General features: G+C 39.5%; 2 long non-coding RNA genes across 2 annotated transcripts; one reads left to right on the forward strand and one right to left on the reverse strand.

Moving 5' to 3' along the window:
* Positions 1-14,065: 14,065 nt before the first annotated feature.
* LOC134808562 (uncharacterized) lies at positions 14,066-45,629 on the forward strand. Its single transcript, XR_010151815.1, has 4 exons — positions 14,066-14,345; positions 23,960-24,055; positions 40,158-40,248; positions 43,971-45,629. It is a non-coding gene; the product is annotated as an uncharacterized LOC134808562 (long non-coding RNA).
* On the reverse strand, positions 38,074-49,920 carry LOC129137253 (uncharacterized). Its single transcript, XR_008539684.1, has 3 exons — positions 47,754-49,920; positions 46,851-47,036; positions 38,074-39,131 (listed from the first exon to the last, which is right to left on the reverse strand). It is a non-coding gene; the product is annotated as an uncharacterized LOC129137253 (long non-coding RNA).
* Positions 49,921-72,089: the final 22,169 nt, after the last annotated feature.

A 72,089-nucleotide genomic window follows, 5' to 3' on the forward strand; every position in this document is an offset into this window, starting at 1 on the left:
ACATGATAAAGAATTAACTGCTTATTTTAGTCACTTGGCTTCCCCCAAATCTAACTCTCATCTCACCAATTCCCTCATGTTTTCTTCATTTGCTGAACATTGTGTGTTGGCTTGGGTCACGGAAAATGGAAAACCAGAAAACAGCAGGTGAGGCAACTCCTAAGAGGAAAATAGTGTACTTTCCAGAGAGAGAGAGAGAGAGAGAGAGAGAGAGAAAGAAAACAAAGGACATTTCTTCTTTTTAAAGTAAGTTTTTTTTAATTGTAAAAGCACGTAATTATTCAAGAAAATTTGGAAGTCACAGAAAGGGAAGAAAACTCTACTTATCGTTCTACCAGCCAAGGCAATCACCATTCATAGATTTGTGTATTTCCATCTTAACTCCTTTATTTGTATAGTTTTGTGCTTTTGTTTTTGATAATTATGATCATACCATAGAATGAAACCTGTTAGGTTTTGTTTTGCCTAGTATTATGGCAAGTGTTTCTGTCAACATCGTCTGTATGAATACATACATGTTCCCCAATTTTAGCAGCATTCTACCTGAATATAGGAGCACTTAAACGTTCAGTGCTACATGAGGTTGCTAAACAATAGACCTCCCTGCAGGTGTGTTCCCTGGCAGCTATGTTGGCTATTGCCCTTCAAGTCTCCTCATATCTCCTCCTGAAGTCTCCAGTGCCTCCTGCCAAGGTTTCTTCTGGTTGCCATTCATTCAAGTTTTGGTGAATTCTAACCAGCAGCAGTGATGTCTAATACTGCCCTTTCTAATGGCAAATATCTCCCATGAACTCTTAACTTGCTAATCTTTGGTAGGCCAATTCTTTGAAGGTATCTTGAGTCGCAGTAAAATGATTATTTTGGCATGCTGTCTGATATGCTGCTTAGGTGTTTTTGTTGTTGTTATTGTTTGTTTGTTTTTCCCCTGCATCTTCACAGGCTGGGAACTATCACTTAATCACATTCCATCAGCTATTATGGGTTAAAACTCTTTCTCAGAGCCCAAAATAAATGTCAGAAAGAGAGATCACCTCAGAATAAACCAAATGCTTTTGGCAATCGCTCAAGTTAGGGAAATTGCAGTCATTGGCCAGGTTCTCATCTGTTTGGATTGGTTTAATGGCAATTAAAACATAGGGGCATATATATTAACAGTGTACTAAAATACTGTGTGTGTGGTAAGGATAGTTGTGTGTGTGGGTGTGGGGGGTGGTTTTAAAAAATATTTCAGAAACTTTATGCCTTTCAATTAAGACATTTCTTTATTTTATTTATTTCCATAGGTCATTGGGGAACAGGTGGTGTTTGGTTACACGAATAAATTCTTTAGTGCTGATTTATGAGATTTTGGTGCACCTATCACCTGACCAGTGTACACTATACCCAATTTGTAGTCTTTTATCCCTCACACTCTTTCCACCCTTTCACCCTGAGTCCCCAAAGTCTACTGTGTCATTCTTATGCCTTTGCATCCTCATATCTTAGCTCGCACTTATGAGTGAGAACATACAATGTTTGGTTTTCTATTCCTGGGTTACTTCACTTAGAATAATAGTCTCCAATTTCATTCAGGTTGCTGGGAATGTGAAAAATTCATTCCTTTTTATGGCTGAGTAATATTCCATCATATATATATGTATATACCACAGTTTCTTTATCCACTTGTTTATTGATTGGCATTTGGGTTGGTTCCACATTTTTGCAATTGCAAATTGTGCTGCTATAAATATGGGTGTGCAAATATCTTTTTCATATTACTTTTTTTCCTCTGGGTAGATACCCAGCAGTGGGGTTGCTGAATCAAATGGTCATTCCACTTTTAGTTCTTTAAGGACTCTCCAGTGTTTTCCATAGTGGTTGTACTAGTTTACATTCCTGCCAGCAGTATAGAAGTGTACCCTGTTCACCTTCACCGCATCACCCCAACATCCATTTATTTTTATTTTTTTGACTATGGCCGTTCTTGTAGGAGTAAGATGGTGTCACATTGTGGTTTTGATTTGCATTTCCCTGGTCATTAGTGATGCTGAGCATTTTTTCGTATGTATGTTGGCCATTTGTATATTTTCTTTTGAGAATTGTCTATTCATGTCCTTACTCCACTTTTTGATGGGATTTTTTTTCTTGCTAATTTGTTTGAGCTTGTTGTAGATTCTGAATATTAATCCTTTGTCAGATGTATAGATTGTGAAGATTTTCTCCAACTCTGTGGGTTGTCTGTTTACTCTGCTGACTGTTCCTTTGCCAGGCAAAAGCTCTTTAGTTTAATTAAGTCCCAGCTATTTATCTTTGTTTTTATTTGTTTTTGGTTTCTCTGTCATGAAATCCTTGCCTAAGCCAATGTCTAGAAGGGTTTTTCTGATGTTATCATCTAGAATTTTTATAGTTTCACATCTTGGATTTAAGTCTTTGATCCATCTTGAGTTGATTCTTGTATAAGATGAGAGATGAGGATCCAGTTTCTTTCTCCTATATGTGGCTTGCCAATTATCCCAGCACCATTTGTTGAATAGGGTGTCCTTTCCCCACTTTATGTTTCTGTTTGCTTTGTCACAGATCAGTTGACTGTAAGTATTTGGGTTTATTTCTGGGTTCTCTATTCTGTCCCATTGGTCTATGTGCCTGTTTTTATACCAGTACCATGCTGTTTTGGTGACTATGGCCTTACAGTATAGTTTGAAATCAGGTAACGTGATGCCTTCAGATATGTTCTTTTTGCTTAGTCTTGCTTTGGTTATGTGGACTCTTTTTTGGTTCCATATGAATTTTAGGATTTTTTTTTCTTGTTCTGTGAAGAACTGGAAAAGGTGGTATTGTGATGGGAATTCCATTAAATTTGTAGATTGCTTTTGTCAGTATGGTCATTTTCACAATATTGATTCTACCTATCCATGAACAAGGGACATGTTTCCATTTGTTTGTGCTGTCTATGATTTCTTTCAGCAGGGTTTTGTAGTTTTCTTTGTAGAGGTCTTTCACCTCCTTGGTTAGGTATATTCCCAAGTTTTTGTTGTTGTTGTTTTGTTTTTTTTTTGCCGCTATTGTAAAAGGGGTTGAGTTCTTGGTTTGATTCTCAGCTTGGTCGCTATTGGTGTACAGGACAGCTGCTGATTTGTGTACATTAATTTTGTATCCAGAAACTTTGCTGGAGTTCTAGGAGCTTTTTGGAGGAGTCTTTAGGGTTTTCTAGGTATACAATCATACCATCAGCAAAGACAGTTTGACTTCCTCTTTACTGATTTGGATGCCCTTTATTTCTTTCTCTTGTCTGATTGCTCTTTTTAGAACTTCAAGTACTTATGTTGAAGAGAAGTAGTGAGATTGGGCATCCTTGTCTTGTTCCAGTTCTCAGAGGGAATGCTTTGAACTTTTCCCCATTTAGTATTATGTTGGCTGTGGGTTTGTCATAGATGGCTTTTATTACATTGAGTTATGCCTCTTGTATGCCGATTTTGCTGAGAGTTTAAATCATAAAGGGATGCTGGATTTTGTTTAATTTACTGTGTCTATTGAGATGATCATGTGATTTTTGTTTTTAATTCTGTTTATGTGGTGTATCACATTTATTGATTTGTATATGTTAAATCATTCCTGCATCTCTGGTATAAAACCCACTTGGTCATGGTGGATTATCTTTTTGATATGTTGTTGGATTAGGTTAGCTAGTATTTTGTTAAGGATTTTTGCATCTATGTTCAACAGGGATATTGGTCTGTAGTTTTCTTTTTTGTTTATGCCTTTCCTGGTTTTTGTATTAGGGTGATAGCGGCTTCATAGAATGATTTAGGGAGGATTCCCTCTTTGTCTTGTGGAATAGTGTCAATAGGATTGGTACCAATTCTTCTTCGAATGTCTGGTAGAATTCAGCTTTGAAACCATCTGGTCCTGGATTTTTCTTGTTGTTGTTGTTGTTGTTGTTAATTTTTGAATTACCATTTCAATCTCACTGCTTATTATTGGTCTGTTCAGGGTATCTAATTCTTTCTGATTTAAGCTAGGAGGTTAGTATCTTTCCAGGAATTTATCCATCTCATCTAGGTTTTCTAGTTTTTGTACATAAAGGTGTTTATAGTACACTTGAATGATCTTTTGTATTTCTGTGGTCAGTTGCAGTATCTCCTGTTTTGTCTCTAGTTGAGCTTATTTGGATTTTCTCTCTTCTTTTCTTGGTTAATCTTGCTAATGGTCTATCAATTTTATTTATCTTTTCAAAAAACCAGCTTTTTGTTTCACTTTTGTATTTTTTTTTGTTTGTTTCCATTTCATTTAGTTCTGCTCTGATCTTATTTCCTTTCTTCTGCTGGGCTTGGGTTTGGTTTGTTCTTTTTTCTCTAGCTCCTCGAGGTGTGACCTTAGATTGTCTGTTTGTGCTCTTTCAGGCTTTTTGATGTATGCGTTTAGGGCTATGAACTTTCCTCTTACACCTTTGCTATATCCCAGATGTTTTGATAGGTTATGTCACTATTGTAATTTAGTTTGAAGAGATTTTTAATTTCCATCTTGATTTCATTGTTGACCCAATGGTCGATCATTCAGGAGCAGATTATTTAATTTCCATGTATTTGCATGGTTTTGAAGGTTCCTTTTAGAGTTGATTTCCGGTTTTATTCCACTGTGGTCTGAGAGAGTGCTTGATATAATTTCAATTTTATTAAATTTATTGAGGCTTTTTTATAGCCTATCATATGGTCTATCTTGGAGAAAGTCCCATGAGCTGATGAGTAGAATGTATATTCTGAGGTTTGTGGGTAGAATGTTCTGTAAATATGTTAAGTTCATTTATTCCAGGGTATAGTTTAAATCCATTTTTTTTTGTTGACTTTCTGTCTTGATGACCTGTCTAGTGCTGTCAGTGGAGTATTGAAGTCCCCCACTATTATTTTGTTGCTGTCTATTTCATTCCTTAAGTCTAGTAGTAAATTTGGGAGCTCCAGTGTTAGATGCATATATATTTAGGATTGTGATATTTTCCTGTTGGACAAGGCCTTGTATCATTACATAATGATGTCCTTGTTTGTCTTTTTTAACTGCTGTTGCTTTAAAGTTTTCTTTGCCTGATATAAGAATAGCTACCCCTGCTTGCTTTTGGTGTGCATTTGTATGGAATATCTTTTTCCACCCCTTTAAGTTTATGTGAGTCCTTAAGTGTTAGGTGAGTCTCTTGAAGGCAGCAGATGGTTGGTGAATTCTTATTCATTCTGCAATTCTGTTATCTTTTAAGTGGTGCATTTAGGCCATTTATATTCAATGTTAGTATTGAGATGTGAGGCACTATTCCATTCATCATGCTATTTGTTGCCTGTATACTTTTTTTTAATCTTTAATTGTATTTTTGTTTTATAGGTCCTGTGTGATTTATGCTTTAAAGAGGTACTGTTTTGATGTGTTTCCAGGATTTGTTTCAAGATTTAGAGCTCCTTTTAGCATTCTTGTAGTGCTGGCTTGGTGTAGTGGCAAATTCTCTCCGCATTTGTTTCTCTGAAAAAGACTGTATCTTTCCTGCATTTATGAAGCTTAGTTTTGCTGGATACAAAATTCTTGGCTGATAATTGTTTTGTTTAAGGAAGCTGAAGATAGGGCTCCAGTACCTTCTAGCTTGTAGGGTTTCTGCTGATAAATCTGCTGTTAATCTGATAGATTCTCCTTCATATGTTACCTGGTGCTTTTCCTCACAGCTCTTAAGATTCTTTCCTTCATCTTAACTTTAGATAACCTGATGACAATGTGCCTAGGTTATGATCTTTTTGTGGTGACTTTCCCAGGTGTTCTTTGAGTTTCTTGTATTTGGATGTCTAGGTCTCTAGCAAGGCCAGGGAAGTTTTCCTTGATTATTCCAACAAATATGTTTTCCAGACTTTTAGATTTCTCTACTTCCTCAGGAATGCCGATTATTTTTAGGTTTGGTTGTTTGAAAGAATCTTAGACTTCTTGGAGCCTTTGTTCATATTTTCTTATTCTTTTTTCTTTGTCTTGTTGGATTGGGTTAATTAAAATCCTTGTCTTCAAGCTCTGAAGTTCTTTCTTCTGCTCATTTGATTGCATTGCTGAGACTTTCCAGAGCATTCTGCATTTCTATAAGTGCATCCATTGTTTCCTGAAGTTTTGATTGTTTTTTATTTATGCTATTTCACTGAAGATCTCTCCCCTCATTTCTTGTATCATTTTAAAAAATTTCCTTAAATTGGGCTTTGCCTTTCTCTGGTGGCTCCCTGATTAGCCTAATAACTGACTCTCTGAATTCTTTTTTCAGGTAAATCAGGGATTTCTTCTTGGTTTGGATCCATTGCTGGTGACCTGGAGTGATTTTTTTGGGGGTGTTAAAGAACCTTGTTTTGTCATATAACCACGGTTGGTTTTCTGGTTTCTTCTCATTTGGGTAGACTGTGTCAGAGGGAAGGTCTAGGGCTCAAGGCTGTTGTTCAGATTCTTTTGTCCCATGGGATGTTCCCTTGATGTAGTACTTTCCCTTTTCCTAGGGATTTGGCTTCCTGAGAGCAAAGCTGTAGTGATTGTAATCTGTCTTCTGGATCTAGCCACCCATCAGGTCAACCAGGCTCTGGGCTGGTACTGGGGTTGTCTATACAGAGTCCTGTGATGTGAACCATCTGTGGGTCTCTCAGCTGTGGATACCAGCATCTGCTCTGGTGGAGTTGGCAGGGGGGTGAAATGGACTCTGTGAAGGTCCTTAATTTCGGTTGTTAATGCACTATTTTTGTGCTGGTTGGCCTCCTGCAGGGAGGTGGCACTTTCAAGAAAGCATCAGCTGTGGTAGTATAGGGAGGATCAGGTGGTGGGCAGGGCCCTAGAACTCCCCAGAGTATAAGTCCTTTGTCTTCAGCTCCAGCGTGGGTAGAAAGGACCATCAGGTGGGGGCAAGGCTAGGTGTGTCTGAGCCCAGACTCTCCTTATGGGAGGGTGTTGCTGTGGCTGCTGCGAGGGATGGGAGTGTGGTTCCCAGGTCAATAGAGTTATGTTCCTAGGAGGATTATAGCTGCCTCTGCTGTGTCATGTAGGTTGTCAGGGAGGTCGGGGAAAGCCAGCAGTCACAGGCCTCACCCAGCTCCCATGCAACCCAAAAGGATGATCTCACTTTCACTGTACCCACCCCCCAACAGCACCGAGTCTGTTTCCAGGCAGTGGGTGAGCAGGGCTGAGAACTAGCTCCAGGCTACTCACCTCCCAGCTATGAAAGCAAGTAGGGCTTTCATGCTTCCCCACCTGTGGAGTCTGCACACAGGATTCATGCCCTCCCTTGAGTTCTGGCCAGGAGACTTCTCATGCGGTTGGAATTATTACAAAGTTCAGCTGGAGGTTTCCTTCTCCTTGTGGCCTTTTCCCAGTCCTTTTCTGGCAGTCCTCCCCAAGGCCCCCTGTGAGGCAAGGCGGAAATGGCTACCCAGGGGACGCAGAGAGCCCACGGGGCTTTTCCCGCTGCTTCCTCTACTCCTGTATTTCGCTTGGCTCTCTAAATTGACTCAGCTCCGGGTTAGATCAGAATCTTCTTCCGTGTTGTAGACCTTCAGGTTCCTTAGTGAGCATGTGTGTTCAGAGGCAGACGATCCCCCTTTCTCACTTCCAGAGTTTGGGCAGTCACGGTATTTGGGGTGTCTCCTGGGTCCTGCAGGAGCAATTTGCTTCTTTCAGAGGGTCCGTGGGTTCTCTTGGCTTTCCTGAATTATTTCTGCAGTAGTTCTGGAGCAAAAGTTTACAATGCGAGACTCCACACACTGCTCTGTCCATCTGAGTGGGAGCTGCAATCTAGTCCTGCCTCTCGTCTGCCATGACCCTCTCAAAAAAACCGATTAATACATTTCATTTGCCTCTCCTCCAAGCCCCTGGTAACCACCATTCTAGTCTTTGATTTTAAGAATTTGACCATTTTAGATGACTCATGGAGGTGGAATCATGTAGTACTTGTCTTTTTGTGTGTAACTTATTTCACTTAGCATAATGTCCTCAATGTTCATCCATGTTGTTGCATATTGCAGAATTTTTCACTTTTTAAAAGCTGAATAGTATTTCATTGTATGTATATACCACAATTTCTTTATCCATTCATCTGTCAGTGAACATATGGGTCCTTTCCTTATCTTGGCTATTGTGAATTTCTTACTCACTGCGATAGACACGGATGTGATAATATCTCTTTTTTAGATCCTGATTTCAATTATTTCAGATATATACCCAAAAATGAGATGGCTGAATCATGTGGTAGTTTTATTTTTATCTCTTTGAGGAACCTCCACACTGTTTTCCATAGCGGCTGTACCATTTTGCAGTCCCACCAACAGCATACACTGGTTCCAGTTTCTCCATATCCTTGCCAACACTTGTTTTTTGTTTAATTTAATTTTTAATTGACAAATTTATATATATTTTTGGTGTACAACATGATGTTTTGATATATGTACACATTGTGGAATGGCTAAATTGAGCTAATTAACATATGCCCTACCTCACATGTTTACCATTTTTTTTTTTTTGTGGTGAGAATGCTTACATTCTACTCTTAGCAATTTTCAGTGTATAATAACTATAGTCACCATGATAGGCAATAGATCTCTACAACTTATTCCTCCCATCTAACTGAAATTTTGTGTTCTTTGACTAACATCTCTCCAATCCTCTAACCCCCAGTCTCTTTTTCTACTCTCTTATTCTATTTGTTCAACTTTTTAAGATTCTACATGTAGGTGAGATTGTGTGGTATTTGTATTTCCGTTCCTGACTTGTTTTACTGAACATAATGTCCTCCACATTCATCTGTGTTGTCTCAAGTGACAGAATGCTTTTTTTTTTTTTTTTTTTGGTAATAGCCATCCTGACAATTGTGAGGTATGATATCTTTATAATCAACAATAATGTATTGTATGCCTACAATTTTTTAAGAGGATAGGTCTCACGTTAAGTGCCCTTACGGCAATAAAAAAAAATTTCAAAGAAAAGTGTCATGTAAGTCAGCCCTTGCATGAGATTCTAAGCATCTTTAGGTGGTTTTCTCTGTGTTCTTTGCAGTGCTGAGCAGAATGCCTTTCACATACAAAGGCTCAGGAGGCATTGCCTTCCACCCGTTCCTTTAGAAGTCCTCCATGTGAATTATTCATGCCTCTTGGAGGCTGCAGTTAAGCAAAGTCTCCATCTAAAGAAACATTCAGGGAGAAAAAGTGGGTATAGTGGAAAGAGCAAGGGTTGAAGTCACATGGATCTGGACCGAAATCCTGACTTCGTCATAGACCAGCTAGGTGACCTTGGCAGATAATAACCTCTCGGAGCCTCACCATTTTTAGAATAAAATTCAGGAAAATTGAGGGTTGTTGTAAGGATTAAAGGAGGGTAACATATGTAAAGCCTCTCGTATTAAATCAATGTTTGTGTCCTGTCTGCTTCCTTCTTTTTGGTCTGGGTATGATAAACTGATTTAGGTCTTCATGAGTGCCACTTCCCGTGCTTCCAGATTGGACACAATATCATTCAGTGTTCTGTGGATATCATTCAGATTGTGCATGCCTTTGCACGAGGTTGGCAGGGAGCTGATAACTTATTCCAAGGACAAACAAAAAGTGACCAAGGAATATATGGTGGTATCTTCTATGCCATTAATTCCTGCCCTTGTGATTTCAGCAGGTCGGGTGGTGGCTTTATACTTGTGAAAATCCCACCACTATAATCTACCTTCTCATTTGTCATCAAATTTAATCCTTGCATCCAGTACCTAAATGCCCATGAAATATGTAAGCCAAAACAGCCCAGACAGCTGCAGCCAGGGAGGATATTAGTGCAGTATAAACAATAAGCAAAGCATGAGTGATGGCAGGTAATACGCTACCTACAAATTGCCCTCTTCTTCTCATGTTCCAGTTTGGTAGGAAAAAAAGTACTTAGCCTATGCAATAAATGTCATTGGTTAACTGACGAGTCTCCATTCACTGAGGTATAATCATGATTTTTTTCCCCCTATGAAATCTTCCAAACTATACTTTTGAAATCCCTCTTTCCCCAATGAGTTTCAGAAATGCTTAACACCACCTTAGCCCAGATTGCATAACCTTTCACTCACTTGCAGTTTTTAGTCTTCTTTAGCTTCTTAAGACATTCGTAAAATATCCCTCTTATGTGCTCTCCAAGTCCCCCTTTTTCCCTGCCCCAAGCTTGGGCAGAGGCTGGGGCTGTCTCCGGGACAGCATAAAGAAGGACGTCTGGTTAGTTTGCAGCCAGCCCTCAGCTTCCAGCTTCCCCAGACCATGTGAACTAGGGATGGGATGGGGCAGAGAGAAGGCACAACTGTGGAGCCTTGTCCTTTTCTCGTGGTTCCTACTGCTTCCCTAAGTATGCTGACCTTTTATTTCTTTTCTGAAGCAGGCCTTCGTGTATTATCCTGATTTTACATCTAGTACTGGTCTGCTCAGCCTGCCACAACAAAACTTCACAGACTTGGTGGCTTAAACAAGGTAAATTTACTTTCTCACAGTTCCAGATCCTGGAAGTTCCAGATGACAGAGTGGGCAGGGCTTTCCCTGAGACCTGCCTCCTTGACTTTTAGATAATCACCTTTTCTCTGTTTCTCTGCGTGCATTTTTCCCTGCGTGCACACCCCTGGTATCTCTCTTGTGTCCTGATCCCCTCCTCTTATAAGGATACCAGTCAGATTAATTAGGGTCCATCCTAATGGACTGATTTTAACTTAATCACCTATTTAAAGACCCAATCTGCAAATACTGTTACATTCCAAGGCACGAGGGGTTAGAACATCAACATATGAATTGTGAGGGGACACAGTTCAATCCATAACATATATATATTCATACATATATAATCATATATATGATATTGGCAACACACATAACTAGTTTTTTGCATATTTTACAGCTTATTAGAAACTTACATTTTTTTGCTTCTTGATACAACTGTAGGGAGTACTTACATTTTTCATGATCAACAGCTGAGAGAAATATCTAATATGATTAACAACAAAGTAATATTCAAAATAATATTGACAAGTGAACAGTGAGCAGAGAAATCAACAGTTAGAAATAAAATTTAACCAGATCAAAGTAAAACCCTGCGCTTAGGAGGGGAAATATTGCAAAATTCTACACACAGGATCCATTTTTCCAACCCATGATTCAGCACCTTTTATGTGTCAGGCACGCTTCTAGGGTTTGGAAGTACAGTGGCTAATGAGATTTTTTAAAAGGAAGGAGAGATAATAAATAAATAAATGTAAACTATAATTGCAGGTAGTACATATATGTTATTGCATATATATGCAATTGTAATGTAATTATAATTGCAGATAGTAACTTATATATGTAATGCAATTATAGTATAATTGTATTATAATTGCAAATAGTTACATGTATAATTGCATTATAATTGCAAGTCATAACATATATATGTAATGCAATTAGTATATGTATGTGTGTATTAACACAAATGGAATGAAATCATGGAGTGAGGTGGGACTGAGTTTAGATGAAGGGGACAGAAAGTGGTAGTTGAGTGGAGGTCTGAGAGTGTAGCGGGCAAGCCAGGCAAAAGCATCCCAGGAAGATGGATGGAAGGGCCAGGGCAGGCGGCAGAGACCAGCCTCTTATGTGGAACCAAAGGGAGGCTTCTACTGGAGAATGCAGTGAAGAAGGGAGGCTTGGTAAGGTAAGTGGGGCCAAATTACACAGGGCCTGGTAGATTACTTTAAGGAGTTTGTATTTTGAGTATAAAGGGAATATCTTGGAGGGCTTTGAGCAGATCAGTGACTTAATCTGACTCATATTTTTAAAGGACAATTATGGTAAGCCTGTGGGGACGTAATTGTGGATAGGCAAGAATAGAAATATTTAGGCAGGTTATTGTACGTTTTATTTCTTTATTCCTTTTAGAGACAGGGTCTTGCTCTGTCACCCAGGCTGGAGTGCAGTGGTGCCATCATAGCTCACTGGAGCCTCAAACTCCTGGGGTCAAGTTATCTTCTCACCTCAGTCTTTCAAGTAGCTGGGAATGCAGGTGCATGCCATTCTGCCCAGCAAACTTTTTAATTTTTTTGAGACACAGAGTCTTGCTATGTTGCCTAGGCTCGTCTCAAACCCCTGGCCTCAAGCAATCCTCTCACGGCCTTCCAAAGTGCTGGGATCACAGGCATGAGCCACCATGCCCTGCTAGACATGTAACTCTTGACTTGACAAAACTGTTGTGTACTGAAATGTGTCTCCCCCAAATTTATATCTTGCAGACCTAGCCCCCAATGTGGTGTTTGGAGACAGGGCCTTTAAGGAGATAATTAAGGTTAAATGAGGTCATAAGGGTGGGGCCTAAATCCGATACGACTGGTGTCCTTAGAAGAAGAAGAGAGACCAAAGCTCTTGCTCTCTGCAGGCACACAGAGGAAAGGCCATGTGAGGGCATAGTGAGAAGGCAGCTGTCTGTAAGCCAGGAAGAGAGCCCTCACCTGCAACCAAATCAGCCAGCATTTTGATCAGGGACTTCCAGCCTCCAGAATGTGAGGAAATAAATGTCCATTGTTTAAGTCACCCACTCTGTGGTATTTTTTCATGGCATCCCAAGCAGATGAATACAAAAACCTGACATAAAAAGCCCCTGGGAAAATTTGTTTTTATTAATATTTTTGTTTTCTTGGCCCACGTTGAATGCATGTGTCAGTGTGTGACGTGACAACCTGCATTGTTGGTGTTCATCCCATTCAGGAAGAGGGTAGTGACTCTGCATTCTGTACACATTAAACCATATGTGTACACATCTGGTACCACATTTCAAGAAAATGCATACAGATATGGCATGTGATAACTGTATCAGTAAGGAAGAGAGTTCTGGACATCGCATTGTGTGTAGAAAAGTTCAAGGAGCTGATAAAATAGGTAAAAAAGAGCTGGGGACAGATAGAAACGATGACCTCCAGAATTGAAAGGCCAATATCTTATCTAATTTCAAGATGAGGAATTTTTAGGTAGTCAGATTTTACCTGAATGTAAAAGACCACACTAGCAGTATTATTTAAACTGAAAAACATTAGAAAGCAGTAATCTCCCTTTTTCTGGAAGTAATAATCTCAGCCTAGAAAAATATTTGCATGGTACACAGTATAGTAGATTTCCTCTTCCTTGAGGGGACAGTCACCCCTCAACACATGTGTATGGAAAGACATTGACCAAAAAAGGGAAAAATAGATTGTTTCATGAGGCTGGGCACTAAGGTCAGATTATAGACATAACTGTAAATGTTTCAATATTATGTATGAAATCAAAGTACATCACCAGGCTCTGAATCTGCTGCATACTTCATTCATTTGTGCAGTTCTTGATTTGGTAAGTTGGCCCCAGGCAAACAAATATTCACATTATGGATTTTGATATTGCTTTTTATATTTGTGAAGTAACGAGTCAATTCCTTTTCCAATACTGAAATCATTTTAGAAACAGAATATAAATAAATGAACTTCAATAAACAAAATAACATTATTTTTATGGTTACAAATGTAATGCCTGTTCATGGTAGAAAATATAGAAAATTCTGTGTGGAATAACAGTATTCACCCAGATTCCTAGCTGTAAGAGATAATCAAGGTTAACATTTTAGCATATTTAATGCCAATCTTTTTACTATGTATAATCATGTGTACATATTTTTTATTTTTTATTGTTTTTATTTAAAAAATAGACATGAGGTCTTGCTATATTGCTCAGGCTAGTCTCAAACCCCTGAGGCTCAAGCAAGCCACCTGTCTTGGCCTCCCAAAGTGCTGGAATTACAGGTATGAGCCATCACGCCTGGCCAACCATGTATATGTAAAACTGCAACTATATACACACACACACACACACCCCTTTAAAATTGAAAGTGGGTCATTTTCTTTTCTATAATACATTGTCAGCAATGCTGTATGCCATTAATGAATTTGAAAATGTGATGTTTTAATATCTGTGCCATATTCCGTGCATAAATTTGCCATAATTTACAATATAGTTTCACATTTGACCACTGAATATTTACAGTGTTGCCAGTTGGTATGGTTTGGATGTGTGTCCCTGCCCAAATCTCATATTGAAATATAATCCCTGGTGGGAGGTGATCGGATCAGGGGGGTGGATTTCTCACAAATGCTTTAGCACCATCCTCTTGGTGGTGTTCTCATGATAGTTGAGTGAATTCTCACTCGATCTGGTCTTTTGAAAGTGTGTGGCATCTCCCCCCTCGCTCTCTCTCTTGCTCCTGCTCCAGCCATGTGACCTGCGTGCTCCCTGCCTTCACCTTCCGCCATGATTGGAAGCTTTCTGAGGCTGCCTTAGAAGCCAAGTAGATGCCAACATCAAGCCTCTAATACAGCCTGCAGAACCGTGAGCCAATGAGAGCCTTTTTCTTTATAAATTACCCCGTGTCAGGTTTTTCTTTATGGGAATGGGAGAACAGAATAATATACCAATGTTTCACTGTTAGCATTAATACTATGATGAACACCCTTATACAGATATCTTCGTATACATGTTTGATTATTTTCTTAAGATAATTACTAGAAATGGGACGGGCACGGTGGCTCACGCTTGTAATCCCAGCACTTTGAGAGGCCGAGGCAGGCAGATCACCTGATGTCAGGAGTTTGAGACCAGCCTGGCCAACATGGTGAAACCCCGTCTCTACTAAAAATACAAAAATTAGCCTGGCGTGGTGGCAGGGGGCTGTAATCCCAGGTACTGGGGAGGCTGAAGCAGGAGAATCGCTTGAACCTGGGAGGCAGAGGTTGCAGCGAGCTGAGATTGCGCCATTGTACTCTAGCCTGGGGGACAAGAGCGAGACTTTGTCTTAAAATAATAATAATAATAATAATAATAATAATAATAATAATAATAATTACTAGAAATGGAATTAATGGGTTAATGCCTGAATATTTGTAAAACTCTCAGTAGAAATTGTCTGTCAAACCGACCTCCAGAAAGATGATAGCACTTTCTACTCCCATGATTGGTATATAAGGCTGCCAGTTTCCAGTAGTTCATCAACTCTAAGCATGCTCTTTAAAAAGAAATTTTGTCTATTTGATAAGCAACAATGGACTTTCAGCTTCATTGTAATTTATTTGATTAGTAAGATTGATTTTGTCTTCTATATTTAAATAGCGATTAAATTTAAAGTGATTTAAGTAGTTCCTTTTAAGGATTGTTCATGTTCTTTGCTATTTTGTTAAATTCCCATTTGTATTTTCTTGTTAATTTGTAAGCGTGCTTCATAATGTAAAGGAATAAATTCTTTGTTATATATATATATATATATATACACATTTTTAGTCTGCCACTTTTCTCTCGATCTATTTTTCATTACCACTAGCATGCAGAAGGTTTTACAAAAGTCATTTGGTTAAAACTGTACATCTTTTATTTTGCAATTATTTTTCTATTAAATTTATGCTTAGAAAATTCTTTCCAACTATAAAATTGGTTATCTAATTATCTACTTAGTTATCTAATATTCAGCTGTATTTTATTTTAATCTTTAACAGCATTTAAAGACTTTTTGCCTATTATGCCTTTTATATATAGTATGAGGTATGGATCTAACTTAATATTTTACCATATAGTTAACTAATTGTCTCACACTGTTCACTGGATGTCTTCCTCCTCAATTACCTGATATCAAAAGTATATTAATTCATATATTGTTACTGTTAAATCTAAAATGCTTAGATAAGTTTAACAGAGTTTGAACAAAGACCAATTTAAGAATTGGGCAGCTCTGAGAACCAGAACAGGTACTAAGAGCTCCAGTCTGTCATGTTGTCAGGAAGCGTTTATGGGCAGAAAACAGAATTGAAGTTCCGAGACAAAGCTCGGTATCTTGTCCTATTTGGATCAGTTGATCATCTATTTTTTTTCTTTTTTTGAGGCTGGTCTTGAACTCCTAGACTCAAGCAATCCTCCTGCCTTGGCCTCCCAAAGTACTGTGATTACCGGCATGAATAACCATGCCCAGTCAGCCACCTGTGATTGACTGAAGCTCAGCTGATGTGCTTGGCTGAGACTCAGTTATGTGGTATAAGAGTATATTCCTAGTTAGGCTTTCAGCTAGTTCACTTAGGTGGCAGTTTGTTACGTAAGAACTCGGTTATGGAGGTATCTTCAGGCCAAATTTAGTTTAGTGTGACGTTGCTGTACTTTTATAATGACTGGAGTTTTATAAATTAATTTTGAATGATATGTATACAAAATGGACAAGATGTTGATCCTTATGGAAGCTGGGCGATGGGTACATGGGAGTTTATCATACTACTCTCTTACCTTCCTTCTTCCTTGAAAATTTCTCGAATAAAATGATTTTACTATTCTAATTAAAAGAAGTCTTTACACTTGAACTCTTATTTCTTCCTCAAGTTCAGTGTGTAGTCAGTTATTACCAAATCCTGACTGCTGTTGCACATCATCGCTGTCACTGATTTAGCTCAGGCAGCTCTGTCTTCCCTGGACCTCTTGTCTGCGGGGTCCCTGTTCCAGCTATCCTCACACTGCCTACCTCAGCATGCCTTTCTGTTTGCACTGGGCTCCTTTCTAGGCAAGCTGCATCATGCACCATAAATTCTGGGCTTTACACACTAATTGCCCTTCCCTGAACGTGCTCTGCTGCATCTCACCTGAGTTCATTTGCATCTGGCTTTCTGCCTGGAAAGCACTCACCTTCCTTGTCCGTCTGGCAAACTCGTGTGGTCCCTTTGGTACTCAAATGGAGCACCAGCCTAAGAAAGCCTTCTTTGGACCTCCCTGGCAACTCCAGCCATGAGCACAGTTCTCTCCTTGGGGCTTCCATCATTGAACACACCCTAGCGTATTTGTTTATGTATCTCATATAAAAGGGAACCAATTCTTGTTTATTTGTATAACCTCAGTGCCTAGCAAAGGGTCAATGAATGGTTGATGCATAAATTAAAAGGAAAGGAAAATCTACCTTCTAAACCCACCTGAAAGAAACAATGATTCTAAATTAGAATTTAATTATGGCACTCTTTCTGTCTCTCATTTCTGAAGTATGGTTGTACCTCTAGGTTCTGTCCTAATGAGTCACAGATTTACCATGAAATGAATGGAGCCGGAGTCTCAGGGCTCCTCATCGCATACCCTCCTTCCCAGGCTGTGGGAGGAGGCCTGGTGATATGTTCACATGGTTACCTGATACTGCAATATTTGCAAGATACTTATCTCTTCCCTTCCACTTCTTTTCTTGTCAGAGAGTGGTGAAGTGAGCAAAAACACCTTTGGGATCCAGCTAAAGAAGGTTGAGCTGAGAATGTAGTCATATGAATTTAGTCAGTTCCATTTATATGGTTTACAGCCATTTCTGTGAATGGAGTTATTGTCAGCTGACCTGGTGTGGAGGAATCAGCACCACAGAGTGGAAGGCTACCTTTTCCCTTCTCTCTACTGGGTCAACTGACATCATGACACAAAGATGCAGGGCCAAAAGTCCTATGGTGATGTGAATGTGTCCCATGGCACCTGGTTCTGTAAGTATGTGACTACCAGAGAAGAAGCATGGCTTGTAATTTACAATGCTAAATTGCCTGTCTCTGGAAAACCCTCCCAGTCATCAGATGTGTACAATTTGACTACTCAAGACAGATAGTCTTGCCTATCAGGGATACTTAAAGTACAATGTATACAATTATATTTTAAAAATTTTGATGGGAACTGAGACAAAGATTGTTTCTCAGAATACCTGTATTTGCAGAAATATATACACAACCACCCGTGAGTGTCTCTGTGGGTGAAGTTGCAGATTTTGCCTGAGCTAGGCATTACTAAGAACAATCATGAAGTTGAAGGAAATGTTTGTAAATTATCAATAGCTAAACAAATTTCGATCAACCATGCTATAAAACTGAATTATCTTTCTATCAATAGAAAATACTATTATGAAATTCTTGTCCCGTGAAGAGGTTCCAGGAGTGTGTAGCCAAAAATATAGGAAAAAACTATTGTAAGTGATGTCAGGAAGTTTATCCTAAAAATATCATGCAATCTTTAAAAATCTTATGGTATAGATTGTACTTATCAACTGTTTGAAGATGTATAACTTGTTTCAATTTTAAGTAATTACTCACATGTGTACTTCATGTTGTATTTGCATGCATTCTTTTCTCCATTTATTTTAATTTTTTTTATTATTTATTATTTTTTGAGACAGAGTCTCCCTCTGTCGCCCAGGCTGGAGTGCAGTGGCATGATCTCAGCTCACTGCAACCTCCACCTCCTTGGTTCAAGCGATTCTCCTGCCTCAGCCTCTCGAGTAGCTGGGATTATAGGCATGTGCCACAATGCCTGGCAAATTTTTGTATTTTTAGTGGAGGCAGGATATCACCATGTTGGTCAGGCTGGCCTCAAACTCCTGACCTCAGGTGGTCCACCTGCCTCAGCCTCCCAAAGTGCTGGGATTACAGGCTTGAGCCACCATGCCTGGCCTGCAGGCATTCTTTTCTTAAAGATGCCTTCCCAAATTTTAAAAGCTCCAGGCCCCATGAGCTCTGGATCCTCCTCTAGTCCTTCCCCTCTGAGTCCTCAACAATTTGTGCCTTTCCCATTGTAACACCTTCTTGATGATTCTGAGGCCTGTTTTCCTTTTCCAGACCTTTGGTTTTGAGCTTGTGTGTGCTAGTTGGATGTTGTCTCCTGGTCATCCTCTCAGTTCCCTGCCCCATTAGAGCTTCTGGCTTCCCAGTTTGCCTCTTTGATATCATCACTCCCCTCTCTCTCCTCAACTTCTTTGACTGCATGGCTCACATCTAATCCATCATATCCTCTCAGATATTCTCCTCAGGGTTTCTTCCATTTCACACACCTTTACATTCTTGCTGTCACCGCTGAAGCAGAAATCTCTATTGAGCCATGTGTAGGCTACCGTAGCAGCCTGCTGAACTGGATCTCTGCCCCACCCTCCTTTAAATAGTTCATTTGATTGGATTTTCCTTTATTCTGATGCACTAAACTATTAGGATTGAATAAAATCCATTTCCCCCATCCATTCAAATCTGCTCTATGATGCTAATTCTTCCACAGCCCTTGGTTTAAATCTTAAGCAGACCCCACAGCCTGTCCTTGTATTCTTAGATGATTAAAAAAAAAATCTTCTGATCACAAAAGTGTTAGTTTTGTGGTTAATACACAGGCCACTATAATAATTGTAATAATCAGGGTTCTCTAGAGAAACAGAAAAAACAGGAAGACACACACACACACACACACACACACACACACAGAGATTTATTAGGTTGGTGCAAAAATAATTGTGTTTCTTGCCATTACTTTCAATGGCAAAAACTGCAATTTTACTTTTGCACCAACCTAATATTTTAAGGAATCAACTCGCACAATTGTGGAGGCTGGCAAGCCTGAAATTCACAGGGCAGGCCAGCAGGCCTGAGACCCAGAGCCCACAGGCAGTCTGGAGGCAGAATTCCCTGTTTTTGGGAGACCTCAGCCTTTTTCTCCTAAGGCCTTCAATGGAGTGAATGAGGCCACCCCATATTATGGAGGGTAATCTGGTTTACTTAAAGTTTACTGATTTAAATGTTAATCTCGTCCAAAATATACCTTCATAGCCACATTTAGACTGGTGTCTGACCAAGGTGCCTAGCCAAGTTGACAGATAAAATTCACCGCCACGATCACTAAAACTTTGATCCTCAGGCAAAGCTAATTCCCCCCGTCTCCCACTGCATGGTGTCTACTTGCATTAGGAGGGGGCTGAGTTACTACACCTTCTCCCCTGCTCACCAGGCTGCCTGTGATTCAGTGGGAGGGATGGGGGATTAGGGACAGAAATGCTTACTCAATTAGCACTTTCAGACTTGGCAGGTGGTTAAAACTGGCATCACAGCATGGTTCCCTCCTCAGCTCCTGGGCACCCAAGGCTTCCGATAGCTCCCCCTCCACTGGGGGCAGCTCTCCTGGGTGGGAGGAAGAAGACCCAGGCAGATGTCTCTCCATGTGGCCCACGTCTAGCCACAGGCAAGACACATATACATTTTTGCCCTGACAACCTCACATCTCAACCCCATTATAAAGGCTGACAGCTTTCTCCTAAAAATAATCTTCTCTATGTCTGACCTGTTAGCACCTCAGCAGGGGTGAGGCATGAGGAGTCACAGCCAAATTTTTGGTGAATTTCTTTGTAAGTCATACAAGATGCTCTCACCCCGCACTTTGGTTTATGGCATCTGTTATCAGACCTCAGCTGAAACACAGACTATCATTCCTTGTTATGTTTTTAGAGGGTTCTAAGTAATATTTGGCTCGCTTCACTCTCCTGCTCAAAGTCCTTCAAAAGCTCCCCACTGCCAGCAGAGTTCCATCTGAGTTCCCGTCCCTGATCTGAAATGTCCAGACATCCTCTTCCTCGACTCCCCTCAAACACCACTCACTCTGCTATTGTTCTTCCACTCCACCAATGAAAAGCCTTCTCTTTAAGATCCCTCTTCCTCTGTGTCCCAGAACACCCTCAATGGAAGCAATTTTTTTCCTATCTTCCTTCAGAGCATATATTCTCATTACCAGTCATTTGGCAGAGTGCCAGGGTGAGAGGGAGGGCCTGGGGTTCAGGGGACCTGGTGCTGCCCCGCCTGGGTATGTGACTTTGAGCAACAACTTGCTGTCTCTGAACTTCCACTTCTCTCATCTTTATAATGACGGAAATGAGGCTATCAGAATAATGTCACGTAGTCATTGTGAAGATTAAACAAGCAGACATGTAAACTTTGCTGCACACTGCCTGGCCTTGTGTGGATATGTGTATGGCTGCTTTCTTGGGTCTCTCTCTCTCTGATGAAGAGTCTGCGTGTGGGAAGGTGAGGGGGAGACCCGCCCTGTGGCTGAGAGTTCCGCCTACTCCCTCCCTCCTATAGCCCGATGGCAACGCTTGTACACACTCAAATGAGGAAAAAACACACACAGCTGAGCAACTGCGGTAACCTGGCCTATTTCATCAACACCTTGGGTAACCTGCTAACCCTTCTGGGAATTATCTTTCTTTGTGAGTGGGCCTCTTTCTGAGAAATGTTCTGTGATATGTGGTCAGAGGTCCCTGAGGCAGGGGGCAGCTGTGCGCAGGGCCCCACTGCACCTTGGCAAGGGGAAGGCTAAGTGGTACCTACTTGTAGGTTTTCAAAAATAAGTCAGTTTCTTTCTATTCTTCCTTTCACTCATAGCGTTTGGTGAAGAAAATGTTGAAATCTAATTATATCGTAATCTCCTTAAGGACTCAGTATATGGCATACCCCAGGCAGCCAACCATAGACTGGATGGTCACGCAGCCTCCAGTGACGTCCCCCAGTGTCATGTTTGCCCTGCTTACATGGTCACTGGACATTGCTGTTTGACCCAAGAATAGAGCCACATGGCTCATGGTGCCTTACATAATCCCTCTCCCCAGGCAACTAATATCCAATACATCTCCATGTTCTGTTACTTTTACCTCGTGAATATTTCTCAAGTTTGTCTGCTTCTCTCTCTGTTGATTGACTTTTCAAGCCACCACCATCATCTCTCACCTGGGCTCCTGCAATCGCCTTTTAAGTGTCTCCTTGTAGACATTCCTGACCCATCCATCTGTTTGCCAAACTATAGCTGGGATAGTCTTCTAAAAATAAATCTGGTCACCACGGAAAATGCTATGGAGGTTCCTCAAAAAATTAAATGTGGAGTTTCCCTATGATTCAGCCATTCCAATTCTGGGTAGATACCCCAGATAAATGAAGAAAGGACTCAAACAGGTATTTGTACACTCATGGTCATAGCAGCATGATTTACAATTGATAAAAAGTGGAAGCAACCCAAGCGTTCATTGATGGATGATAGACAAAATGTGATACACACAGACACACACACACACACACACACACAAATATTATTCAGTCATAAAATGGAAATTCTGACAACATGGATGAACCTTGAAGACATTACACTAAGTTAAATAAGCCAATCACAAAAGAAAAATAGGATTCTACTTCTATGAGGTACTTACTAGTCAAATTCTTAGAGACAGAAAGTAGAATGATGGTTGCCGGGGGTTGAGGGGGGAGAAAATTGAGAGCAATTGTTTAATAAGTAAGGACTTTCAGTGTGAGAGGAAGATAAAAAGCTCGAGAGATGGATGGTAGTGGTGGTTGCAGAAAAATGTGAATGTACTGAATGTCACTGAACCGAATGCTTAAAAATGGTAAATTTAATGCTCTGTATATTTTACCAAAAAAAAAACCCCACAAAGATCTGATCATGTTACTGAAAATACTGTCAAAAAATTGCCTACTCTTCTTAGGATGAAATATGGACCGTTAGCTGAGTCAGCTAGCCCTTGTGCGATTGGACCTCTGCCCAGTCCTCCCACATCCTCTGGTATCATCTTGCCCCTCCATCTCGGGGCTCCAGCCCATTGCCTTTTTTTGGTTTCCGAGGAATCTTGCCTACAGTCTTCCCTCTGCTTGGGATGTTCTTTACCTAGACACAGTGACTTGATAAACATGGTAATGTGCTGCTGTACACAACTATGATCACGAAACTGTTCATCACGTAACTTCCTTTCCTTGAAAAGTTTGATCTGTCAAGCTTTTGTGTGGAGGACATTATTGTGTCTCTCTTCTACAGAAGAATAAATCTCAGAGTTCGACTTCTATCACATGAAATCACTGGCACTTTAATTTTATGTTTCTGCTGCTTCAGTAAGTACATTTTCAAGAAATAAATTTTATGTTTATCTAAATATCTAACACTAAAATATAACACTGAATATTTCAGCAAAAAAGGTGAAAACAGCTGATTATTGATCAGGAAAATGTGAGTTAATCAGTGTTTTATGTTATGGATAGTTAATGACATAAAAGAACTGCTCCAAATTTTGGTTTTTGGACATTTATGTAGGTATATAGATGTGATCTATAAGTCTGTAAGTGTGATTTTTATAGATCTATAAATATAACCTATACAAATTTTTAAAATTGCTTTACAGTAAAATTGACTTTTTTAATGGATATAGAGTTCTATGAGTTTTAATATATCTATAGATGGGTGTAGTCACTACCACAATAGAATAGAGAACAGTTTTATCACTCCCCAAAATCTCACACTTCCCTTTTGTAGCTACATCCTCCCCCAACCCCTAACACCTGGCAACCACTGATCTGTTTCCTATCACCGTACTTTTGACTATTCTAAGATGTTATATCAGTGGAATCAAAATCAAACAGTACGTAATCTTTTAAGACTGCCTTTGTTTACTCAGCGTAATGAAATACTTAACTAGGTTGTTCCATTTATCAATAGCCCTTTTCTCTGAAGGACATTTGAGTTCTTTCCAAGTTTGCAATTATGAATAGGGCCACAATAAACATCCATGTACAGGAGTGTGTGGAAATATAAGTTTCGTTTCTCTAGGGTAAGTCCCCATGAGTGAAATGGCTGGGTCATGAAGTCAGTGCATGTGTGGCTTTATAAGAAACTGCTATTTTTCTTCAGAGTGGTTGTACCATCTTGCATTCCCACCAGCAATATATGAGAGTTCATGTTCTGCACCCTCAGTAGCACTTGATATTGTCAGATTAAAAAAAAAATTTAGACATTTTAATAGGCATGATGTGATAGCCGATCATGGTTTTAATCTACATTATCCTACTGGTAAATGATGCTGAGCATTTTCTCATGTGCTTATTTATCATCCTTATCTCCCCTTGGATAAAGTGTCTGCTTAATTCTTTCATCTATGTTTTAAACTGTGTTGTTTTCTTGATATGGTTTAGCTGTGTTCCCACCCAGATCTCATCTTGAATTGTAATCCCCGTAATCCCCATGTGTCAAGGAAGAGACCCTGTGGGAGGTGATTAGGTCATGGGGGTGGTTTCCCCCATGTTGTTCTCATGATCCTGAGTGAATTCTCATGAGATCTGCTTGTTTTATAAATGGTAATTTTTCCTGTGTTCTCCCAGGCTTGCCCTCTCTCACCTGCTGCCATGTAAGATGTGCCTGCTTCACCTTCTGCCATGATTGTCTGTTTCCTGAGGCCTCCCCAGGCATGTGGAACTGTGAGTTCTAAATTACCCTTTATAAATTACCCAGTCTCGGGTAGTATCTTTATAGCAGTGTGAGAACAGACTAATACACTTAGTATTGAGTTTTTAGAGTTTTTCTTTTTTAATATATTCTGAATATGAGCTCTTTGTTGGATGTGTGGTTTGGAAATATTTTCTTCCATTGTATAGGTAATCTTTTCATTCTTTTTTTTTTTTTTTTTTTTTTGACGGAGTCTCACTCTGTCACCCAGGCTGAAGTGCACTGGCGCGATCTTGGCTCACTGCAAGCTTTACCTCCTGGGTTCACGCCATTCTCCTGCCTCAGCCTCTGGAGTAGCTGGGACTACAGGCAGCCACCACCACGCCTGGCTAATTTTTTTGTATTTTAAGTAGAGACGGGGTTTCACCGTGTTAGCCAGGATGGTCTCGATCTCCTGACCTCGTGGTCCCCCCGCCTCGGCCTCCCAAAGTGCTGGATTACAGGCGTGAGCCACCACTCCCTGCTGGTAATCTTTTCATCCTTTTAATGGCATCTTAGAGAAAAAAATGTTTACCTTTGATAAAATCCAATCTGTTAATTATTTCTCTTCTATAGACTGTGCTTTTGGTATCATGTTTAAGAACTCTTTGCCTAACATCAGATCATGAAGCTTTCTCCTATGTTTTCTTCTAAATGTTTTGTTTTATATTTAGATTATAAACCACTTTCAATTCATTTTCGTTTAAGGTTTAAGGTTTTGGCAGAGGTTCAGTTTTTTGCCTAGGAATGTTTGATGATTTCAACATCGTTTGTTGGAAACACTATCCTTGATCCATTGAATTGCGTTTGCACATTCCTTAAAAATCTATTGGACATGTTTATATGGATCTGTTTCTGTACTGTTTATTATTTTCCATTGATGTATCAGTCTGTACTGTAGACACAAACATGTCACTATAGATTTATAGTTACTGTAGATTTATAGTAATTCTTGAAATAACATAGTGTGAGTTCTCCAATTCTGCTCTTTATTTTCAACATTGTTTTGGCTACTCTCCTTCCTTCTTTTGCCTTTCTGTGTAAATTATAGAATCAGCATATCTGTGTCTACAAAAATTTCTATTGGAACTCTGAGTGCAATTGCAATAAAACTGGAGGTTAATTTTTTAAATGACATTTCTACTATACTAAATCTTCCTATCTAGCAACACAGCATGTCTCTTCCTTTATTTATATCTTTGATTTCTTTCAGTTGGGTTTTATAGTTTTCCTGTAAGGATTCTGCACATCTTGTTATATTTACACAAAATATCAACATATTTTTATATTTTGTGCTGTTGTAAATGTTTTATTTTAAATTTCAGTTTCTAATTGTTCAGTGATAGTATACAGAAATACAATGAATTTTGTATGTTGATCTTACATCTTGCAAACTTCCTGAAATTTCTTATTAATTTAAGAAATTTTGGGTTCATTTCTCTTTCTTGCTTAATTGCACTAAGATTTCCAGTATGAGGTTAAATAGAAGTAGTAACAGTTGACATCCTTGCCTTGTTCCTCATCTTAGGGAGAAGCATTAAGACTTTCACTATTAAGTATGTTGTTAGCTGACATGCTCTTTACCAGGTTAAGGAAGTGCTGTTCTATTCCTAGTTTTTTGAGTAAAAAAAATTTGCGAACAGATGTTGAAGTTTGTAATTTTCCTTTTCTTTCTCTGCATCAATTGATATGATCATGTGTTTTATCTCCTATAGTCTCTTAATATGGTGAATAACATTAACTGATGTTTGAATATTGAACTATTAATACAATTGTAGTCACAGGACAAAGTCTATTTAGTTATGGTGTATTAGTATTTGTTATATATTTAATCATGTGTATTATGTATTTAATTTGATATTTTATTGAAGATGTTTGCGTTTATATTCATCAGGAATATTTGTCTGAAATTTTCTTATATTGCCTTTATTTGGTTTGGGTATCCAGGTATTGCTGACATTATAAAATGGATGGGGAGGAATGTTCTCATTTCTTCTCTTTTCTGGAGGTGATTATGTAGAATTGATGTCAATTCTTCAAATATTTGATAGAATTTAGCTGCAAAAGCACACAGGCCTGGAGATTTCTTCTTTGGAAAGCTTTTTATCTAAGAATTCACTTCATCTAATAGATTTGGGATAATTCAGTTTATTTGTTGCCTGTTGGGTGAGTTTTGGTAGTTTGTGGCTTTCAAAGAATCCATGCGTTTTATCTGAGTTATTGAATTTATGTGCATAGAGTTGTTTGTACTATACTCTTGTTATCCTTTTTAACGTATATGGAGTCTGCAGTGATAATCTCTTGTGTTTTCTCTCATTTTCTGTTTGTCAGTCTGGTTTGAGGTTTATCAGTCTTATTAATCTTTTCGAGAATTAGCTTTTGGTTTCATTAAATTTTTTTTATTGATTTTGCATTTTTTATTACATTGATTACTGTTTTTATTTTTCTTATTTCCATTTGCTTTTAGCTTATTTTGTTATTTTTTTAGTTTATCAACTTAGAACATTTCTTTTTTAAAAAAATTAGCAGTTAATTCTATAAATTTTTCTCCAAGCATTGTTTTGTTTGAATCTCACAAATTTTAATATTTTGTATTTTTATTTCATTCAGTTCAAAATATTTTCTAATTTCCCTGGAGTCTTCTTTTTGGCCCATAGATTATTTAAGCATATTATTTAATTTCCAAGTGTTTGAACATTTTTCAGTTATATTTCTTTTAGTAATTTCTAGTTTAATTCTATCGTGTTCAATAGTCAAACGGTCAAATTCTTTTGTTAACATTTGTCTTATGACACAATAATAGTCCACCTTGGGAAATGTTTCATGTGTACTTGAAAACACTGTGTATTATGCTGTTGTTGGGTGGGATGTTCTATAAATTTTAGTTAGATGCAGTTAGTTTATGACAATGTTCAGTTCTCTGTATTCATGATGATTTTCACTATTTGTTTGACTTATGTCTGAAGAAGGAGTGTTGAAGTCTTCCATTTTAACTGTGGATTCATTCTTTTCCTTCAGGTCTATTGGTTTTTGCTTCACTTAGCTTGAGGCTTTGTTGTTAAGTGCATATACATTTAGGATTATTAGGAGTTCTTGATGAATTGACTCTTTTACCATTATGTTATGTTCTGTTTACCCCTGGTAATTTTCCTTGTTCTGAAATCTGCTTCATCTGATATTAATGTAGACACTCCAGTTTTCTTTTGATTAATGTACACATTGTATATCTTAGTCCTTCCTTTCACTTTTAACCCACCTATATAAAAAGGGTTTCTTAAAGGGAGTACCTGTATATATTTGGGTTTATTTTTAATCATTCTGACATTTTAAATCTATTATTTGTTATGTTTAGACCATCTAATTTAGGGAACATGGTTGTAATAGCTGCTTTGAAGTCTGTTAACTCTAACTTTTATGTAACCTTAGAGTTGGTGTCTGTTAATTATATTTTTTATTGTGACGAGATATTCCTGATTATTTGTATGCCAATTAATTTTGGATTATATTCTGGACATGATGAGACCCTGGGTCTTATTTAAATGCTAAAGAGAATGTTAACTTTGTAATTCTTGTTGTTGCTGTTGTTTTGGCATGCAGTCACCCTGATTACATTTGGTCTGCAAATTCTGACCTGCCTTCTCTGAGTCTGGCATAATTCCATTTTCAAAGTATTTTCACTGGTGCCGAGAACAGTCCCAGTGGCTAGTCTGTGGCCCCGTAGCTCAATTCTCAAAGCCTGTGATATGCTGATAAGGTTCAGGTTGACAAATGCACAGGTAGGAGGGGCACTCAGGAGTTCATACACAACTTTATGGCGTCACACTCTTGATCCCTCTCCTCTCTGTGATTTCACCAATGTACACTTATTCCCTGCGTCCTCTCTTCTCAGTTCTCTGGCTAGAAATCTAGAGTTCTATTTTCCCCAATATCATGCAAACTTACTGCAACTGTGCCTACGTCCAGGACCAAGTGACAGGAGGAGACAGAGGCAAAACACATATAGCAATGTGTATCCACTGAAAATTCAAACGACCACAGTTCTTTTTGATAAGGGAGAAGAGTTCCCTTTCCTCAGAGTTTTAGGTGCACGACTGCTGTCATTGCTGTCAATGCTGCTGCCAGTGCCACTGGAGTGTTGCTTGGGCATCGCTGTGGGAGACAAGAGCAAGAGAAGTCTTCTCCCTGTGGCCTTTCTGTCCACACCTGGTGTGGATTGCTGGGCTTCAGGGTGCCTTTGATTTCAGGATGGATGATACTGAAGGGAAAAAATGGTAAACTCACCACTGGTTCAGGCAGACTTCAAAGTCTGTTCTCTTTCTCCATCCACCTGTTATCATCCATGTGTTACAGTCATCAGATAGTTCTTTCTTGCATTCTATTCAAGCATTATAGGTGCGTTCAGTGAGAGAGACAGGGTGGTGTGTCTTGAATCCATCTTCTCTACAACCACAACCATAGCTTGCATTTTAAAGATTTTTTTGTAATAAGTACAAAATGAATGCCTTTTCATTGTAGATAATACAGAATATGCAGATAAGAAGAAAGTAAAAATCACCCATAATACTAACATTTCTGCATCACTTCTGTTGATTTGTGTTTTAAGCAAAATTAGATCATGTAGTGCATGTGGCTTTGTATTTTTTTTTTCTTTTCACTTAGTGGACTTATTTTCATGGTAATATAGATTCTTCTCCAAGATCACTTTTCAAAATTGCACAAAAAGGCAAACATCCCTTTATATGGATGTACCCTAATTTTTTATTTTATTTTTATTTTTTGAGACCGAGTCTCGCTTTGTTGCCCAGGTTGGAGTGCAGTGGCGCGATCTCGGCTTACTGCAGTCTCCGCCTCCTGGATTCACGCCATTCTCCTGCCTCAGCCTCTGGAGTAGCTGGGACTACAGGCGCCCGCCACCACGCCCGGCTAATTTGTTTTGTATTTTTAGTAGAGACGGGGTTTCACTGTGTTAGCCAGGATGGTCTCGATCTCCTGACCACGTGATCCACCCACCTTGGCCTCCCAAAGTACTGGGATTACAGGCGTGAGCCACCGCGCCCGGCTGGGATGTACCCTAATTTTTTAACACCAAGTTCTTGTCATTGAACATCCAAGTTGCACAGCTTTTATACTGGTTGCAACCAAGGGGTAAGTAGCTGAAGAAGTCGCAACAGGTGTTAAACTCTCTTAAATACTCTTTAGGCCCCATTCGAATTTTTAAAACAAAAATATGCTATTTTACAACCCCACCCTAACCGCAGTTAGAAAAATGTATCCCCTGGAAACAGTACTATAAAGCGCAATGGCCATGATTCTCAGAAAACTGGTTAGATAGGACCCATGCTTCAACACAGCAACTGACATCTAAGCACAGAAGTTAGATGCCTGAAAGAAAAGCAGACAGTGTTGTGTCCTTAAAAATAAATGCATTGCCATTATTTTTATGTGTCTCTGTGCCTCAGCCCCTGCCGCACACGATAAAGATGCAACTGTGTCTGTACTATAGCGATAAGACGCCATGGGGAAGTGCTTGCAGAGGCTGTGTTTTTTTTTTTTTTTAAAAAAAGCCACAAAGAACTCCTTAATTAAGTCTTCCTTTCACCCTTATTAAAATTCGGTGAAGATTACCATGGAATTTGTCCTCTATCTCACAAACAAATCATAACAATTTCATAAGACTTCCTCAGGCTGCCTGGAGTATAGCTTATTGTTTCACTAGTGTTTTATAAATAGAAAAATGTATATGAAATCCTCCAGCACACCCTTAGAAAGGACTTAGCTCAGCCTGTCTGTCATGATGACACTGTCAGAGAACTGGCTGGAAGCTGGTGACTTAAAATAATAATGCAAACTAAGGCTTAAAGAATACACACACACACACATATGTATTTAAGTGTTTGTGTGTGTGTGTGTGGATGTATGTGCTCATATGACAATAACCTCATATATGGTATTCCACTAGATGGCAACTTGAAATCATCTCCGTTATTTTAAGGCTTATAGAAAACTCCAAGAATACATTGTAGAATAAGCTGTGATATCTAAGTATAAAACAATGGGGAAAAATAAGAAACTTTATAATAAGAATTGAAGGTCTCACAAAAAATACGAAACACTCTATAACATTAATGCATGCAAAACCTGATGTTCTGGAAATAAACAGGCCTAGAGTTGAGGTTTGACTATAATACACACGATCATCATAATAACTAACATTCAAGGAGCACTTAGTTTGGACTGAACTCTTTGCTAACCACTTTCTCTTTCATGCCTTTAAGAGTTTAAGATTAGTCTATTATTTTTACAGCAAAGACACAGAGGCTTTTAGCACTATTGCATGACAAGTCCCAAATCCCACCCATGTTAAGTTCTGGGTTCTGGATTTGAACCTGGGCCTCCCTGACCTCCGGGCCTTATTTTCAACCACCTTTTGTTTTCTTAGCTTCCTTGTTCTTGGCTCAGAATTCCCCCTGCCTCTATGTTTATTTGGTCTCACATCAGTTTTGGTGTTTGGATTTCATTACAGTTATGCCTTATTTGGAGAGCATCTTTTAAGGAGTGACAATATTTTTTTAAAAAGGTAATTTAAAAAAAAATTTTCTTCCAATAGATATTGGGACAGTTTCAGCAAGTAAAACAGCTCTGCATAGGTGATAGGGCTAAAGGAAAATGTTTTCTATGACAAGTGTTTGTTATCTTTACCTCTTCTCTGCACAATGAAGAGAATCCTGCTTGGACCTCAAGCCAGGGGCCCTCTGCAGCTGCCACCTTAGATGCTGGGCCTCACAGTCTGGTGTCTGGACTCTGGCTGCAGTAACTGGAGCAATGGGGAAGTAAAGACAAAACTGGAAATGTGAGGGTGAGCGTTGCTTTGGAAAGAACAGAAATTATCTGTGGGGAAAAACAATAAAGACGGGAAGAAAGCTGCAAGAGGCCAAAAACAAGGCACTGGTGGGCTGGGGGGGGATTTGGGGGGATCATGGGAAAAGGGGTGGGGAAACCTTGGGGTCACTGAGCCAGGAGACAAAGATGGGGAGGAAGAGGCAAGGGGAAGAGAGTAGTGAGAGGCACTGCTGTGGTTATTCATTGCATCCCCTTTCAGATTCACCTGAAGATGGGAGACAAGTCTGGCCATGTGTTGATTATTTTTCATGGCTGGTCTGTGAGAGTGACTCCAGTCCAAGCCTGGGCTGCACGGGCCCCTGTTCTAAATGGTCATTCAAGCTACTTTTTAAATGTGTGTTTTCATTTGTACAGTTTTTTAGTTTCATTTGAGATTGTTATCTCTTTTATTGGATTCTAAAATCTTAGTTGTCAGCATAAATTCTCCCACAGGGAGCCCTGTAGTCTTAATGAACGGAAATTTCTGTGTAAGCAGGAGATAGAAGGCATGGGTGAGATTAATACTATAGGGATCATGCTTTATGTTTTACATGCTTTTCTTGAAAGTAGAGTGGTTGCCTAAAATGATTTCTAGAACATTGCTGGTATACAGTATATTTAAAATTAATAAAAGTAAGTAAACAGCTGTACTGAAATGGAATAATTATCACATGCAACAGAATTGGCAAACTCCCTAATATATTTTATGCTAATTGTTGATCAGCTACTATGTACCAGGCATCAGGCTTCATGCCTACAATTCAATGATCAATTTATGAAACAGTTTCTGCTCTTAGGCTCACAGTCTGGTGGTGTAACAACCAGCATGCAGCTCGGCTTACTTGCTCCTAAAATAACTGTGCACAGCACAGTTTATCCTGCTCTATGATGAGGGTTCCACTCCTAATAAACTCCACAACTGTGACATTTATAACAAAAGTTTTGGTAAAGAACAAGGGTTGGGATGCAGTTGCAGACTTGCAAATACAAATGACTTTTCCCAAAGGAATTTCAGTATGAAAAGAGGTCTTGCAGCCATAACTCCAGCATTACAAACCTAAGCACCATCAAGCAAATCCAACCTTTGCAAATTTGCCATCAAGAAAATAAACCCTAAGGGCCTGAAAGAAGGCCCATCGCAATCTGGTCCTTTCTTACCATTGAAACAATGCCTTGTTTCTTACCATTCCTGTCAGACACCTCACCCTCCAGATGACTGAAGCATCTCATTCCTTGCGTAACTGATTGCATTATGACTTCACCTCCCCTAGAAGTGAACTGCGTAAGGACAAAGTGTTTAATGTATATGTTTACTGCTATAATCTTACCACTCAGAACAGCACCAAGTGCATAGTAAACATTCAATGAATATGTAATAAATAGTCAATAAATCAATGAATTCAAGTCTCAGTTTAAATATTACCTCCTTGATGAAGCTACTTGTGGCCACCCCTGAGCAAGAAAGTTGTTCCTTACTTTGTTTTCCCATTGCCTCTACATATACCTGAGGTATAGCTATGTCCACCCAGTTGCAGTAATACACTACATTTTATGTAACTGCATGTTAAGTCTGCTCAGGCTGTGTAACAAAACACAGACTGGGTGGCTTAAGCATCAGACAAGTTATTTTCTCACAGTTATAGAGGCTGGAAGTCCAAGACCAAGGTGCTCATGTAGTTGGGTTCTTGGTGAGGGCCTTCCTTCTGGCTTGCAGAGCACCATCTCCTTGGCATGTGCTCACACGATATGGGAGAGAGAGAGCTTTGGTCTCTTCTTCCTCTCATAAGGACACTAACCTCATCACGCGGGCCCTACTCTCACGACATCATCTCAACCTAATCACCTCCCAAAGACCCCACATTCAAATATCATCACTTTGGGGGTTAGGGCTACAACAAATGAATTTTGGGAGGAGTCACATTCAGTTCATAACAACCTGTTTCCACCACCATCTGGCTAATTCCTCATTTGTGGTGAATGTTTCTCATTCATCTTTGAATCCTGAGCAGCTCCACCGAGATGCTGCCCAAATAATATTTGAATACTTACATAAGTATAACCTCATTGTTCCTTACAAATGTTCAAATAAATATCTCATTTTCATAACTGTTCAAATAGATGTGGTTTCATCTATCCTATAGATCAAATGCTGTGAGAAAATTTAAAAGGAAGAAATATTTAATTTTTTAGGTTTTTTATTTCAATAACTTTAGGGGTACAAGTGATTTTTGGTTATGTGGGTGAATTGTTTAGTGGTGAAATCTGGGGTTTTAGTGTACCCATCATGTGAGTAGTGTACATTGTACTCAATAGGTAGTTTTTCATTCCTCGCCTCCCTCCCATCCTCCCCACTTCTGAGTCTCCAATGTCCATTATACTACTCTGTGTGCCTTTGTGTACCCATGGCTTAGCACCCACTTATAAGTGAGAACATATGGTATTTGGTTTTCCATTCCTGGGTTAATTCACTTAGAATAATGGCCTCCATCATGTAACAAACCTATATGTCCTGCACTTGTATTCCAGACTTAAAGTAAAATAAATTTTAAAAATGCCACATAGAAACAACACCAGACTTAGATAAGGAGAGACTTTATTTGGAAAGATGACTGCAATAAGGAGAATGCTTTGACTTCAGGATGGACAAGTGTCTTAAAATCAAACAGAAAAAAGGTGTTTTTTGTTTTTTTTTTTTGTATATAGGGAAGAGTAAGCAGAGATGACAGGGACTATGTGGTGGAGGAGGGCAAGCAGGCAGGTGAACAGGTGGCGAAATCAGGTACTTCAACAAGAAATGTTTCTTTTGTGGTTAGCCAGGTCTCAGAAGGAGCTTTTAAGGGAGGATGTTTCACAACTTAGTGCTTTAGGGCTTGCTGAAACTTAGGGGCAAGCCAAAGTTTAGGGGCCCATGGGGAGGAGAGAAGCCTGATTAAAATTTGGTCAATGAAAGTTCTGTGGATAAGTAATAGGTAATTGTGAGCACTTGGTCAAAAACCATAGTTATTCTTCATGAAGACAATTGTGTGTTTATATGCAATGAGTTTGTTATTTTGTGGATTAAATATTTTTTAAATGTCAAAAAAATGAATAAATGCCTCCAGTTCTATCCTAGTTGTTGCAAAAGATATTATTTCATTCTTTTTATGGCTGAGTAGTATTTCACAGTCTATGTATCTACCTTTATACCAGTACCATACTCTTTTGATTACTATAGCCTTACAATATAATTTGAAGTCAGCTAATATAATGCCTCCAGATTTCTTCTTTTTGCTTAGGATTGCTTTGGCTATTTGGGCTCTTTTTGGTTTCACATGAATTTTATGATTACTTTTTCTAATTCTGTGAAAATCGACATTGGTATTTTGATAGGAATTGCACAGAATCTGTAAATTGTTTTGGGAAGTATGGTCATTTTCATGATATTAATCCTTTCAGTCCATGAGCATGGGACATATTTCCATTTGCTTGTGTCATCTGTTATTTCTCTCAGCAGTATTTTATAGTTCTTTCACCTACTTGATTAAGTATATTCTTAGGAATTTTATTTTCTTGTAGCTATTGTAAAAGGGATTGAGTTCTTGATTTGATTCTCAGCTGGGTCATTGTTGGTGTATAGCAGTGCTACTGATTTGTGTACATTGATTTTGTAACTTGAGACTTTGCTAAATTCATTTATCAAATCTAGGAGTCATGTGGAGGAGTCACTAGGGTTTTTAGGTATAAGATCATATCATTGGCAGAGATAGTTTGACTCCCTCTTTTCCAATTTGGATGCCCTTTATTTCTTTGGCCTGATTGCTCTGGCTAGGACTTCCAGGAAGAAATGTTCAGATTTTGATTTGAGGCTGAAAACATGTAATGTTTTGCTGTACACATAAAATGCTCAAGAAGTGAGTTTCAATTTGGCATGCTACAAATTCCACTGGCCAGATTTCTGCAGTCCTCCTAAGGCCCTTGTCATCTTACATGCTCTACATTTTATAAGTTCAACTTTACAAAGTCCTGAGAATGTTCACTGGTGACATTATCTCTAATCAGTTTTGAGACCTGAAGCCCAGAGAAGCTGAGTCAGTGGCCCAAGAGGCACAGAGGGATTTAATGGACAGGTGGAGATTAGAAGGGATAATTCTAAGTGTTTAATCCTCTCTTCTGTTCTCTGAGGCTCCAGAGAGCTAAGGACAGCTTGGAGAAGGGCAGAGAAGCAGGGAGAGGCAGTGGAAGCCTCACTGTCATGCCATCTTCTAGGTGGCAATCCCCCAGTGAACAGGCAATGCAGGGGACGCTGCTGGAGTCCTGGGCTGCAAGGTGGAGTGAAAGTAAATGTGTTCTTAGCCAAGAGACTCAAATGAGCGAGGAGACGGCAACCAATTCAGGAACAAGCATCACGGAAACAATTTGAACATTGACCTTTCACATAAGAGTACCAGTCTCCCAGGGAAGCGGCTACGCTGTCTGGGGTATATACCCTGGGGTTCACTGTCGCACACTGAGAAAGAATTCAGGACACAGACACATGTGGGTGGATTAAGGAGTGGAGAGTTTAATAGAAGAAAGGAGAGAGGAGAGCATCTCCTTGAGAGAGAGACAGAGAGACATCTGAAAAAGGGGGGAGGCAGTGAACCACAGCAGATTTTGTAGGCAGGCTGGAGAAGGTGTGTCTGATTTACATAGGGCTCACAGATTGGTTCGGTCAGGTATGACGTCTAGTCAGGAAGGCTTGTTGCCTCACCCTAATCTTATGCAAATGGGCTTTCCAGTTGATGGGGACATCTTGTCTGCTCCTTTACAGTACACGTGGCTGGGAGAGAAGGGACTGTGGAGCCGCCATTTTGAAAATGTCTGGTCCTCAGTTCCTGCCGGCATTCACCCGTGCAAGCTCCCAGCTTGCAGGCTGCTCTTTGTTAGAAAATGATTTGGGGCTGCTTTTCATTAAAAAGAAAAGCCTTACTGAGGACTCCCATCCCCTTGCTATCTGCCTAAGTAATTTCTTCTTAACTCCTATATCATCACCAGGAGGCCAAATCACAAGAGGATCTTTAATGGATGTGAACAATACGGGGCTTGGGACCTCTGACCATGACCAGTCAAGACACGATAGACAGCATGCTCTTTGATCTTGAGGAGTAATGATCAATTCTTACATATATACAGCACCTCAGTACTCACCAAGACATTCTTCCACATCGTTCATTTATCCTCACCATTGCCCAGCCACAGAGGCATCACCACTCTCAATAAATGAGGAAGCAGAGTGAGAAAGGTTGAGTGATTTGAGGAAGAGAACACAAGTAGAGAGGTAGGTGTTGAACCCAGACTTTCTGGCTCATGGTTCCGTGGGCTGGACTTAGCACGGGGATGTGCTAAGCTTCAACGTGCTGGGCCGTGCAAGATGCTATTATATTCGTCTGACTTGAAACAGGAGAGGGCTGGGGCCTGTGGCTCACAAAATCATTCACTGAAATTATAATGTGGTATGTGCTGATCACCAGGGAAGCTCCTGAAAGCACTACTCCCCTAGATGGGTGCTTTAGTGACCTCAGTTTACCCAGGATGTCAGAGGCTCCCCATGGCTTTTTGCCATGAAAAACAGAGGCCACCTGCTGTGATGTCACTTTGTCTTTACAGCAGAGTGATGATGAGCAATGAGAGGTGAGCCCACAGTTCATATGCAGCCCTTCTGGCTTTGAGATGGGTTGTGCTCTAATTTCAGAATTTCAGTATGAAATCAGAAAGCTGCTTCCGTGTTGCTGCTTCTCAAACAACACCAGATAGTAACATTGTAGTGGCCAGAAAGCAGTGCCAATTTTTTTATTGACATTTTTCTAAGTTGTAAGAAAAAAAATAGTTTAAAATGTGTACATACATTTTCAGAGAAATTCAGAGAATTTTCCAGCCTGGGAGTCACTTGTCTGGGAGAGAAATTCAGGATGGACCTTGGGGTTCAAGTTGGGATACTGAATCTATTCTTCAGATGATGAGGTTGACAGAGAGGGGAGTTCTAGGCACAGCCTGTGTTTTTTTGTTGTTGTTGTTGTTTTTGTTTGTTTTTTTTGTGTGTGTGTGTGTGTTTTTAAGACAAAACTGGCCAGGCAAGGTGGCTTACACCTGTAATCCCAACATTCTGGGAAGCTGAGGCAGGCGAACCACCTGAGCCCAGGAGTTCGAGAGCAGACTGACCAACAGGGTAAAACCTCATCTCTACAAAAAATACAAAAAAGCTAGCTGGGTGTGGTGGCACACACTTGTAGTCCCAGCTACTTGGGAGGCTGAGGTGGGAGGATCACCTGAGCCCAGGAGGTGGAGGCTATAGTGAGCTGTGATTACACCACTGCACTCCAGCGTGGGTGACAGATTGAGACCTTGTCTCAAATAAAACAACAAACCCTCTGGATCCCTTGATCTTAATGGCATTTTTTGGGGGAAGTTACTCCGTGTGTGTGTGTGTGTGTGTGTGTGTGTGTGTGTGTGTGTGTGTAACAAAAGAATCATATGGCAAGAGCAAGCCTACCATGATGTGGAGCTACCATAGTTAAACTTGATTTTGAAGGAGAGACCAGTTTTCTCTTTTATTTCCATAGCCAGAGAGTGCAGTGGCAGACCAGCAGTGCGGGGGAAGCCCTGGCCCCTGAAGGCGTTTGTTTCAGGCCTGACCTTTGGGTCCTTAATGTTTTGTATGTGCCTGTGTCCAGGTCACCAGAGTTCAGTGGTTCTTCGACTGTAGCATGGTGTGCATCAGAATTACCTGGGGGCCTTGATGAAACAGGTGACTGGGCTCTACCAGGTAGTTTCTGACTCAGTAGGTCTTGGAATGGGGCTCAGGAAATTGTATTTGGAAGAAGCTTGCAGGTGGTGATGCTGCTGGCCAGGGGGCTGCTTGTGGAGAACCACTGACTTAGACTGTTAACCAGGGAACAAGAATGGCACCAGAGTGGTTGTATTACCTGTTTCAAGAAGGGCACTAGTTGACAGTGACAGCAACCAGAGCTGAAAATCAGTCAACTCCTGGGCAGGTGGCACAGGTGTCTAGTTTCCTCTTTTAAAGGTCCTAGGACCTAGGATGGACAAAGGCTGCAGGACTGAGAGGTATTAGGTTGGTGCAAAAGTAATTGTACTTTTGGACTGTGAATTTTAAATCATTATAACTAGGCTCAAACACATCTTTATTAATCAAAATAGGAACCATTACAGTCAACACATTTTTGCCAAAGAGAAGTATGTTTGTTTATTCCTGTAGCATAAAAATCTATGCTTTGGGATTTGACCAACTCTTGGAAAGCATTTTCTGCATCCTGCTGGTTGTGGAAGCATTTTCCCTGCAAAAAGTTGTTGAGATGCTTGAAGAAGTGGTGGTTGGTTGGCGAGAGGTCAGGTGATATGGTGGATGAGGCAAAACTTTGTAGCCCAATTCATTCAAGTTTTGAAGCATTGGTTGTGTGATGTATGGTCAGGTGTTGTCATGGAAAAGAACTGGGCCCTCTCTGTTGACCAATGCCTACTGTAGGCGTTGCAATTTTTGGTGCATCTCATTGATTTGCTGAGCATACTTCTCAGATGTAATGGTTTTACCAGGATTCAGAAAGTTGTAGTGGATCAGACAGGCAGCAGACCACCAAACAGGGAGCATGACCTATTTTTCCTGCAAGTTTGGCTTTGGGAAGTGCTTTGGAGCCTCTTCTCAGTCCAACTACTGAGGTGGTCTTTGGAGTTGTGTTAAAGCCACATTTTTTCACATGTCACAATCCAATCAAGAAATGGTTCGTGTCGCTGTGTAGCATAAGAGAAGATGACACTTCAAAATGACAATTTTTAAATTTTTGCTCAGCTCATGAGGCATCCACTTATCAAGCTTTTTCACCTTTCCAATTTGCTTCAAATGCCAAATGACCATAGAATGGTTGACGTTGATTGCTTCAGCAACTTCTGGTGTAATTGTAAGAGGATCAGCTTCAATGATTACTCTCAATTGGTCCTTTTCAACTTCCAATGGCTGGCCACTAGCTCTTCATCTTCAAGGCTCTTGTCTCCTTTGCAAAACCTCTTGAACCACCACTCCACTGTACGTTTGTTAGCAGTTGCTAGACCAAATGCGTCGTTGATCCTATGAGTTGTCTCCACTGCTTTATGACCCATTTCAAACTCGAATAAGAAAATTGCTCGAGTTTGCTTTTTGCCTAACATCATTTCCATAGTCTAAAATAAATATAAAATAAACAGCAATTAATAAGTCATTGGCAAAAAAAAAATAGAGAAATGCCCATTAAAATGACTTATAACATAACCACACTTATTTAAGAATGTATCCTAATATCAAATGGCAAATTTCAACAATGCAAAACCCGCAAATATGTTTTCACCAACCTAATATCACACCCAGAAGGATCCCAGAGAGGCAAGAAAAACCTTCTTTCAACAAGAAATGGGGCCAACAGGCTGCAAAGAATGAGTCATTTCATTTGAATTTTAAAATAGCTTTAACCTCATTGTGTTTCCTAGCCTGGTTGAATGGGACACATTGATTACAGAAATAATGTAACATATTTGTCAACATACGCAAGTTACAACACATCCCAAATTTTTATTTTCAGAGCACTTGATTATTTTATTCACTTAATCTACAAGAAAAAAATCAGACTATTTTAAGTTCTCTAGATTTGTACACTTTTGAAGTAAACTGATATAAGAATTAGTGAAGAGTATTACTCTTTTCATACGAAACAATTTTCTGGTTCTAGAATAAATATCCATGTTCCTATGTTTACTTTTATTTCATTTTTCAAAAGATAGATACTTTATTCCTTATTTCTTCCTGTTATTTAAATAGATCATGAATCACGATGAGTTCTTAAAAACTGGCAATTAATGCTTTAATGCTCTGTAAATTTTAAGGTATAAGTTAGTTAAGCTAGCTATCTTTTGAGTTTCTCATTCTACAATTCAGTCTGTTATGTGAAAAAAAAATTCTTCTATTTTATTTCTCATCAGTTACAGAGCTAAGACTTACTGTTTGCTTTCAAACTTGTTTTAAAAAATCAATTTTAGATTTACCAAAGAATTGCAAAGGTAGTTCAGAGAGTTCTGTATACCCATGACCCAGCTTCTGCTAATGTTAATAGTTTAATCTTCCTGAAAATTTCCTTGTGTGGCCATTTGTAGTCAATCCTCCCTCCCCCATCCACTGATCTGTTTTTTTTTTTAATTTTTTTTTCATATCTATAGCTCTGTCTTTTCCAGAATATCATATAAATGTAATCACACAATAGGTAGCCTTTTGGATCTGGCTTCTTTGACTTAGCAAAATGCATTCAAGGTTTTTTCACTTCATATACTTGCTAGACAATTGTGTATCAATTGTTCCTTTATTACTGAGTAGATGTACTAGAGTTTGTTTATCCATTAATCCATTGAATGACATCTGGGTTGTTTTCAGTTTTTGGTGATTATGAATAAACCTACTATAAACATTTGAGTGCAAGTGGTAGTACGGATATACATTTTTGATTCACTTTAGTAAATGAAGTAAATACCTAAGGGTGGCATTGCTGGGTTGTATGGCAAGAGTATGCTGAAAAAGTTAAACTGTCAAACTTCCAGTGTGGCTGTATAATTGTTCATTCTCCCAGCAATGAATGGGAGTTCCTGTAGCTCTGCATACTCCTTAGTGCTCAGTATCATCAGTTTTCTTTATTTTAGTGATTCTAATATGTATATAATAGTATCTCATGGTTTCAGATTGCTTTTTCCTAATACCTGTGATGTTGAGCACATATTCATATGCCTATTTTGTCATCTGCATATCTTTGTAGAGCAACGTATTTAATTTTAGTAAAGTCTAATTTGTAATTTTTTCTTTACGAATCATGCTTTAGTGTCCTACCTAAACGCTCACTGCCAAAACAAAGGACATACATTTTTTTTTTTGCCTGTGTTTTCCTATGAGAAGTTTTATTTTCTTACCATTTTATATTTAGGTCTACAATCTATTTTGAGTTCATTTCTGTAAAGTTGTGAGGTATGTATCAAGGTTCACATTTTGCATATAGATCCCCACTGGTCCCAGTCCTGTTTATTGAAAAACCTATCCTTTCTCCATTAAATTACCTTTGCACCTTGTCAAAAATCAATTGACCTGGCTTCTGGTTTTTGTCTGGAGATGTAGACAGCTTGAAAAAAAAGTCACTTCAATCCTACAAGAAGAAAAAGCTAGGAAAATGGAAAATTAACTTTTCTTAAAAACATCAGAGATGACAGAGCGGGCAACTAAATTGAATTCTGGAGAGATAAAGGGGCCTACGGAGTGAAATAGGACCCAAGCCTGTGTGTGCCTGGGGCACACAACTATGGATGCCATATAAACAGATTAGGAGACTAAACTATGTTGTGGTCAGAATGTGTGCCCTTAAAATTCATACATTAAAACTTCATGACCAATGTGATACTATTAGGAGGTGGCGCCGTTAGGAGGTCATTAGTGCCTTTAAGAAAAGCCTCAAGGAAACTAGTAAGGCTCTCTTGCCCTCTGTTTCTTCTGCCATGTGAGGACAGTGTTGTCTCCTCCAGAGGATGCAGCAACAGGGGTCATCTTGGAAGCAGAGATGGCCCTCACGAGACACCCAACCTGCAGGTACTTTGATCTTAGACTTCCAGCCTCCAGAACTGTGAGAGATACATTTCTGTTCTTTATAAATTACCCAGTCTCAGGTATTCTGTTATAGAAGGAGCAATGGATTAAGAATAACAGAAATTTTTAATAAACTGCTAAAACCTGAGTGTGGGCTAGAGGAAGAGGGTAAAGCCCTTGAGGGCAGCAGATATAGGCAGATACAGAAGGTTTTTACCCTGTGTAGGCCTTTTCTCCAATAACTCACAGGGAGGATGGGGTAGGATTCAGGGAAAGCTCCCTGTCGCCTTTCCAACTCTGGTGCTTGTTGTTAGGGGATGAAAACAGCAGTGGCCAATGTGAAATTCAGACAGGCCCGTCTCCCATCTCTCCTATATAACAAAAGGTTTAGTCTGCAGGGAAAGGTTATCGAGGCTTGTAGCCAAGTCTGTGGTGGAATCTCATTGCAGCTTGGGTGGGGGCAGGATAGAGACAATCACCAAACCTCTGCCCAGACACATCTCTTTATTGCCCTTAAGCTAAAAAATAAAAGCCACATTCTGCAGGGGACAGGGTGTTAAAACCATAGCCTGAGGATGCTGGCAGATACCAACTGCAGCTGAGGAGTGGGGACAGGAGCAAAAGAGGTTCTACTTTTGGAGGAAGGACAGAAACTCTTGTGAAGGCCACCCCCCTGAAACTAGGTTCCCAGTAGCTGCTCAAGTCTGATGCTGAGTCAGAGGCTGTTCTCCTCCCCAACACGACATGACCAGCATGCTAACCAGCTCATGTAAAAATATAATAGGGAAGTTTGCCTGGACAGCTGTAAGAGGCAAATTATTTCTGGTGAGCAGTACAAAGCAAATACCCAAAGCCAATCAGAGAGACAAAAATAAAGTATCACTGGAAGGACTTGGAGTCTCTGGTGTCCATTATCAACAATAAACTCCAAGTCTGGTAACTATAGCAACAATGAACTTCAAACACAGCTCAGCTCCTGACTAGGTTAACACGAACCCTCATACTAGAGCCTAGTTTAAGCAAATGCATGCTCATCTCTAAAAAGTGCTTATCTCAGTATTTGCTGTCATATATAATATGTCTAGCTTCCAACAATTTATAAGCCTTATCAAATGGCAATAAAAATACACTGTGACAAGATAAACTATCATCAGAACGAAGCTCAGGTATGACACAGATAATAGGATTAATGGATGGGGAATTTAATAGAACTATAATTAATATGTTAAAGTCTCTGTTAAAAAGATAGACAATATACAAGATCAGACAGGTAATTTCAGTGGAGAGATGAAAGCTGTAAGAGAGCATTAATGACAGCACTAGAAATGGATGAAGAGAGAGTGATTAATGGGTACAAAGATACAGTTAGATAGAAGGAGTACATTCTAGTATTTGATAGTACAGTAGGGACACTGCAGTTAATAATAATATATTATGCATTTCAAAGTAGCTAGAAGAGAAGAATTGTAATGTTCCCCACACAAAGAAAAGATAAATGTTTGAAGTGACGAATATCCCAATTGTGCTAATTTGATCATTATGCATCATATACATATATCAAAATATCATATGTACCCCCAAAATATGTCCAACTGTGATATATCATTAAAAACCAAACACAATAACAGAAGTAAAGAATGCTTTCGACATGGCCAAAGCAAAGATCAGTCAACTTGAAGATAGGTCAATAGAAATTACCCTAACTAAAATGCCAAAAGGAAAAAGTTAGGAAATAACACAGTAACAACAACAAAAAAAGCATCGAAAAGTCGTGGGACAATTACAACTTTCTCACATGTTCCTATTGGGAATACCAGATGGAAAGTAAAAAAGAATGAGGCAGAATAAATATTTGAAGAAATAATGGCTGAGAGTTGTTCCAAGTTAGTGGCAGATACCAAACTACAGATCCAGGAATCTCAGAGAACACTAAATAAGATAATGCAAGAACAAAACCAAACGACACACATAGGCATATTTAAACTGCTTAAAACCAAAAATAAAATAAAACTCTTGAATGGAACCAGAGGAAAACACACATTAATGTAGTCCCCCCTTTTCTGTGAGGGATACATTCAAAGACCCTCAGTGGATCTCTGAACCTGTAGCTAGCACCAAACCCCATATATAGTATATGTATTATGATTTTTTCCTATGCATGCATTTCTACAGTAAAGCTTAATTTATAAATTATGCACAGTAAGAGGTTAATAACAATAACTAATAATAAAATAGAACAATTATAACAATATACTATAATAAAATTTATGTAAATGTGATTTATTTCCCCAAATATATATATATTTTTTAGGTTGTCAAATGTTATTTTCTCAAGTAAGGATATGAAAAAACAAAACAAAATAACAAATAAATTCTAACATTTTATATCATCCCAATTTAATTTTTAAAAGGATGTGAGAAGAAAGGAGGGGGGAGAGGAGGAGAAAAGGACGTGCACCATCTCAAAATGAAGGGTGTTCTTTAAAACAGCAAAGTTAGCTCAACAAAACTTATTGTGCTTTATCATGGGGAACTGACATAGCAGAAAGTGGAACCAACGATAAGGGGGGCCTACTGTAACTATGGAGGAATAAGGACAAGAATTACAGCAGACGTCTCAACAGAAACCATGCAAGCCAGAGACAATGGAGTGAGATTTTTAAAGTGTTGAAAGAAAAAAACTGTCAAAACAGATTTCTACATCCAGGAGAAATATCTTTCAAATGTGAAAAACAAATAAATACTTTTGTGTACCAACATAAACTGAGGAAGTTCAGTAATATTTCCTACTTTACTGGAAATATTAAAGGAAGTTCTTCAAACAAAGAATTTGTTTGGAACTTAGATCTGCATACAGGACATAAATGAAGGGAAATATGCTTTATCATATTTCTTGCTGTAAAATATACTTTATCATCTTTTCTTGCTATAACAAGTAACTTGACTGTTTAAAGTAATAATAACCATATATATATGGTTATGGTGTATGTAAGAGTAAGATGAGTTACAATGATAGTGCAAAAGATGAGAAGAAAGAATTGGGAAACACTGTTGTAAGATCTTACATTACATGTGTGGCAACACTCTTATTTGAAGGTGGACTTAGGTTATTTAAAATTGTATATTATAAAACCTAGGGCAATCACTACAAGTGTTAACAACACAAAATGTGTAAAAATCAATTGACTATATTTATGTAGGTCTAGTTCGGGGCTTTCTCTTCTATTTCATTGATCTATGTGTCTATCCTTTTGCTACTGTCTTTATTCCTATATCTTTATAATAATCCCAGCACTTTGGGAGACCAAGGTGGGCAGATCATGAGGTCAAGAGATCGAGACCATCCTGGCCAACATGGTGAAACCCCATCCCTACTAAAAATACAAAAATTAGCTGGGCATGGTGGCACATGCCTGTAGTCCCAGCTACTCAGGAGGCTGAGGCAGGAGAATTGCTTGAACCCAGGAGGTGGAGGTTGCAGTGAGCCAAGATCACACCACTGCTCTCCAGTCTGGCAATAGAGTGAGACTTTGTCTCAAAAAAATAAAAATAAAAATAAAAAATAAAAAATAAAAAAATTTTAAATAAAAGTCTTGAAATTGGGTAGTGTAAATCCTTCCATTTTTTAAATCTCTTTCAGAATCATTTTGCTATTCTAGTATGTTTTGCTTTTTGGAATCAGTTTGTTGATATCTACCCAATGCTTGCTGGAATTTTGGTTAGGACTTTACTGGGGAGAATTGGTATATTTGCCACATTGAACCTTTCAATCCAAGAATATGTTATATCTCTATACTTAATTAGATCTTCCATGATTTATTTGAGCAGTGTTTTGCAGTTTATAGTATATAATTCCTGAGCACGTTTTGTTAGAATTTAAGTATTTCAATGGGGCAGGAGATGCTATTATCAATGATACTGTCTTTAAATTTTGAAATCCAGTTGTTCATTGCCACTATCTAGAAAAATGGTTGACTTTTGTAATTCTGCAACCTCAGTAAAGTAATTTATTAATTCTAGGAGCATTTTGGTGGGTTTCTTTGGGAAGATAAATATGTCTTTTTGGATAACACAGAGCTATTTTTTTCTAATCTGTTCTCCATTTCTTACTCTTGCTTTATTGCGATGGATTTTGTTTAACAGGAGTGATAACAGAACACATCCTTGTCTTATTTCTGATCTTAGTGTGAAATGATGAATCACTATCAAGTAAGAAAATATTTTTGGAAAAAGGTAAATCATTTTTATATAATACAATAATTGATATTAATTTTAAAGCAGTCTTGTAGGAGAAACCATACAATTTCCCCATATAAATGTAGTATATAATAACCTAGGATCCAGTAAAAAAAATTGCAAGTTGTAAATATTCAACTTACAACTTTCTGTATTAATTAGAATTAATATTCTAATCCTGAAAAAAGTACAAAACAATGTCGTCATGAAGAAACATATGGAGTCAGGAAGGGGAACATCACATACCAGGGACTGCTGTGGGGTGGGGGGAGGGGGGAAGGGATAGCATTAGGAGATATACCTAATGCTAAATGACGAGTTAATGGGTGTAGCACACCAACCTGGCACATGTATACATATGTAATAAACCTGCATGTTGTGCACATGTACCCTAAAACTTAAAGTATTATAATAATAATAATAATAATAATAATAAAAAGAAACATATGGAGTCAGTTAATATGGTTGCATAGCGGTCAATAAAAGTAATTATAACTCAGGGCACTTAGACCAGCACTCAACAGTGTTTTTGAGCTGACCGGGAAGGCTGCTCCCTTGAATAACTCAGGAATAACCTTCAATGCTTTTCTGCCTATGTAAGAGCTTTTACCTTCCATTGGAGCCTGTGCCTTGTGAAGTATTTCTGGTGTTGGTGACCTCCTACCTGGGCGGTATACTGGGCCTCCAGGAAGGTAGGAAGAAGTAATGGAATCTGGTGCCCAAGAAAAGACGTGGAGCTATTTTTTACCAGAGTGGTCAAAAATGTGTTGGCGTCTGGCATTAGCTTTCCATTGGTAAAAACATATTTGTATTCAAGTGTGAGTTGGAGGGTAGGTGGCTCTCTATGCAGATAAATAGAGGAGTAAAGAAAGAGGTAGCTATTATTTGAATTTTGTCCTCCTTTGGGGCAAAAATTCAGGTCATTTTGACTTCTTCCTTATTCTTTTTGGCATTTTTTGAATGATTACAACTGGGCTCTTTTCCTCCCTCCTTCCCTCCCTCCCTCTCTCCATCCCTGCCTCCCTCCCTCCCTCCCTTCCTTCCATCTGTCCTACCTTGCTTTTTCCCTCCCTTCTTTCCATTAATCTGTCATTTATTTTTTTCTTTTCGGAGATGTAGAGTCTTGCTATGTTGCCCAGGCCAGTCTCAAACTCCTGGCCTCAAGGAATCCTCCTGCCTTGGCCTCCGAAAGTACTGGGATTATAGACAAGAGCCACCATGCCCGGTGGTGTGCTTCATTTCTATAATTAAAGAACAAAACAAGACAAAAAAGCAATTTCACTTTGAAAAAGTTGTGGCTACCAATCAGATTTTTTTTTCCTCGAATAGTCCCAGATACAAAAAATGCAGCTCCTGACTACCCTGGAGGTTTAGAAAATCTCATTGCGTTTTTGTGTTTCTCCTCCAGTTTACTGAACTTAAATTGGAGGCCCTAGCTCTATATGGGAAGAATGGAGGGAATATCCAGTCTTAGCTTGGACTTACACTGATTCAAACTAGAGCAAAACGGGTGTTTTTCTGGGCAGATATAACTGTCTTTTAGTAATTTCTGACTCTGACAGAATCTAGAACTTTTTTCCTCCTGTGTTGAGATAATCTGCTATTTCTGTTAATAAACATGTAAACTTGCAGCTCTGGAGAGCTGTCTGACCTGTTCAGATTCTCAAGAATTCTTATAATAGATTTCCAACATCAACTCCTATGTTTATTCTATCATATGGATCCTGAAATTCATATTCTATTATTAGTTAACAAGCCTTTAAAATAAATATAGCATTTATATTCCTGTAATATCTTCCACTGTCAATATTTACTTTAAGTTCAAATAGAGCTTTTTCCTTCCACTGAACATTTAAGTTAAATGATTTATAAGCTCATCATTTCTCCATTATCTCCCCAGAAACACTTATACTTGAGTCACTCTCGTCTGTGAACTTTTACTGTCATCTCCACTTTACCTCTTTCCCCAAAGATTTCTCCTGGTTCAGTTGAGCCAAGTGAATGGTCCCCTTGTAGGGAGCTTTTGTCATTTTTCAGGCTGTTGCTAGAGATCTTATGTTTTGGGAATTCTCCAGTTGAAATCTTTTTGGGAGGCTGAATTTCCCTCCACTCTAAATGTCCAAAGGCCAGACACTCCCTTATTTACCCCCTGGCAAGCAGTAGGGCATTGCACAAGACCCAGGCTTCATTAGTCAAATGTATTCACCCTAGACTTTGAATAGGGACCTAGGTAGTGGTGCACAGAAGCTGCGATCAGGAAGGATCTGTTAGGATAATTGCAGCAGTGCCACTGGGGCCAGTATCCAGCATGCAGGGTCAGTAGAGGCAGCAGGACAAGTTTTGCCATCCAGAGTGTAATGATAGTTGTGGTGAGCTCACGGGGTGGGCCCTGTCTGCTGCGTAATCCCCCGCTTTGCCATGATCAGTTTTCTAAACCTGCTTCTCTTAGCTTCCTGGCAGCCAATGTGCTATACACAGGGCACAGAGAAAAGATACTTCCCTAGGTAGACAGAGCAGCTCGATAGAATCCCTTCTATGAAGAGTTTTATACGTATCTCCAGGCTAGGTCTAGGTTAACCCAAGTGGAGGCTCTTCCTCTGTCCTCTCCCTCTCCACCACATTTCCTTCCAGCAGGCCTCCAGTCCTGAGACTGGGGTCTTTGTGTAGGTCCTCACCAGCCTGCATTTTCCTTTTTTTGATTCAGCCGTGAGACACTTTTCAGATGATGTTTGTAGTTTGTGTTTGTAATCTTGCCAATTAAGATACCCAAAGAAGTTAGGTGAAAATGAACTAATTTAACAATTTTTCTTGTTCTAGCGTTGATGCCACTGCAATGGCTGTCTTCCTGTGTTTTAAGGGAAAAGTTGCTGTACGAGTCTTTTCTGCGTGAAAGCATCTGTCTATCTTTCTCTAGCCATTTGAACCACATCACTCAGAGCCAGTGGGCAATATATAAAAGTTTTCCACAAATCTCCTGTTTTCCCCCTCCAAATAAATAAACAGAATATATGGCATTTTCACCAAAGGCAGCAGGACAAGACATCCCATTTCACGCTTCAGCAATCTGACTAAGGAAACAAATATAGATTTTTCTTCCAAATGCCTTTAGGTTATAAGGCAAGTTGATTAAGGCCTCCCTTTAAGCCCCACCAGAGAAATAAATGGATAATGGAGTGTGCCTGCCTACCCTTAAAGAGAAAGAGGTTATGTCTAATATTGACTCTCCTAATCAGTTTGACATAAAACATATTTCTCACAGATGTGGCTCTCCAACCCTTCTTGCATGCAGGAGAGAGGAAAGCCGTATGGATTTCAGTTTCCTGTTAGCTGAGAATAAATTAAATTATGTTCTTTTCTCCTCTTTACCACTCCTTTGTGGATTCAATTTCTATGTAGACATGTCAGATTTTTTTTTAAGGGAGGAGTTGATAAAATGCCTTTTTCCTTTTATCGTGCAGGTATAATTCTTGCCTTTTCTTCCTTCCCCTCACTGCCAATGAAATACTGCAGAGGAAAAAAAAAAAAAGAAAAGAGTCATGGGTTGTGACATTACTGTGACCTTTGAGAAGTTGCAGGAGAGCTGATCATAAATCCTGATGGTCCAAGGATTAGAACTGTTCCCAGAAACCCCCAGAGCATAGTGATATTCTTGACGAAGACACTCATTTTTCCAGATTTTGAGTAGGATATTATATTAGTTAAGGTAAAGCTAACCGTTATAGCAAATTAAAATCCAATCGCCCCCAGTGGCTTAGCAGAAAAAGATACTTCATTCATTTTTTATGCTTCAGTCATGTAAAATGTTCCTCCAACAGTGGGGAATACAGGTGGGGTGGGGTGGATCATGCTTCCTGCAGTCAACTAGCAATCCAGAGGATGGCCCTGCTGTCTTCATCTGGGGACTTCCAAAGCTGCCTTGGGTATTCACTTCCAGCCTGGGGATGGGGAAGAAAGAGAAGAGAATTGCAAGGTAGGCTTTATGGGCAGGCCTAGAAGTGGAATTCATATCTCTGTAGTGATTTTCTTTGTTGAACACTATCCCGTGGCCTGGAGAATTGGGAAATATCTCATAGTTGTGGGCCCCAGAGGAAAGGGCTAGTTGTTCTCTGGCTTCTTTGAGGGATTAGAATTTTCATCTAAGGCCATTTGGGAACTTGGAACCCAGGTGATCATTATGACATTATAATGTTCATGTTATATGCTTTATCTTTCATGAATATTTCTGTTGGCTTCATTTTGTAGTCATATTTGTAATTATATGATTTAGAGTTATTTAAATTTGTTATGATGCTAACTACCAATCCTTTTCCACTAGACTATAAAATTTTGTGCTCCTAATTTAGATTAATCTTCCAATCAGATTTACAGTGCCTCAAAATAAGTTGTTTTTTTTTTTTCCAGGATGATACTCCTAGAGAATGTAGTGTCTGTATGTTTGTGTGTTTTAAGCCCTTACACGTTTGAGAACATTTTTCTGTTGTCTTAACAACTTAACTTGACTGTGTCAAGGGTTGTAAAACAGTAATGATAGCTGATTATCATATATGGGCAATCTAAAACATGTGCAGAGGTTGAGGAAAAGCTTCCTCTTCACCTACTGAAGTTTGCTGAAATGACTGACAATAGACAGATTAATAGAATAAAAAGGCACACAAATTATTAACAGGGATATGGACATGGGATTCCCCAAAATATGACTCTCAAAGAATGGCTAGAAGGTTGAGGCTTAAGTCCTCTCTTCGTAGGGGAGAGGAAAGTTGGGGGATGTAGGTAATTTTAGATAAATAGTGAATGATTTTTAGGGCAAATGAATGAGCCCAAAGAACAATAGTCTGGGACAAATTTCCTCTGAGCTCTGGGCAAGGTGAGGGGCAAAACTTCACTGTGAACAATGGTTGTTTTATTATGCAGATAAAGCCTCCCAGGCAGTCTATCTGAGTTGCTCTCAGACGAATAGGTGAAAAGCCTATCTGGGTGTGGTGAAGCATTTTAGTCTCCTCTTTTCTCCACTGGTTAATCTTTCCTGGTTATTTGATGAGATTCTTAGGACAACTGCATTTCTTTTGGAAAGAAGTTTCCATAGTCAGAAAATTCCCAAGAGTCCCTCCCTGCGCTTGAGGAAAGAAAGCAGATCAGAGACACGGGGCCGGGAGGTGGGGGCGTGGGCAAGAAAAGGTCTGAGAGAGACCTTTGTTCTCAGGTGTCTTTCTGAAGCCTTCCTATTTTAGTTCAAAGGACTTGGCATCCCAAAGAGCCAAACTTTTGGAGTATATTTTCTAAGGCCCACATATGCATTAATTCTGTTTTTCTTGAACTTATAAGAATTAAAATTTTTGGCCGGGTGTGGTGGCTCATGCCTGTAATCCCAGCACTTTGGGAGGCCGAGGTGGATGGCTCACAAGGTCAGGAGTTTGAGGCCAGCCTGGCCAACATAGTGAAACTCCGTCTCTACTAAAAATGCAAAAAATTAGCTGAGTGTGGTGGCAGGCGCCTGTAATCCCAGCTACTTGGGAGGCTGAGGCAGGAGAACTGCTTGAACCTAGGAGGTGGAGGTTGCAGTGAGCAGAGATCAGACCACTGCACTCCAGCCCAGGCGACAGTGCGAGAGTGTCTCGAAAGAAAAAAAAAAAAAATTGTCCCAGCGTGAGCGACGCAGAAGACGGGTGATTTCTGCATTTCCATCTGAGGTACCGGGTTCATCTCACTAGGGAGTACCAGACAGTGGGCGCAGGTCAGTGGGTGCCCGCACCTTGCGCGAGCCGAAGCAGGGCGAGGCATTGCCTCACTTGGGAAGCGCAAGGGGTCAGGGAGTTCCCTTTCCGAGTCAAAGAAAGGGGTGACGGACGGCACCTGGAAAATCGGGTCACTCCCACCCGAATACTGTGCTTTTCCGACGGGCTTAAAAAACGGTGCACCACGAGATTATATCCTGCACCTGGCTCGGAGGGTCCTACGCCCACGGAGTCTGGCTGATTGCTAGCACAGCAGTCTGAGATCAAACTGCAAGGCGGCAGCGAGGCTGGGGGAGGGGCGCCCGCCATTGCCCAGGCTTGCTTAGGTAAACAAAGCAGTCGGCAAGCTCGAACTGGGTGGAGCCCACCACAGCTCAAGGAGGCCTGCCTGCCTCTGTAGGCTCCACCTCTGGGGGCAGGGCACAGACAAACAAAAAGACAGCAGTAATCTCTGCAGACTTAAATGTCCCTGTCTGACAGCTTTGAAGAGAGCAGTGGTTCTCCCAGCATGCAGCTGGAGATCTGAGAACGGGCAGACTGCCTCCTCAAGTGGGTCCCTGACCCCTGACCCCTGAGCAGCTTAACTGGGAGGCACCCCCCAGCAGGGGCACACTGACATCTCACACGGCAGGGTACTCCAACAGACCTGCAGCTGAGGGTCCTGTCTGTTAGAAGGAAAACTAACAAAGAGAAAGGACATCCACACCAAAAACCCATCTGTACATCACCATCATCAAAGACCAAAAGTAGATAAAACCACAAAGATGGGGAAAAAACAGAACAGAAAAACTGGAAACTCTAAAAAGCAGAGTGCCTCTCCTCCTCCAAAGGAACGCAGTTCCTCACCAGCAATGGAACAAAGCTGGATGGAGAATGACTTTGACGAGCTGAGAGAAGAAGGCTTCAGACGATCAAATTACTCTGAGCTACGGGAGGACATTCAAACCAAAGGCAAAGAAGTTGAAAACTTTGAAAAAAATTTAGAAGAATATATAACTAGAATAACCAATACAGAGAAGTGCTTAAAGGAGCTGATGGAGCTGAAAACCAAGGCTCGAGAACTACGTGAAGAATGCAGAAGCCTCAGGAGCCGATGCGATCAACTGGAAGAAAGGGTATCAGCAATGGAAGATGAAATGAATGAAATGAAGCAAGAAGGAAAGTTTAGAGAAAAAAGAATAAAAAGAAATGAGCAAAGCCTCCAAGAAATATGGGACTAGGTGAAAAGACCAAATCTACTTCTGACTGGTGTTCCTGAAAGTGATGGGGAGAATGGAACCAAGTTGGAAAACACGCTGCAGGATATTATCCAGGAGAACTTCCCCAGTCTAGCAAGGCAGGCCAACGTTCAGATTCAGGAAATACAGAGAATGCCACAAAGATACTCCTCGAGAAGAGCAACTCCAAGACACATAATTGTCAGATTCACCAAAGTTGAAATGAAGGAAAAAATGTTAAGGGCAGCCAGAGAGAAAGGTCGGGTTACCCTCAAAGGGAAGCCCATCACACTAACAGCGGATCTCTCGGCAGAAACCCTACAAGCCAGAAGAGAGTGGGGGTCAATATTCAACATTCTTAAAGAAAAGAATTTTCAACCCAGAATTTCATATCCAGCCAAACTAAGCTTCATAAGCGAAGGAAAAATAAAATACTTTACAGACAAGCAAATACTGAGAGATTTTGTCACCACCAGGCCTGCCCTAAAAGAGCTCCTGAAGGAAGCGCTAAATATGGAAAGGAACAACCGGTACCAGCCGCTGCAAAATCATGCCAAAATGTAAAGACCATCGAGACTAGGAAGAAACTGCATGAACTAACGAGCAAAATAACCAGCTAACATCATAATGACAGGATCAAATTCACACATAACAATATTAACTTTAAACGTAAATGGACTAAATGCTCCAATTAAAAGACACAGACTGGCAAATTGGATACAGAGTCAAGACCCATCAGTGTGCTGTATTCAGGAAACCCATCTCACGTGCAGAGACACACATAGGCTCAAAATAAAAGGATGGAGGAAGATCTACCAAGCAAATGGAAAACAAAAAAAGACAGGGGTTGCAATCCTAGTCTCTGATAAAACAGACTTTAAACCAACAAAGATCAAAAGAGACAAAGAAGGCCATTACATAATGGTGAAGGGATCAATTCAACAAGAAGAGCTAACTATCCTAAATATATATGCACGCAATACAGGAGCACCCAGATTCATAAAGCAAGTCCTGAGTGACCTACAGAGAGACTTAGACTCCCACACATTAATAATGGGAGACTTGTAACACCCCACTGTCAACATTAGACAGATCAACGAGACAGAAAGTCAACAAGCATACCCAGGAATTGAACTCAGCTCTGCACCAAACGGACCTAATAGACATCCACAGAACTCTCCACCCCAAATCAACAGAATATACATTTTTTTCAGCACCACACCACACCTATTCCAAAATTGACCACCTACTTGGAAGTAAAGCTCTCCTCAGCAAATGTAAAAGAACAGAAATTATAACAAACTATCTCTCAGACCACAGTGCAATCAAACTAGAACTCAGGATTAAGAATCTCACTCAAAACTGCTCAGCTACATGGAAACTGAACAACCTGCTCCTGAATGACTACTGGGTACATAACGAAATGAAGGCAGAAATAAAGATGTTCTTTGAAACCAACAAGAACAAAGACACAACATACCAGAATCTCTGGGACGCATTCAAAGCAGTGTGTAGAGGGAAATTTATAGCACTAAATGCCCACAAGAGAAAGCAGGAAAGATCCAAAATTGACACCCTAACATCACAATTAAAAGAACTACAAAAGCAAGAGCAAACACATTCAAAAGCTAGCAGAAGGCAAGAAATAACTAAAATCAGAGCAGAACTGAAGGAAATAGAGACACAAAAAACCCTTCAAAAAATTAATGAATCCAGGAGCTGGTTTTTTGAAAGGATCAACAAAATTCATAGACCGCTAGCAAGACTAATAAAGAAAAAAAGAGAGAAGAATCAAATAGATGCAATAAAAAATGATAAAGGGGATATCACCACCGATCCCACAGAAATACAAACTACCATCAGAGAATACTACAAACACCTCTACGCAAATAAACTAGAAAATCTAGAAGAAATGGATAAATTCCTCGACACATACACTCTCCCAAGACTAAACCAGGAAGAAGTTGAATCTCAGAATAGACCAATAACAGGATCTGAAATTGTGGCAATAATCAATAGCTTACCAACCAAAAAGAGTCCAGGACCAGATGGATTCACAGCCGAATTCTACCAGAGGTGCAAGGAGGAACTGGTACCATTCCTTCTGAAACTATTCCAATCAATAGAAAAAGAGGGAATCCTCCCTAACTCATTTTATGAGGCCAGCATCATTCTGATACCAAAGCCAGGCAGAGACACAACAAAAAAAAAAGAGAATTTTAGACCAATATCCTTGATGAATATTGATGCAAAAATCCTCAATAAAATACTGGCAAACCGAATCCAGCAGCACATCAAAAAGCTTATCCACCATGATCGAGTGGGCTTCATCCCTGGGTTGCAAGGCTGGTTCAATATACGCAAATCAATAAATGTAATCCAGCATATAAACAGAACCAAAGACAAAAACCACATGATTATCTCAATAGATGCAGAAAAGGCCTTTGACAAAATTCAACAACCTTCATGCTAAAAACTCTCAATAAATTAGGTATTGATGGGACATATTTCAAAATTATAAGAGCTATCTATGACAAACCCACAGCCAATATCATACTGAATGGGCAAAAACTGGAAGCATTCCCTTTGAAAACTGGCACAAGACAGGGATGCCCTCTCACCACTCCTATTCAACATAGTGTTGGAAGTTCTGGCCAGGGCAATTAGGCAGGAGAAGGAAATAAAGGGTATTCAATTAGGAAAAGAGGAAGTCAAATTGTCCCTGTTTGCAGACGACATGATTGTATATCTAGAAAACCCCATTGTCTCAGCCCCAAATCTCCTTAAGCTGATAAGCAACTTCAGCAAAGTCTCAGGATACAAAATCAATGTACAAAAGTCACAAGCATTCTTATACACCAACAACAGACAGAGAGCCAAATCGTGAGTGAACTCCCATTCACAATTGCTTCAAAGAGAATAAAATACCTAGGAATCCAACTTACAAGGGATGTGAAGGACCTCTTCAAGGAGAACTACAAACCACTGCTCAAGGAAATAAAAGAGGATACAAACAAATGGAAGAACATTCCATGCTCATGGGTAGGAAGAATCAATATCGTGAAAATGGCCATACTGCCAAAGGTAATTTATAGATTCAATGCCATCCCCATCAAAAAAGGTCAAGGGGACTGTTGTGGGGTTGGGGGAGGGGGGAGGGATAGCATTGGGAGATATACCTAATGCTAGATGACGAGTTAGTGGGTGCAGTGCACCAGCATGGCACATGTATACATATGTAACTAACCTGCACAATGTGCACATGTACCCTAAAACTTAAAGTATAATAAATAAATAAATAAATAAATTGTCATATGAACAAAAAAAAAAGAAAAAAAATTAAATTTTTTCCATATTTCCTCCTTTAAGTGTCCACTAGCATAGGGGAAAATTTTTCAGATAAATAACTGAGAAAGAAGGAAAATATTCACCAAGGAGGGAATATTTACAGAAGACAGGCCTGATTTCTTTACTTTGAAAATTATAGAAAAATCCTCCAATTTATAGTAATGTTAAAACTTTGACACTACTTATTAAGAAATTGTTATTACTATTCTAAGAATCTAGCAGTTACCTATATACTTTGTGAGAATTTATGAACACAAGACTTCTTTTTGCTAAAAATATTAAGGCAAAAAGAGCTTTGCTCACACTTGAGGGAAAAAACCTCTTTTAAAATGTTTAAATCTCTTCATGCTATATTCACATTGCTCTTGCAATCCCACATTATATATCATATTTTTTAAGGAGCTTATTTTGTTTTGGAGGCTAGGAAGGTTAACTTGCAGTGATTTTCAATTCTCAGATTTAGTGAAAAATTTTTTTAAAAGCCAGGCTCACCTGATTCTTAAAACATTCTTTTCCACTTAAGCAGAAGCCTTACCCATGCCAGATATTGAAAAGTGTATAGGTGAGGAACAATTTTTTCTTTCTTTGGAAGTTACTTTTTTTTGCATTTCTTGGTCATGTTTTAGCAGTTGTCTCTATGATATCTACATCTGCATCTTCAGTCATACTTTAATGGAATAATTTTGAGTTTTTTATTTGATGATGGGAGATCAAGCTTTTTAACTGTGTGCTTTTCAATCTCTTGGTGTCTTATCTAGAACCACTAATAGGAATTCCACAGAGCTCAGATTGTTCTGGGGTACCTAACTTCAAAGATAAACAAAAATTCTCATGTCTCTGAAAATGTCTAGTATATAGTGTTAATTTTCTGTGACTCTCTCTGACTCCGGTTAATGAGGTCAACAGAGGTCTTAGAGGAATCATGGACTTGAATTCAACTCTGGAGTCGGTGACAGCAACCTGTTGAAGACACAGACCTCTTGGCTTAGCTAGAGCACTTATGTCCCTGTCTCCTGCTGTCTCTCCTTTGACTAATTTCTCCTAATCCTTTTCACTGGCTCCTCTTTCTTTATCAGTCCCTTTTATTGAAGGATTTCTCAGAGGTTAGTCCTAGGTGCGCTTTCCTTCTCACGCTACACATTCACCCTGGACAATCTAACTCACCCCCATGCTTCAAATACCACCTGGAAGGCAAGTACTCCTCCAGTCACCACCCACGTCTGAATCTTTCTCCAGAATTACAAGTCTCTTTAAGATCAGCCCTTAGCTTACCTGTTTTTTCTCTTTCTTTAAATTTTATTTTTAATCAAATAATAATTATATTTATGGGGTGCAATGTGATGTTTTGAAACATGTATACATTGTAGAACATAGATGAAACTGGAAGATATTATGTTAAGTGAAACAATCCAGACACAGGAAGATAAATATGGCACCGTCTCACTTTGATGTGGAATCTAAAATAGTCAAACTCAGAAACAGAGAGTAGAATGGGAACTGGAAGCTGAAAGGGGTGGATGGGAAAAGGGGAGATGTTGATCAAAATACACAACACTTCAGTTACGAGAAATAAGTTCTGGTGATTGATTGCACGGCATGTTGACTATAGTTAATAATGTATTGTATATTTCAAAATTGCTGAAAGAGTGAATTTTAAATGTTCACAGCACACAGAAATGATAAGTATGCTAAACTTCCTTACTAAAAACTGATGTTTCAAAGCTGACGTTGATGATAGTGACAGACTAGGGCTGAGGACTGGGATTCTTTTGTATTGTTTTTGGTAAGGTAAATTAGTAAATACTTTTGGACGACAATTTGGCATGCTGTCCAATTTTAAGTGAGCATTTCCTTTAAACCAGAAGTTTCATTTCTAGGAATTTACCCTAGGACATTATCCTAAGGAAACAGCCAGACATGTGAATCATTATATATTTCCAAGGGTCTCGCTGTATTGGTTGTAATATCAAGAAAGAGGGGACTCCCTTTTTATGGGGTATCTGTAAAATGGGATATGGGTGCAATTATGGGACATATGTACAGTGATATACAAGGCAGCTGCTGAAACAGTCATATTTATTTATAGAGTCATAGATAGTTATCTCTAAGTTGCTAATAGAAAAGTCAGGGTACAAAACATTATAGATACTATGACTAAATCTTATAAAAATGTGTGTATGTAAATTTCATCATAAAAGTCTGAAAAGTTATAAAACAGAATATGAGTCATTATGGGTAATGGGATTGGGTTACTGGTGATTTTTCTCATTGTTCTTTAAAATTTATTGTATTTTCTCACTGTTCTTTAATTTACTATCTGAATGTGTATAAAATAGGTATCTTGCTTTTATAATTAGCAAAAACAGTAATTATTTTTATTTTGAAAAATCAATGAGTTCTTGTTTTAAAGAATGTTCACAGATACTTGTAAAACAATAAAAATAATCTGTGCATGCTTTTACATTGTTGAGATGAAGTCTGTCTCCAGCTTAGATCGTTCTCTCGTGTGCTATGGTTTATTTAGCAAATGTTCACTGAGCCCGTATGATGTGCCACCACTTCATACGACTGCTATTGGTCATTTCCATCTGAATGTTCCACATGGTCCTAAAATCACTACGACTAAAACTAAATTTACCGTCATGTCTTGAAATCTGCCTCCTTCTGTATTCCCAGTCTTAGTTAACAGGATCCCCACCTACCTACGTGGGAAATTTGAGAGGGAGTCGTCATGAGGCCTCCACTGACCTTACCCACCATAGCTAGGGTGCACAAGACCTGTGACTTTACTGTTCTTTACAGTACATTCCCTCGTCTTCATTCCCTGTTCAGTGGCCCTAGCTAAGCCCCTCACCCTTATCCCCTTGGACTGTTGCAGTTCTCCCCTATATTCCTAGACCATTCAACACATAATGTCCTAAAACACACCTCCCAGCTGTTGCTTACATTGCTGCTGCTTCTTCCCACTCCCCTTCTTCCTCTTACTTTGTTCTCTGGAAGACTGTCTGGTTAACTTTCAAGGCTTGGTTCAAATGCCACTCTCTAACCTTTCTGTTGGAATTGGCAGGTCTTCCCCTATGGTCTCATTGGGTATCCTAATAAGGATCGTAAAAGCTAACATTGACCGAGCTCTTGTTGTAGGTCAAGCACCATCCTAAGAGTTTCACGTGTTTTACATCATTTAATAGTTAAGACAACCTGTGAGATAGGCTACTATTATTATTTACAGGTAATAACCTTAGGTAAAGAACTTGAGATTTAGAAAGTTTAAATAATTTGCCAAAGGTCACAGAGTCAGTAAGAATTTGAACCTAGTCTGGTTCCAGAGCCTGAATCTTTACTTCCAAGAGTGGTTATACACACGTGTCTATAATCCATACTTTATTATAGAATAGCATCTTTACTTCTTTTTCTATCAATATCTATGACTGTGCAAAGGCCACATAGGCAACCTCCATAAAGGTATGCTGACTTACTGATTAATTACTTAATCTTTCTAGGATAGAAAGTCTAAGCCAATGAGAATTAGCATTATTTAAAACTTTTTGTTGCTCATTTTTGTTGCTTACTTTGTTTCTATATGGATGGACTCTGATGTCCTTTTTATTGTTGGAATACAATGGTGTTTGGTTCTCTTTTGCTTCTTGCTAAATGGGCTAGATCCTGCCTGGTGATAAAGAAAAAACACCTAGAGGAGAATCGTCTGATTCAGCTCATGTGCGTTGAATGTAATGGAACTGAACCAAGAAATAATGGGGATGATCTTTGCGAAAAATATAATCCTCTTATAAAACTGGTAAAAATTGACTCTGAATTTATTTGAGAAAGACTGTAAAACTTCCTTCGAGGCAGTGTGTGCACATGGCATAAATGAATTTCTTTGTGAGTATTTGGAGGATGTAAAAACTCTAAAGCCATTTATTGAATATCCATCACTTCAGAGTTCTATAGGTATTAAAGATACCCTGGTTAAATGGACCTCAGGGGTCAAAAATCACACCCAATCAATCCTGTCCTCCACTGGTCTTTTAAATCCTTCCTAGCTCCTAAATACACGCCTGGCAACAGCGTACTCACTGGTAGCTTCCTCATCTTTTGTGGCCTGCATACACTGCACACGTTTCTGAAAGAGAATTGTGATAAAGTCAAGCCCCTTCTTCAAAACTCTGATTTCTCCTCATTGTTCCAAGGACAAAGTTCATACTCCATTGCCAGGTCCCTGCAATGGTTGCTATCCTGCCTTACTCGCCCATCACAGCCTCTTGGTTCAAATTATTACCAGTCCACTCTATGAAAAGGGCTGCCATTCCCTAACCTGTCACATGCCCTCTCTGCTGGGAATGCTTTTCACTCTACTTGGTCTTCAAGATCCAACTCTGATTTCTCTACCTCTTAAATCATTGCCTCCATTAAAGTACACACTTTCTCCTCTGTGTCCCCAAAGTGCTTTGTACGTACTTTGATACTTGTTCCATAATTACCTGTTCACTTGACCTACTATGACTTTTTCAAGGTCAGGAATCTCTCTTACTTTTAATTTTTGTTTTAGTGCCCTGTAGAATAGTGCTTCTCAAAGTTTAATGTGCATACACCTCACCTGAAGATGTAAAATCAGATTCCGATTCAGCTGTCGGGGCAGAGTTGGGGGGGCTTTGGTGGGGTGGTGTCAGCATTTCTAACAAGCTCTGAGTGGAATATCAATGCTGTTGAACTCTGGATCACCCTTAGAAAAGCAGGCAGGTGTTTTTTTTTTGGAATTAAAAATGTTTGGAATGAATAAACCAGAAATCAAAAAGAAAAAGCAAGAGTAAAACATCAAACCATGCTTCACTTTATTTTTAATTTTTTTAAAACAAGTGACATCTTCACTGGGTCTCTACATCTCCCTAGTGGTCATTATATTTTTATAGCTTTAACGTTTTCCCACATTTTAATATTATTAAAATTTGTCTTTAATTTTTCCCTTTGAAAAAATGTTAAATTTAGGTTTGTTTCAACCAGGACCAATACTGCACAAATCTGTTATTACAATGGGGCAACATTTATTTCTTGAAATATAATTTTAAAAACATTTTTGTTATATTATAGGACCTGTCTTAATCACAGACAATACAACATATAATTGCAGTACAATGAGGCAAAATGTGTCTTCTAAAGTTAATTTATGTGTATGTATATATATGCGATATGTTCTTAGTTACATTTTTGAATAAAATATTGTTTTAAAGGGTTCAGCTGAACTTTAAAGATGGATCCTTGCTTTTTCACAGTCACTTCCTGTTCTGATTAATATTCATTTACAGGCGTACTTCGCAAGGGAATTAGCTCACTACAATTTGGCTTATTTTGTGCCCGAACTTAGCTTTTCCACACTCTTTTCTTCTATGAATATGAAAAGATGAAATTTAAGACTCTATAGCTGGAAAGGGCCCAGGGACACTTTTCACAAATGCTGAATATTTCACTCACTGTCAACTCTCTACCTTGGAAACCAAATAAAATGCAACAATGAATCAACTACATCAAAAAATTCAGGTCAATTGCCAACCAATTAACGGGAACATCTGGTTATTTTGACATCTGGTCAAAACAGTTGACCGTTACAACCCAATCAGCATCAAAAATCTGATTCCATAATAAAAGCAGCAAGAGATAGGTTCAAGGTAATGCATAGGTATCACCTTCATTAGGTTGGTTAAGAACACTGACAGCTAGGCTTTGTAAATTTCATTGGGAAACCGGTAGTCATAAGAACCCTTCTGGTTCTGATCCTCAATGATCCAATGAATAATGTTATTGTCTCCACTACAAGGTTGCAGTCCTCTATTTAGATGCCATAGTCTGCCTTTGCTGCAATTTATGGGTACTTTTAATTTCAAACGTGAAATATTTCATCCGTGTGAAATATTTCATCTTAAGGAGACAAGTGTTAAATATTTGTTTTAGTGCACCTCAGGGAGTGAAGCCAATATGCATTGAAGATTCAATTAGCAATAGTGATGCTGGTGATTAAAGAGCTGGAATCATCTGGCTGATTCATTTGGTTTCTTTTCATCTCATTTCTTAGGGAATAAATGTGGCTTGAAATAGTTTTATTTTGAATTAATGTTTAATGCTATCCAGCCAAGAAAAACTTTTTTTCCAAATATGTTCTCCTTCATATATAGAGAAATTCTTGATGAGCTCTCCACTATGTGCAAACTGCTCAAGTCATTTGAAAGAATTGGTAAGCTGGAATGTAGGAAGATGAACATTAGTTGTTATTACTAGAAAATTACGTTTCACCTTTTCGCTATAGAGTAGAACTCACAAACCAATGCCATGTGGATTAGAACATTGTTAAGAAACCTGTGAATTAGTTGACAGTATTAATGATTTGAGAGGCTCCACATAATCTGGATTTTTGGCTTCCAGTGGCAAAGGTTGAGTTGTGTATGCCTCTCTTTCAGTGGGCATCTGTTCTCTGGTTTACACAGTTCCCACCTGATCAGTGGTGATCATTTATGTGACCTGTCTGGCATCTAAAGGCAAATCCTGCTCTGAAGTTTCAGGCTGTGCATATCTTCACGACTCCACAACAGCAATGTGGAGGTAGAGGCGGAGAATAGAGTGTGTGCCAATTATGGGACTTACCCACCCAGATTTAGACATAGGTCAGTGGAACTGACCCTAAGAAGAGGCAGCAATATAGGTAAGAATGAAAGCTAAGGCGCATCTAACAGCCATCCATGGGTGGGGAGGCTACAAAAATGATATGGCAGAGCCCGCTGGAGGTGAGGAGATTGCAGAGAAGGGGATTTGCAGTGGAGAGTCATCACTTGAGAGGATTTTTAAGGAGTAGGAAGGCTCCTTCCTGCAAGCAGCTCAAAGCCTCATTCTCAGCGATGGTGGAAGGAATGAAGCAGAAACCCAGTCCCAAGAATCAAGGCTCATCATCACAGCAACCAAAACACAGGGCCATGAGTTTGTTGAGAAACCGACGTAGCAGCTCAATGTTAAACAAGATATGCCAGATTGCCAATGCTGAGTTTCAGTGATTGGCAGGCAGAGGCTGTGGGCTCCTTCTTTATTTCAAGAATAGGGCCAGAACTAGAGGTAGACACAACAAAACATGGAGATGTCCTTGAATCTGACTTTGAGGACCTGGGGGAAGATATGCAGAACAATTGCTGAAAGGAAGGTAAAAAATATCTCCACTTCATTCTTCAATGAGTCATTATTTAATATTGCAACTCTTCTGTTAGCATAAACTTTGGTGGCATATTTATTTTTAAAAAGGCTAAAGGAAGAAAGCTCTGAAAACATAGCAGGACTGTGAGATGATACAGAATCATCATCCATCAATGTCTATTAAGCCAGTATTAGCAGAAACCTGTATGGAACAACCACTCTTACATAGAAAAGGGTATTATAATTTGAAAGCTACAGCTCTTGCCCTAGCACCCAGTTTGACCTGTCCCTATGAGAGAAATGGCCTCTTGAACACCTGAGGGTTAACTAGCCAAGAAAGGGGTTGCTGCTGAGATGGAGGGAGAGATTAGATGGGGAATAATAAACACATAGCTCTGGCTGCTGTACCTCTGGTCACCTCCCAGGATAGGCATCCCTAATTGATTACAGTACTCTTTCCTGCTGAGCTGGGATGAGGCCTCAGAATTGTTCCCAATACCATGTATCAGGAGCCAGTCAATTAGGGCTGACATAGCAATGAAATGCATCTGCCTTCCTTTGATTCGATTTTTACTGCCAAATGGGCTGTGGGTGAGGCCGCTGAGTGGGGGCAGAACATTCATGTCCAGGTTGGAAGCAGGCAAATTGTCAGCCAGGGAAGCTTATAACAGAATATATTTTTAAGGTATTTATTTGTATTGATTCTTCCTTCCCTCCCCACCTCGTCTAAGTAGAGAGCGAGGCCCTTATAATTCCCTGCCTGTAGGATTTTGTTGAGCAAAAAGCATAAGATAGAGTAGTACCTCCTTTCTCTTACAAGAGTTTAAACTGAATAAAAAGATTCCTTGCTATGTGCTCCAAAAGAAAGAAGGGAGAAGGGAATCATTTAGGATCATTGGAGTCATTGTTTTGCAGGCATGTGGGTGGAAGGAGAAAGGAGAATATAGATAAACGACCTCTAGCAGTCAGGGTCCCAGCAGGAAGAAGATGCCCTCAAATTAGAATAGGAGAGGCTACAAGGAAGACGGAAGTACACTGTGTCTAGTAACAGCAGAGCTGTTATCACCAGTTGGCCCAAAGGGATGAGGGGAGGGTTTGGTCCATGGAGTATAAAGGAGAGGGTGGTGTAGAGAGGCTGATCTAGAAAGAAGCAGCTATGCAGGGAGGGAGTCTACCTCGTTCTCTTCTATCCTTCTCTCTCCTGCTGGGGCTCCCTGTGGCCAAAACAAATCAGGAACCAAAGGCCAATGAAGTTTCTGTAAGATGGAAGTAGTAGCTCATCCAGGTCAGCAGGGAGCAGAGTGGCAAGGCGTGGGGGCATGGATGGAAGGCAAATGGAATATGTCTGTCACTACTCACACCATTTCCTTCAACATCTACTCTTGCCTTAACCTGGCTGAAAAGATTTTGTATTCATCACAGGGGACAAGTGAAGTCCTGCCAGCTACCATAGCATCAAGGGATGCTATAAACTCAGTTTTACTTTCACCTGAAACTTTAAACATTAGCCACTATCAGGTTCTACTATAGGATAGTGAAGGAAAATGGGGAAATGAAATAAGTAATAAACATAGCTGCCATAGTCCCCAGTTCGGTTGTTGATTTTATGGTCTAACTTGAGGATCATGTATTTGTCATCTTCTACTGTCTGTTCCATTTCCCCTTTCTCTTGCCAGCACCTCAGCTGGATGGGCCCCAGTGAATACTCTGAGTCATAGATACAGATTTCCTGACCTCCGACGAGTAGCAGCAGCTCAATTTTTCCCCTTTAATAAGTCCACTGTGTACACTGTGCTCTTCCCTGATGGTTCAGTACCATGAAATCTCCAATTTGGCATTTTTTTTTTAGTGAATTACAACTATCACCATGTTGCCTGGTGGAAGCATTCCCTTCTTTGGTACTAGGATTTCCAAACCCACTGAGCTCAAGCTTGCAGGAACAGGAAGCAAAAATTCTTCAAGTTAGTTATGAGATCTCACTCCTACCTCTGTCCTTTGATTCGCAAACATGTGCCTTTTTGCTGTGGGGGGAGACAGTGCCATATATTGGCCATTGGTTTAAGGCATATACCATATTCTGCAGGACAGCATTCCAACCTTGAAAGCTGGTGTCTCCAGGCTAACACTATAACAGAACCTTCAGTAGGGCATTCCACTATTCTGTTGAGCAAGCAGCTTCTGCATGTGAGTGCACATAAGACAGAGCATCCTGTAGGCATGAGCCTATCCCTGCATTTATTTTGTTATAAAATATGTTTTCTGGGCCAAGGTGCAGTGGCTCACGGCTGTAATCCCAGTGCTTTGGGAGGCCAAGGCAAGTGGATCACCTGAGGCCAGGAGTTTGAGATCAGCCTGGCCAACCTGGTGAAACCCCATCTCTACTAAAAATACAAAAATTAGCTGGGCATGGTGGTGGGCGCCTATAATCCCAGCTACTCGGGAGGTTGAGGCAGGAGAATCACTTGAACCTGGGAGGCAGACGTTGCAGTGAGCCAAGATCACGCCACTGCACTCCAGCCTGGGCGACAGAGCGAGACTCGTCTCAAAAAAAAAAAAAAAAAAAGAAAAACATATGTTTTCTGGATGGAAATGATGTGGAGTGGCAATCCATGGCAATGGGTAAGGCATTATATTAACCCACAAATGGTGGTATTGATACAAGGATTTTATGGAGTATCTAGTGAAACATAACAAAAGATAGCATATGTGACCTCCAAAAGCCAACGCATTGGTTCTTTTTTGTAATCATGGGTGGAGCAAGTTTCAGCACCTTTTCTAACTTTAAGAGGAAAATGTCAACTTTCTATAGATCAATAGACTGTTGTCTATATAGTCAATATAGAAATAGACTTTTATCATTATGGCAGGCCCCTAAACTTTCTAAAAGTCTGTTTCCTATCCTCTGGCTTCACAAGTTTTGCTGAGGCATCTAGAGTGCTTTATACTTTTTGGTCACCAGATCCAATTCGCATCATTTGATCTATATAACAAACAATCGTCATATTCTGTGAGCTATTGGGGTGAAAAAGCTTCCTCTGGATCCTCTTGGGAGAGAGAATGAGAGAACTTACCCAGCCATGAGACAATATAGTAAAGTTTTACACAGCCATGAATACCGTAAAGGTAAATTGTCCCTGCCATATAAATACAAACTCCTTTTGTTTGGAGTGGGGAATAAAGCACTTGTCAGGTCATTAACTGCATACCAGGTAGCAGGAGAAGTGTGGATTTCCTTCAGTAAAGACACCGCATCTGAAACTGTTGCTATGATCAGCCTTAGCACCTGAATTAGCTTGTAATAATCTGCTGTCATTTGCTACAGCCCATCTGGCTTTTATACCAGTAATGTAGACAAATCAAAACATTCATGGTAAGAATCCTCCTAACCCTGCGCATCCCTCAAGTCTTTGATAGCTGTGCTAATCTAGTCTCTGCCTCTCCCCAGGGATGAATCTCTGCTTTTGGTTTCCTATTTTAGCAAGAGGGGTAGACCCAGTTTCGTCCTTCCTACCAGAACGGCCCCCACTCCTCATGTCAGAAAACCGATGTGGATGTTGCATCCAATGCTAAGTACATCTATTTTCATTATTTGTTCTGGGTCTTCAGTCCCATTAGGATAGTGCTAAAACCCCATCTATCACCTGATGTCTATCAACCCCTATCTGACTGGTGGACACCATATCATTCATGTCTCTGAACATGAGCAGCAGTTCAGAATCCATTTCTAACAGCCCCTAGAAGGTCTTTGTAGTTCCCTTTCTTGGTGCATAGCAACTGTGTAAAAGGCCCTTGGGTTCCTCTGGGAAGGAACTGTTAACAGGCTGTGAATCTCTACCGAAGTGACTCATGTTAGGTTTCTTCCTACCAGACCTCAAAATTTCTCTCTCTGTCTCTGTCAATCTCTCTGTCTCTCTCTCTCTCTCTCTCTCACACACACACACACAAACACACACACACACACTCTCTCTCTCTGTCTATATATATATATAAAATGTATATGTGTGTGTATATATATGTGTGTGTATATATATGTATATGTGTATATATATATGTATATGTGTGTGTATGTATATATGCATCTCTTTTATTTCTTGTGATTTCACAATCAATACACTCTTACTGCCTATCCATGAGAATCCAAACACTCTGATTTCCAGATAGTGTCACTGGTGAGTTTGATGAAATAATTATGAAATACATAGTGCCAATCATATGTAAGTCCTTCGAGAGGATTGAGAAAGAGTATAGACTCTCCTCCAATTCATTTTATGAAGCTAGAATGACCTTGATACTAAACCAAAAAGATCAATATGAGAAAGAAACATTACAGGCTATTATTATAGGGATATTTGCAAAATTCCTAAGCAAAATATTAGTAAACCAAATCCAGCAGTGTATAAATGGGTTAATGTACTATGACTAAGTTTAGTTTATCCTAAGAATTTAAGTGTAACATAATTAAAAATATAGTTACAGATATAGACAGAGAGATAGATAGTCTCTGCCCTCTGTTCTTGGCACAGAACTCCTAAAACCCTTGTAATTTCCTGATCAATAGGGATGCTAGGTTCATCTTTTGTTCTAATATTTGGTCTTTGACCCTGGTTCCTGACATGGAGCTCTTAATTCCTTGGAATTTCCTGCATAATAGAAGAACTTTTGTTCTAATGAGGGGGCCCTTCGTGGGATCCTGGCTGGGGCTACTCATAATTAGAGACTTGGAATGTTCATCCCCACTCCTCAACCTCTGGGAAGGGGAGAAGGGCTGGAGATTGAGTTAATTGCGCCTGCCTACATAATGAAGCCTCTGTAAAAATCCCTAAACTATAACTTTCAATGAGCTTCTGGGTTGGTGAGTTCATCCATGTGCCCAGAGGAAGGTGCACCCCAGCTCCACGGGACAGAAGCTCCCGCGCTCAGGAGTTATCCAGACCTTCCCCTGTGTATCACTTCATCTGGCCGTTCATTGCTATCCTTTGAAATATCATTTGTAATATACTGGCAATAGTAAGTAAATGGTTTTCCTGGGTTCTGTGGACTGCTCTGGCAAATTAGTAAAGCAGAGAAAGGGGGTTATGGGAACCTCTGATTTGTAGCGAATTAGACAGAAATTGTGAGTAAGCTGATGATGAAAGAAAAACTTCAGCTGAATTAAAATTAAAAGCGATTAATTGAGCAATGCATGATTTGCGAATTGGATAGCCTCCCAAGCCAGAGTAGGCCCAGGGACTCCAGCTCAGCCACATGGTGGAAGAAGATTTATGGACAGAAAAGGGAAAGTGATGGACAGAAAACAGAAGAGAGGTACAGAAACGGGATTGGGTATAGCTCTGTGTTTGCCTTATTTGAACATGGTTCAAACAGTTGGGCACATTTGATTGGCCAAAACGTGGTGATTAGCACAAGAGTAGGCTACAATCTGTTTACACCTCCACTTGTTATAGGTCACAATGTACAGAGGAACCTTTAGGCCAAACTTAGAATATGTAAGGAGGCAGCTTTGGGCTAAACTTGATTTAACACTGGGAACCTACTACTGGCAATTGACACCCAAAGCTGGTGACAGTCTTGCGGGACTGAGCCCCAAACCTCTAGGTTGTCTACTAACTTTGGTTAGTGTTATAATTGAACTGAGTTGCAGGGCACCCCGCTGGCATTGGAAAATTGGTCAGTGTGGGAGAAAACCCACACACCTGGTCACAGAAGTATTGAATGTTGGTATAGAGAAAAAGAGTATTGGTATAGATTTTTCCTGTATCACAGTAAGCTTGCTTTAGTATTTGAAAATCAAAAAATATAATTTATTATAACAATAAAAATTAAAACCACATGACTATGTAAATAGATATAGAAAAAGTACTTTATAAAATTCAAAATCAATTCATGATTAAAAAGAGTAGAAGCTTTAAAATAAAACTAAAAATATATTTTGGACTAAATGGCTCACCATACTAGGCTTAGTGAGGAACACAGAATCTTCTCAATGGTTTATGCTAAGTTGATGTTGATTTGATACCTGTATTTAAAAAGTGAACTTTGATTGTTACATTTACCACAAAGAAAAATATTTTAAGGTGGAGTATAGATTGTGACCTAAAGCAATTACACTTCAGAAGCAAACAAGGAAAATAGTTTCATGATACTGGAATAAGCAAAAAAGTTTTAAACAGGGCATGAGATGCGCTAACCATAAAAGAAAATATTGATAGAGATTTCATTAAAATTTATTAAAAGGCACTATTAATGGAGTGAATTGGCAATTCCCAGAGAAGATGCTTGTAATAAATACATCCAAAACAGGACCCATATCCAGAATATATTTTTTAAAACTCCTACAAATCAATTATAAAAAGATAGCCCCTAAAAATGGGTAAAAGGCTTGAATAGACTTCTCAAGGTAACATATCTGAATCCCACCCCCTCAATACATAGAGAGATGTTCAACATTGTTAGTGATTAGTAAAAACAGAAACTAAAACCACAGTGTGATAACATCACATTATCAGAAATGTTAGTCTTTCTACTAGAAAGGCTAACATCAAAAAGCTGTTGATACCTGGTGTTGGTGAGACTGTAAACAACTGGACCTCACTCATACTATCAGAGGGAGTGTTTAATTGCTACAACCACTTTACAAAACTGTTTTTCAGCACCTATCAAAGCTGAATACATTTCTACCCTATGACCCAACAGTCCTACTCAACACAAACGAATACTTAACGTTCACTAAAAGACATGTTCAAGGATGATGAGAGAAGCTTTATTCATAACTGTCTAAAAACATTTTGAGACAGGGTCTCACTGTGTCTCTGAGGCTGGAGTGCAGTGGTACGATCATGGCTCACTGTGGCCTTGGCCTCCTGGGTTTAAGTGACCCTCCCACCTCAGCCTCCCAATCATGCCCAGCTAATTTTTATATTTTTCACAGGGACAGGGTTTCACGATATCACCCAGGCTGGTTTCAAACTCCTGGGCTCTAGTGATCTGCCTGCATTGGCTGCCTAAAACATTGGGATCACAGACATGAGCCACTGCCCCCAGGCCATAATTGTCTAAATATGGAAGTAACCCAACTTTCCATCAAAACTGTAATAGAGAAATAAGTTGTGTTGTATTTATACAGTACAACTACACACAGCAATGAAAAAAACCTACTGATAAACATAATAACATGGATGAATCTCACAACTATGTGGAGTGAAATGAGTCAGAGATAAAACATCACATAGTGTATGATTCCGTGTATGATTCTCAAATACAGTCAAAACTATGGTGATAGACGTCAGAATGGTCGTTAACTTCAGGGGCAGGATGCTGACTAGGTGTGGAGTGTAGGGAGCCTGTGTCTGTAAAGATATAGAAGAGAACTATTCTAGTCTTTATCTGTCTGGTGGTCACACGACTGGACATTTTACTTAAAAACTCATCAGGCGCCTAAGATTTGGTAATTTTATGATACATTTTATTTATTAACTTTCCTAAAATTATAACTCAATTTTGAAAGTTACTTTCAAACATAGAGGGAGAAGATGGTTGGGAGACCTGGTAGCTGTGAAGCGGCTACATTGTCTGGGGTATATGCCCTGGGGTTCATTGTCAGGTGCCAGGAAAATTTAGAGCACAGACACACACGAGTTTAGGAGTGGAGGTTTAATAGGCAGAAGATAAGAGAAGGAGAAATAGCTTTCTCTATAGACAATGGGGTCTCCGAGCAGAAAGGACCAGTGGGTGGTGGATATGCTGAATTTTATAGTCAGGTTTGAGGAGGCGGTGTCTGAGTTACGTAGGGCTCACAGATTGGTTCAATGACGTTTACATAGTGCACGGGGAAGCCTGGTCACCCCACCCTAATCTTATTACACAAATGGGCTTTCCAGTTGATAGGGGACATCTTGTCTGCCTCTTACTGTACACGTGGTTGACAAAGGGAAGATGGAGCCACCATCTTGAACATGTCTAGTTCTTAGTTCCTGCTGGCATTCACCCATGCAAGCTCCCAGCTTGCTTGTCTATGTCTGCAGCTCGACTTTACAGGCTGCTCTTTGTTAGAAAATGATTTGGGGCTGCTTTTCATTAAAAAGAATAGCCTTACTGAGGATTCCCATACCCTTACTGTCTGCCTAAGTGATTTCTTCTTCACTCCTAAATCAGCTGGAGCCTCGATTAGATCTGTAGATATTAACACAGGGGCAGCTTACCTTAATACTGCAAATTCACTGCCTGTTACTTCTGCTCCTATCCTATGTGGGAAACAGAAAAATGTTACAGCTCAATTCCTCCTCACCTCCTTTTGTTAGTTATTTAGCAACTAAGTGACGAGGAATCATTGAACTAAGATTGTTTTCCAGACCACTGCATACTGAGGTTATATTAGTGTATTGCAATTTTCTGACTATATGATCTGTTACTGTACTTCTGTCAACTCCTTCTAAATATAGTCACATAGTATGAGTCAACTCTTTGAGTTTTCTATTTAAAACTGTATGTTAATGGAGTCACTTTAGGTATTAGTAAAAAAGGTCATTTGAATTTTGACGCTTGGTCCAGTGTTTCCAATTTTATGGTCCAGATTTGGCAGACCAAATCGGCCACCATTTCTCCTTTTGGAAAAGCAGGTAGTCTTTTGCCAGGAGGTAAAATGCCAGCCACTCTTTATGAAGATAAAGTTCTCTGGGCTACAAACTATTCAGTTACACTGCTTCTGAAATATTTGTTTTTCCTGGAGAGGTGTGCTCTTTCTCTCTGTCTCAAGCACCACTGCAATATTCCCAAGAGTCTTTCCCCAAGTTGAAAAAAGAAATAACAAAAAATGCAATTTACAGATAGC

This window comes from Pan troglodytes, chromosome 16 (assembly GCF_028858775.2).
Source record: "Pan troglodytes isolate AG18354 chromosome 16, NHGRI_mPanTro3-v2.0_pri, whole genome shotgun sequence".
NCBI classification, from domain to species: domain Eukaryota; kingdom Metazoa; phylum Chordata; class Mammalia; order Primates; family Hominidae; genus Pan; species Pan troglodytes.